The sequence below is a fragment of the Schistocerca americana genome, chromosome 2 (assembly GCF_021461395.2).
Source record: "Schistocerca americana isolate TAMUIC-IGC-003095 chromosome 2, iqSchAmer2.1, whole genome shotgun sequence".
NCBI classification, from domain to species: Eukaryota; Metazoa; Arthropoda; class Insecta; order Orthoptera; family Acrididae; genus Schistocerca; species Schistocerca americana.
In genome coordinates, this window is record NC_060120.1 from 110345302 (window position 1) to 110417390 (window position 72089).

The window sequence follows — 72089 nt, forward strand, 5'->3', positions numbered from 1 at the left end:
AGAGCAGTCCTATTTAATGGGGTGAGTAGCACCCGTCACCTGGACCAAGGAAGGCTCTCGATGCCTGACTGTCTCGTGCTGTCCTGTCGCAGGCTTGTACAGCTGCCTGCGGGTGAATACTGCGGCAACTATTTACCTGTCCCGTGGTGCGCGGACGCAAGTAGGTTCCACGTTAGCGTCGCCCTCTGTAGGTGCCGCCTTTGCCTACTGGTGGCTGGTCTGGACGGAGTCGATCTTGCGATGCTTAGGCATGCAGGAGCAGTGGTAGCTGCCCGCGCAATGGATCTGTCCGGAGGGTTGCAGATCTATTAGGCGAGAGTCTCTGACTTGACAAGATGCGCCAAAATGGATTCTGTGAACACATCTGGCGACACACAGGTCGTTCTGTGAGTCTATGAGATTCAGAGCATCGACAACATAGACGCCGAAGCTGATATCATGTTCCTTGACTTGCGGAAAGTATTGGAAACAGTTCTGCATAGTCTTTTATTGAAAAAGTTACTAGTTTATGGAGTGTGGAGACCAGATTCGTGATTGGATACACGATCTGTTTGTAGATAGAACTCAACAGATTTCTCTTATTGGAACAAAACCGAAAAATGCAAACGATATTTCGGGATTACCCCAGAGGAGCGTTAGAGGGTAGCTACAAATGGGTAATGTGGAATCTCCGTGAAGCTATTCGCCCATGTTGCTGATTTATATAGAAAGGTTGCAGCACCAGAAGACCTTCGGAAGATCCAAGGTTGGTCCAGGGACTGGCAGTTGACCCTGAACGTAAATAAAGATAACGTAAGGCGCGTGAATAGGCGAAGTGATCAACTATTGCTCGATTACCCTATTGGCGACAAACCATTGAGAACAGTAACTACAAGAAAATACCAAGGAGTAACAACCCATAGTGACGTAAAGTGGAATGACTACATAAAATAAAGAGCAGGAAATGCTGATGCCAGACTGAGATTCATCCGGAGAATCTTAAGGAAATTTAAGTAATCCACAAACATGTTCGGCCGATTCTTGAGTATTCTTCAGCGCTCTGGGACCCTCAACAAGTACGATTAGTGGAATAGACAGTAAAGATGCAAAAAGAGCAGCGTGTTACGTCACGGGATCGTTTATCTGGCGCCACAGAGTTACGGAAATGCTTAACAGACTCCAATAGCAGACACTACAAGAGCGGCGTTGTGCATCACGCAGATGTTTGCCGTTAGAAAAATTGAGAACCTACATTCCAAGGAGAGTCTTGCAAAGTTTTTATATACTTCCTCTCACATACGTCTCGTGAGCTGAACTCGACGACAAAGTCAGAGAAATTAGATGTCATATGGAGTCTTACCAACAATCATTCTTCCCACGCGCCATTCAGTAAACTGTCTGGCGTAGTATAGTTGCACATGTAGATATGGTTGATCCAAGTATGTTCCGCCTTTGCATCTACGTAAAAGTCAATCTGCTTTCTGCCACAAGCGTTTGGCTTATTTTATTTATGATGCACCTTCCGTGGCATGTAAGTTATAGATTGCCAGGCGCTGCCCGGGATGTTTACTATCTGCCATTTTTTCATTAATTTCGTACATTGTTTTATCTGAATGTAGAAAAATGAAGTAAATCGGTCAAGAACTTTTCGATATGTCTGGTAACAACGTTCCTTCTTTATATATTTTATGTATTGTTTATATTAAAAAAATATGTAGGCTATGTCCGCCCAAATGTTCTTTAAGGGATCGTGTAGAAATATGAAGTAAATTGGCCAAGGACTTTCAGTGATTCTTGGTATCAATCCTCCCCCTTTATATACTGCATACACAAATGTTTCAAGTCAGATTACAATATCTTATGGAGACAATGATCTTCCTCTTGTTTTTCAAGGTAAAGGGTGCAGAATTTCAAAAAAAATGGCTCTGAGCACTATGGGACTCAACATCTTAGGTCATAAGTCCCCTAGAACTTAGAACTACTTAAAACGAACTAACCTAAGGACATCACACACACCCATGCCCGAGGCAGGATTCGAACCTGCGACCGTAGCAGTCCCGCGGTTCTAGACTGCAGCGCCAGAACCGCTAGACCACCGCGGCCGGCGTGCAGAATTTCATCAAGATCGGAATTAAACTGTTGATTTGTATGAATTACAAACAAACAGACACTCTTCCCTACTACTGATAAATATATTAGTTGCAAGTATGTTAATATGTTACTTTTTCTCATGTAACTCTCTTGTTTTTCGAGTGATAAATAACTGTTACAGCAAAAGTTTCGGAGGATTAAATTATTGTTTGGTATTACTCACGATTTCGAATGTTGTTAGCTTATGTGTGACATCCTTTTTACTCGGTCTCCATACTCCAGATAACCAATTGTCTGTATTTTCACCATTATTTCTTATAACACTTAGCATGCACTTTTCCTGTGTGTTGAAAGTGTGTGTGTTTATAGTGTGTAGTGTTGCCAACTCCCGCTGTGTGTTTATTTTTCCTCTTTTCTATGTATTGTACATGCGTGGTTTGATATTCGTTCATTTGTTTTGTGTGCGTGAGTGTGTCTGTATGTGCGAGAGTGAGTGAGTGAGTGAGTGAGGGAGAGAGGGAGAGAGAGAGAGAGAGAGAATGGAGGGAGAGTGGGAAAGGGAGGATTAATTAATTATTTAGTCTAGTTATGATTTACGTTTCTGTTGTTTTTTAGCAACTATCGTGATCAGTGGGTTATTGCTTGTATTGATTTGGTCATTCATTACTTTCTTTTTCATTAGAAGGACTCTTTGTATTTGAAAGTTATTCTATAATGTCAGGAGGTTTTTATATTAAATGCTCACTCTAATAATTTTCATGTCCTGTTGCATATTGGACGGTTCATGTCCATGATTTATCAGGTATTCAGCAAAGGTGGAATGGCTATTTTCAAACTTCCAGCTTCTTATATGTTTTTATATCAATGTTTGAAATTCCTGCCTGTCATTCCAAGATACACAGATTCACATTCTTAACATTCTAACTAGTATACAACCTGGTCCTCGATATTTACCTGGTTTGTCCACTGGTGTTTTTAAATGTGGCTGGAGCGTCTTTCTTGTCCTGTAAAATCTGTCATCTGGAGTAATACGTCTACAGAATAACACATAGGGAGCAACAACTTTGTAAATCGCAATTAGCACCAAACGATAATCTAACCTCTCGAAACTTGTGCTACAAAGGTTGTTTGTAACCCGAAACTAGAGAAAACATAACATAAAAGCCCACTGAAGACGCTTAATAAATAAAAGAACTGAAACGCGCATGGCAAAACACAAACCGCCTTTTATTTAGCTGCAGAGACGTACTATTTCTCCACGAATTTTGAAGCAACTAAGGAACGACGGAAAACGAAATGACGATAGATATGGTTGTTGACAAAAATATCCACAGCATTCCGGAGAAATATGGATTTTGAAATGGTAGCATGTGTTGGCGCTCTAGTTACAAAACTGAGACTAGAAATGACGGATAAAATATTAGGTACACCCTGTAATAAGTCAAAGAGAATTAATTTGTGAATTCAGTAGTTCTTGTGAAAAATTAAGATTACATCTGTCGAAATTTTGAAACTAAACCGGAATTTTACACAACAGCTTTGGTCTGTTGCCTTACTGCTTAACTTCATATTACGCTTCATAATGTCGTACTCTGAGTACAGAATCGATCTTAGTTACTTTAATGCAAGTAGAATATGTATGTGAAATGAGAATCGTTCACATTTTTAAGTGTTAGTCACATAGGCTGTGTGTACTTTAATTCAGCATAATGTTAAATAATGTCACTGGTTTGCACTTCTCACTGTAATAACCATAGGTTGCTTACTTTAAAATACGCTTTACAGAAACGTTGATAAAGTGACTGATTTTATACGGAACATTATTTACATCGTATTTGATACAAAAACAGGAAGCGAAGGTTCCTGAGAACGACTTGCACTAGAACTGACTATGTAACACTTTGTGGCAGGTTTCAGTAATTCTGTAACTGACCTCCGTTAGAGCAAAACACGCAGGAATGATTGCAGATATCCTTACACCAACGGTGCTGTAGCTCTTCATACAATCACGTTCCTCGTTCGCAAGTAACACAGTTTGACCAATTTCGTATAATGACTGAATGTTAGTCCCACAACGTATACAGGAGAACTTCGGTGAAATTTGAGAGGTAGGAGATGAAGTACTAGCGGAAGTAAAGCTGTGATGTGTATTTATGAGTTGTGCTTGCATAGCTCAGTTGGTAGAGCATTTGCCCGCGACTGTTTTCATTTGCCAAGAAGTTTCAAATCAGCGCAACACCCAGCTTCAGAGTGAAAATTCATTCTGGAATGATATTGTCCTTTAACGTTTAACCACAATTTATCCGGATATCTGTGCAATAGTTAATTCGGATAATAACCATTACAGCAGGTATCCACTGATTTACAGAGTGATAAGAAACAGTCTGAAAATCTTGTAAGGGTGTTGCAGGATAGGTTGTGCTGAGAAATAATTGTTAGGAACAGAATTCGATATTTTGTGCCGTTTCCGAGTTCATCATCATTGAAATTAGCCCATCAGGCAGTTGCGCTTGTAAATTGAAGCGGCCCGCCGGAGAAGCTGAGGCCAAACGTGTCCTTCATTCGGTTTGTTAAAGCCGGACAAGAGGAGGTTATAAAAATTGGACATGAGACGGTAGTTAGGATCGAACCCGAGCCAAAGTGGGAGCAGTCTCGTGCGCTATCATCTACGCTGTGAGAACGTCTTTCATTGTCATATGAGTGGTGTGGTGTCTGTTCTTTCCGACTCGTCTGTTTTAATAGATATCTGTCACTGTTATATGAATACGTGGTGTTCGTTCTTTTGCACATGTCCGAAAGAACAGATTCCACATGTTCTTGAAACTGAGTCGCCTCGATGGGTTACAGATCCGCCATCTTCAGTGCAATGCACATTCACGTTCGACCTCCAGCGGGAATCTCAAAGTAGCAAGCATGGAGGATACTGCGGCAAAGCGGCGCTAGGTAGGAATGTGCGTCGGCCGAGGGGTGTCCCAACATCAAGATAGTCCACGCAAGTGCGGTGACTGTTCTATCCGGTGGCTCAGTGGTTAACGCAACTGCCTCGCAAGCAGGAGATCCTGGGTTCGAATCCCGGTGTTGTACACATTATCACTCGGCATCGGTGACTTCGCATAAAGCTCCGATGTGCCTGATATCATGAGTTCCTTCACTTCCCTTTCGTTTCCTTTCTCGCCCCCCCCCCCCCCCTCCACCTTCAAATTACAATACCTTACTTTCACTGTTTCTGACTTTTGTGTTAGCAGAAGAGCCAACACCGTGCTACGAGTGGAGGCATAAATGCACGAGTTTTAGCTCACGCAGGCTGGCGTGAGGAGGGAAGAACCATACTGACGTGAGGTCTGGAACATGACAAGGAATGAGAATTCAGAAAGCGGACATAATTAATTTGATACTTAACTTTAATCCATTAATGATGAACGTCGCTCTTGACGGTACATGATTCACAATATCAATAGTAACTGAATATGGCGCCTTGCTAGGTCATAGCAAATGACGTAGCTCAAGGCTATGCTAAACTGTCGTCTCTGCAAATGAGAGCGTATGTAGACAGTGACCCATCGCTAGCAAAGTCGGCTGTACAACTGGGACGAGTGCAAGGGAGTCTCTCTAGACTAGACCTGCCGTGTGGCGGCGCTCGGTCTGCAATCACGCGGGTCCGACGTATACTAACGGACCGCGGCCGATTTAAAGGCTACCACCTAGCAAGTGTGGTGTCCGGCGGTGACACCACACTGACCACCCTGCATTTTCTGGCTTCTGTATTCGCAAAGACCTCTGCCTACGGCAATGTAGTATATTTCGCCTCTCCTCGGCAGATCGATTGTCCCGCGTCGACATTGGCGGGCTTTGTTTCGTGTTCGACAGTGGGAGGTCCTTCCTGAGTTCCGGCCGGCAGGCGGCGCCGGGCAGCCCGGGCGAGCGCAGGTTCTGCACAAGGCCGCGGGCGCCACCTGCGGTTGCCCGGACAACGGCGTTGCGCAAGCGCACTCAGCCGGCCGTTGCGTCACGCGCAACCTTGTGGTCTCTGCGGGCGGGTCCACGTGCGCCGGCTGTTGCCCAATAAGGCGCCCTCAGCCTGCCCTCACCACACGCTGTGTCGTCTTCCTCCCGCCAGACAGCGGTCGATGATTGCCTTAGTTTAAGGCGACCCGGACCCAGAAAACAACGAGAATTTTGTTTTGAGTCCTCTAGTATACAATGAAACGTCATTTATCCGTACTTGGTAAAAAATCAAGATAATTCGGAAATTTAGAAAAAAAAATTAGGGTGGCAATTGTTAAACACCATTAACACAAATATTTCATTTATTTTCACATTATCACACAAATTGTAAGTTTTCTCTTACTGAAAAATATATTATAATGAAAAATGTAATATATAGGCTAAGTTAGGCTATAAAACGCTTCTCCAAGGTCGGATCTTAAAGTTATATACATTAAATTATAGGTAATATAAAGGAGCAACTGTTTGCGAAATATTTTTGTTATACCTTCAATAGTTTTTGAGATACCCGTATTTCAAGAAATGAACATTTTTGGCATTTGCGAAAATGGTGGGGTAAATCCGACCCCCCTACTTTTTTGGATGATTTTTCACAGAAATAGTTCTAAATGATCGGTTTTTTAGGAAATAATTATAAGCAATTATGTTTTTTACATAAATGAATAAAATGTGTTCAAAAAACAATGTTTAGAGTACTAAATGTACTGAAAGTTAAATGAATGTAAATTTTAATTGAAAAAAGATGATTTCATTGCACGATGGTGCAACAGCAATGTAGATCTCGAAATGTTAAAATCACGAGCGACAGCTCGTAAAGACATTCCCATTTGCATTGCAGCAACTGCTCGGCGAATATCGTTTTGATTGCGTTTTGTCGTTTGTAGTTTGCAATTTCGTACCATTTTCCTAAAAATAAAAAAAATTCTCTTTGTTTACATAAATAAATAATTCCATACACATAAACGATAGAAATATGCGGTCGGATTTACCCCACAAGTTAGCAGTCGGATTTACCCCACCAGGCAATGTTTCATTTAACACACATATAAACAATTTCCACGACATTTCCAACAAAAACGATACATACCCTGAATAGGTCACTAAATGCACTTCAAAAATCACTTACCGTTTGTTTTGCGATCGTTTTACTTAATAAGGTAAATCTACTGATGATATTTGCGCAAAAATTAAATTGAAACAATCGAAAAGACAATTGTTGTCTTTTGGTTGTCTAAATGTCAAATACGGCAGATCTGTCAAGGTGACATTTTCGTTATTTCAAATGCTCTGTATGGTAACACTAATGCGAAATCGCTCCACTTTGCCGTTTCTAACAAATAGAGGACGGTCGGGATTACCCACACGGTCTTATCAACCCCACCTTACCCTAGATACATATTACATTTTTCATATATTGATACTGAAAAATATTAATGGAAGGTGTTCTGGTCGGGTGGACCAGATTGTCCATACATTCTATTGCCATCCATGATGATATTAGGTACTAAACGCCCTCTCATTCAGTATCGCTAACAAGTCAGTTCGATTCCTGTGAAATATATTTTTTGTGTTCAGTTCGAAATTCAGTGTTGATTAATGAGGTTCAATGTTCTTCTACTTATTCTGTAAAAGGAATGGTTTTCTAGTAAACCAAGTGAGTAACAAATCTGGTGTCGATGCGTCAGTTTTTTTTCCGAAATGGCATTTGTTTTTCTTCGAAACAATGTGCTCATGAAAGCTCACGGTTGCAACAAGCCACACTATGAATCCATGCCCTGTACAACTGCACCATCACTGACAAATATGTTGTGTCTTTCCCATCGCCACGAGTACTATCGTATATTACGTGATTTCTTAGCGTTATTAGGTACAATTACTCATAAGCAGACTGATGATAAATTCGCCAACGCAGCCAGTACGCGCTGCAGTTCAGCACTCATCAAATATACAGGGACAAGCTGTTTTTGTGTTTAGAGATTTATGTTTTTGTATTTAAGTGAGATTCTTATGTATTTTAGATTATGCTTATTGCATAATCATGTGTATTCCTCAGACGATCGTCTGTGCGGTGACTTCCGTTACACTAAGAGTTTCATAATCTTTGTATGTCTTTAGTTCCACTGAACGCCCTTGTTCTGCTAATTAATCGTTTCCTTCTGAGACTTACAATGGACCTGAAGATGGCAGCCAGGTCGTGTGCTGTTGAGCAGAAGAGACACCTTATCAGGTCTAGGAGCAGAAGGATGCCTCCACATTAAATGAAACGTTAAGCTGAAGTGAGTGTTATGCAGTTTGCTAAAGGAAAGAATGCTTGCAATAAAAAGTCTTTTAACGGTTGCGTATCCTCCTTGCCGAAAGGAGTATGGGAAAAAACGCACTGAAGAGGAAGGAGATTTTAGCAGCGGAGAAGGTAGAGGCGACGGAACAGAGGATCCCTATATGAAGATACCATATCCATATAGTTAAGGCTAAGCGGCCATTGACCTTCTTCTTCTGTGCTGGATGCACACACATCACACGAACTCTTACGGGACTCGATAAGATTGTCTGCCGTGAGTAATGAGTGTAATGGGCAGGGGCACTACGAATGTAGTGTGTGGACATTAAGTTGGGAATGTGGGTCTCACGGGGAGAGTGCAAGGGATAAATCCCTACAGTCGCACAATCATCTGTGCCCTCGGTGGTTCAGATGGATAGTGTCTGCTGTGTAAGCAGGAGATCCTGGGTTCGAGTTCCGGTCGGGGCACACATTTTCAACTGTCACCGTTGCTGTGTATCAACGTCTGTCGACAGCTTGGGGTCTTGATTTAATTATCATTTCAGAGGATATCTATTCTTAGCTGGCGACATGAAGCTTGCCCGGTGAAGGAATTCTACTACTATAAGATTTGCCTGTGGTACTCCTTTTCTACCGTGAGAATTTGGGAATTGTGTGTACAAAAATGTTTAACAATGGCAGTGAACAATGATATGGTTGGCCAGAAGAGGAATATGAGCCAGTCAGCTGAATGTATGGCCATGTACAGGGACATACACTCCTGGAAATGGAAAAAAGAACACATTGACACCGGTGTGTCAGACCCACCATACTTGCTCCGGACACTGCGAGAGGGCTGTACAAGCAATGATCACACGCACGGCACAGCGGGCACACCAGGAACCGCGGTGTTGGCCGTCGAATGGCGCTAGCTGCGCAGCATTTGTGCACCGCCGCCGTCAGTGTTAGCCAGTTTGCCGTGGCATACGGAGCTCCATCGCAGTCTTTAACACTGGTAGCATGCCGCGACATCGTGGACGTGAACCGTATGTGCAGTTGACGGACTTTGAGCGAGGGCGTATAGTGGGCATGCGGGAGGCCGGGTGGACGTACCGCCGAATTGCTCAACACGTGGGGCGTGAGGTCTCCACAGTACATCGATGTTGTCGCCAGTGGTCGGCGGAAGGTGCACGTGCCCGTCGACCTGGGACCGGACCGCAGCGACGCACGGATGCACGCCAAGACCGTAGGATCCTACGCAGTGCCGTAGGGGACCGCACCGCCACTTCCCAGCAAATTAGGGACACTGTTGCTCCTAGGGTATCGGCGAGGACCATTCGCAACCGTCTCCATGAAGCTGGGCTACGGTCCCGCACACCGTTAGGCCGTCTTCCGCTCACGCCCCAACATCGTGCAGCCCGCCTCCAGTGGTGTCGCGACAGGCGTGAATGGAGGGACGAATGGAGACGTGTCGTCTTCAGCGATGAGAGTCGCTTCTGCCTTGGTGCCAATGATGGTCGTATGCGTGTTTGGCGCCGTGCAGGTGAGCGCCACAATCAGGACTGCATACGACCGAGGCACACAGGGCCAACACCCGGCATCATGGTGTGGGGAGCGATCTCCTACACTGGCCGTACACCACTGGTGATCGTCGAGGGGACACTGAATAGTGCACGGTACATCCAAACCGTCATCGAACCCATTGTTCTACCATTCCTAGACCGGCAAGGGAACTTGCTGTTCCAACAGGACAATGCACGTCCGCATGTATCCCGTGCCACCCAACGTGCTCTAGAAGGTGTAAGTCAACTACCCCGTCCAGCAAGATCTCCGGATCTGTCCTCCATTGAGCATGTTTGGGACTGGATGAAGCGTCGTCTCACGCGGTCTGCACGTCCAGCACGAACGCTGGTCCAACTGAGGCGCCAGGTGGAAATGGCATGGCAAACCGTTCCACAGGACTACATCCAGCATCTCTACGATCGTCTCCATGGGAGAATAGCAGCCTGCATTGCTGCGAAAGGTGGATATACACTATACTAGTGCCGACATTGTGCATGCTCTGTTGCCTGTGTCTATGTGCCTGTGGTTCTGTCAGTGTGATCATGTGATGTATCTGACCCCAGGAATGTGTCAATGTAGTTTCCCCTTCCTGGGACAATGAATTCACGGTGTTCTTATTTCAATTTCCAGGAGTGTAGTTCTAAAGCACGCAAAGAGATCGCCTCAGAGTAACACTTACGATCGGGCCGCAGCAGAAGAGACTTGTTGACGAGAAGGGAAAGAGAAGACTTGTGTTCGATTTGGTAATGTCTGGAACGTATGCGCCTTGCGCCGCAGGAGATACGCCAATCGGTCCCAACACTCCTGCCTGCTGTTCTCACGCTGCCACGAGACGACGTGCAGCGCTTCTTCCGCCATGACACCAGTAGCCCGATCACTGCCCGGTAGAACTCGATACAGCTATTTTGGCATCATACATCGGTACCACTCCCACCGGTGTCTCACAGTTGGCAATGGAAACAGGCGTTTTCAACAGACACTGATAGCAGTCGCGTGGGGACACAGCGAATCCAATGACACACTCCCGCTGGCCACGCCTTGGTGCCGGCCGGAGTGGCCGAGCGGTTCTAGGCGCTACAGTCAGGAACCGCGCGACCGCTACGGTCGCAGGTTCGAATCCTGCCTCGGGCATGGATGTGTGTGATGTCCTTAGGTTAGTTAGGTTTAAGTAGTTCTAAATTCTAGGGGACTGATGACCTCAGATGTTAAGTACCATAGTGCTCAGAGCCATTTGAACCATTTTGACAGCCACGCCTTCAGCAGCTCCGACTACGATCGCCCTCCGCCGCCGCGATACGGGATGGCTGGCGGCAGCTACATGGCCCGCTCTCAGTCGTAGTCTTCGAAAGTTTTCAGTCTTACTCAACCTTTGACAGTTTGCTCGTACATTAGCAGCGCTAGCCTCACTTAGCTTGACGCTCTACAATTTGCTTCTTGTAATAGCTTGACTTTACTGCTGTTTATTCTTTTGAAAAAATTACTTCATAACGCTTGGAGAAAGCGAAAAGTTAAGTAAAATTTCTGTTTACTGTATTTACATATTCGTTAATCATATCTGCCCCTTTTCAGCTTCCCTAAGACGACGGCTGCCCCACCACTCTGCAGCCCGCATCTCCTTACCGTTGTGTACAAAGTACTACGCAACAGCTCTCATTTAATCTCTGTTGGTCCATCATGGTCAGCCGACCGGGGTGGTCGAGCGGTTCTAGGCGCTACAGTCTGAAACCGCGTGACCACTACGGTCGCAGATTCGAATCCTACCTCGGGAATGGATGTGTGTGATATCGTTAGGTTAGTTAGGTTTAAGTATTTCTAAGTTGTAGGTGACTGATGACCTCAGAAGTTAAGTCCCATAGTGCTCAGAGCCATTTTAACCATTTCCATCACGGTCAGGGGACATCGGCTGCTAAGTAATTTTCAATGTCAATAAAATTTACCAAAAGCCATATAGTTTAAGATATTATTTTATTTTTTTCTGAAAGCAACCAGTTTCGGCATTTCATTATGTCATCTTCAGGCCCCATACGCTTCAATCCAAATAAACGAACTTGTCGTATAGCGCCATAAATCACTGGCTATCGTGAATTCCAGTCGTTACACAACTGCTTCATACGAAGACGTGACAGCAACTGACAAGTCAGTATTAAATTATGCGGCTGTTGGTGGATTTTACTGACATTGACAAGCTCTCATATAAGTCCGTCTGTCAGTACCTTTTGTTCATAGCAATCAAGATGTAAACAATGTGAAGTACGAGGATTTCGCTCTCATTTAAGTATATGGCCGAAAGAGTCAGACTTCAGGAATTTTGAAATGAACCCTGTCGTCCAGGACCGGGTGCCACAAAGGGCGCAGTTTCACCAAGAGATGGGGAAACTCACAGGCGTCTATTGTCTATTGAGGCCTAAGCGCTGTAGTGTGCGAGTGAGACAGACCAAGAACCTACGTCATAGGGAAACCTAGTAGAATAATTTTGTGTCCAGGGATACGTATCAGTGTTAAATATGGTGGACCTAAGATCGGCCGTAAAGAGAAATATCTATGGCAAATATTTAATTCTGTAGAAATTCAGGGGATGAGGCCACAGTAATTTTAATCTGCCATCCTCTATAAATTTTCATGGTGACCCCAATAAAACTTGAATATTGATCATATCTATAATAGTTTAGGATTTACTGTTAAATTGAAATTCACAAGTTTTCTAACAAAGACCTGAATGCTAAAATCTAAACGCTTTAGTCGACCTTAGCGATCGACATTTCATATAGAAGCGCATCATTAGAATGTCAAACGCTGTAAATATCAACTCTGTAACATTATTTGTTTTAAAGATATAGTAAATTTAAATTATCAGTATTTACAGCTAAGCATCAGATCGTCATTTCCTCCACACAAAACAGAAAAACACATTGAACGATGGTAGCATCACACCTCATTGAATCATTAGGTAATAGAATATTTGTTGTAAAGTTTAGTGCGTAATAGTTAGTTTTGTTCTTTATTTATTTATCAGAATGCACATGGGTGCAAGACTACTGGCCGTGACATTGAAGGAAATTGCATTGGTTTTATGTAAAAGAATTTAACGTTTATTATGTAATGAATATTATTGTTACTTTATTTAGAACGTGAAAGTGGTCAAGCTTTGATTATTTAAATACGTTAAAATGTAAAGTAATGTAGAATAAGCTGTAGCCAATCAGATGGACGGCTTCAGGAAAGGGAACTGCGCTAGTCAGTTGAGTGAAGACGTTCGGCGAGCGGCAAACGCGGTCGGAGACGGGCAGAGGGACAGTTCTGGTCCAGACAGCAAAGGGTGCAGTTCAGATTGAGACGCGAAAGTGCACAGTCGGTCTTTAAGCAGCTAGGAAGTGAAACGACTTAGAAAATTTCGCGTTGTGTGGTACCGCGGGACTTAGCCTCTGAGCGGTGAGCAGCCGCGCGCCTGGTGTCAACTCTTAACTTTTCGCTTAGATAACTTGTATTTCGCGGTGAGATTGCGAATGATCGAACTGTGTCAAATGGATATACGATCGAGTGTAACAGTAATTCTAAATACGACCACTTTCTCTATTAGTTTGCTTTCTGAATTAACATTATTCTAACCAAATAGCAACTGTGTGGCCTACATCATTTATGAGTCGTTAATTTGGGGGAGACATGATGTCGCAATTAATGCAAATGATAAGACGATTGGGATCCAAAATTGATTCTGCCAGAACCGATATGGTTGACGCAAATTTAAAAATTGATTCCGTTCTATCCTAAATAGCTTCGCTTGTGAAAGACCAAGTAGGTAAACTGGCTAGTGGAATCGAGGTATTGATAGACGGAAAATTAAAAACCATTCGGGATGAAATGGGCAAAATTTCTGATGAAGTTGGGATACTTCACTCTAAGGCAAATCAAGCGGAGAAAACTTTCAGTGATAAGGTGGAGAAGTTGCAGGCAGATCTGGGAGGCAACGTAAGAAATCGTATGAATAGGCAAGATGGGTTCAAATGGCTCTGAGCACTATGGGACTCAACTGCTGAGGTCATTAGTCCCCTAGAACTTAGAACTAGTTAAACCTAACTAACCTAAGGACATCACAAACATCCATGCCCGAGGCAGGATTCGAACCTGCGACCGTAGCGGTCTTGCGGTTCCAGACTGCAGCGCCTTTAACCGCACGGCCACTTCGGCCGGCAATAGGCAAGATGCTCTAAGGCTGAGACGACAGAGGCTATTAGCAACATACCGTTCGAATAGGTAAAGGGGAGAAATAAGTAGATAAAATAAAGGAACAAGTCGAATCTGGCATTAAAATTGAAAACAGTGGACTTAAAAAAGCAAGTCAGTGAAACAAAAAGCGAACTGAATTCTTTAGCTGCACATCAAACATCTACAGTGATCAGTGTTCCGTGGATGAACTCGGGATCGGTCAAATGTTTTGCAGACGACCGGAAATATCACCCAGTAAATTTTCTAGCAGCATGCAGAGATGGCTTTATAAGGGGAATGTCCGACGAGGCGAAGATAAAATTCATGAAAAGACATTTCGACGAAGAGGAACCGCATGTGAATCCGAACATCTATGGGATGTTAGTTCGCAACACCCTAACATCCTGAGATTCTTGTAACTCATAATGGGTGAAATATTATTTCCTGCTTCAAGACTATAACTTGTAAATTCTATTTGAATAACCGTGGTCCAAAGGCATTTTTTTTCTTAAAATAAATATTTATGACTAATCTCATTAGGTTCTTGCTGCTGGTGGTCCCAAGCCTTTTATTTCATATCATAAGCTGCACTCAACGACAGTTCATGATGTTGTGATTCCTTAGATTTATTACACAAAGGGAGCACTTGAAATGGTTCAAATGGCTCTGAGCACTATGGGACTTAACATCTTAGGTCATCAGTCCCCTAGACCTTAGAACTACTTAAACCTAACCAACCTAAGGACATCACACACATCCATGCCCGAGGCAGGATTCGAACCTGCGACCGTAGCAGTCCCGCGGTTCCGGACTGCAGCGCTAGAACCGCACTACCACCGTGGCCGGCAAAGGAGCACTGAAGTGCAAATTTAATTATACGCTGAAGCGCTAGAAAAGTAGTATAGACATGCGTATTCAAATACAGAGATATGTAAGTACGCAGAATACCGGATTGCGGCCGGCAGCTCCTCAATAAGACAACAAGTGTTTGGGGCAGTTGTTTGATCAGTTACTGCTGCTACAGTGGCAGGTTCTTCCAAGATTTAAGTGAGTTTGAACGAGGTTTTATAGTCGGCGCACAAGCGATGGGACACAGCATCTCCAAGGTAGCGATGAAGTGGAGTTTTCCCGTACGACCATTTCGCGAGTGTACCGTGAACATCAGGAATGCGATAAAACATCAAATCTCCGACATCGCTGCGGCCGGAAAAAGATCGTCCAAGAACGGGGCCAACGACGACTGAAGGGGGGTTGTTTGGGGAACGAGACCAGACAGCGAGGTCATCGGTCTCATTGGATTAGGGAAGGACGGGGAAGGAAGTCGGCCGTGCCCTTTCAAAGGAACCATCCCGGCATTTGCCTGGAGCGATTTAGGGAAATCACGGAAAACCTAAATCAGGATGGCCGGACGCGGGATTGAACCGTCGTCCTCCCGAATGCGAGTCCAGTGTCTAACTACTGCGCCACCTCGCTCGGTACGACTGAAGAGAATCGTTCAAGGTAACAGAAGTGCAATACTTTTGCAGGCTTCAAAGAAGGGCCATCAACAAGTGTCAGTGTGCGAACCGTTCAACGAAGCATCACCGATATGGGCTTTCAGAGCCGAAGACCCACTCGTTTACCCTTAATGACTGCACGACACAAAGCTTTACGCCTCGCCTGGGCCCGTCAACACCGACATTGGACTGTTTATGACTATAAACGTGTTACCTGGTCGGAGTAGTCTCGTTTCAAATTGTATCGAGTGGATGGATGTGTATGGTCTGGAGACAACCTCATGAATCCATGGACCCTGCATGTCAGCAGCTGATGGACGCTCTGCAATGGTGTGGGGAGGGTGCAGTTGGAATGATAATGGGACCCCTGATACGTCTAGATACGACTCTGACAGATAACTCGTACATAAGCATCGTGTCTGATCACTTGCATCCATTCATGTCCATTATGCATTCAGACGGACTTGAACAGTTCCAGCAGGACAATGCGACACCCCACACGTGCAGAGTTGCTACAGAGTGGCTCCAGAAACACTCTTCTGAGTTTACACACTTCCGTTGGCCACCTAACTCCCCAGACATAAACATTATTTAGCATATCTGGGATCCCTTGAAACGCACTGTTCAGAAGAGATCTCCACCCCTCGTATTCTTACGGGTTTATGGACAGGCCTGCAGGGTTCATGGTGTCAATTTCCTTCAGCACTACTTCAGACTCTAATCGAGTCCATGCCACATCGTGTTGCGGCACTTCCGCGTGTTCGCGGGAGCCTTACACGATATTAGGCAGGTGTACTATTTTCTCTGGCTCTTCAGTGTATATAGGTACACTATGTGATCAAGAGTATCCGGACACCTGGCTAAAAATGACGTAAAAGTTCTTGGCACCCTCCAACGGTAAAGCTGGAGTTCAGTATGGTGTTGGCCCACCCTTAGCCTTGATGACAACTTCCACTCTCGCAGGCATACCTTCAGTCAGGTGCCGGAAGGTTTCTTGGGGAATGGCAGCCCATTCTTCACGGAGTGCTGCACTGAGGAGAGGTATCGATTTCGGTCGGTGAGGCCTGGCATAAAGTCGGCGTTCCAAAACATCCCAAATGTGATATATAGGGTTCAGGTCAGGACTCTGTCCAAGCCAGTCCATTACAGGGGTGTTATTGTCGTGTAACCACTGTGCCAAAGGCCGTTCATTATGAACAGGTGCTGTATCGTATTGAAAGATGGAATCGCCATCCCCGAATTGCTCTTCAACAGTGGGAAGCAAAAAGGTACTTAAAACATCAATGAAGCCGATGCTGTGATAGTGCCACGCAAAACAGCAATGGGTGCAAGACGTCCATGAAAAACACAACCACATCATAACACCTTCGCCTCCGAATTTTACTGTTGGCACTACCCACGCTGGCAGATGACGTTCACCGGGCATTCGCCACGCCCACACCGTGGCATCGGATCGTTGCATTGTGTACCGTGATTCGTCACTCCCCACAACGTTTTTCCACTGTTCAAGCGTCCAATGCTTACGCTCCTTAACCAAGCGAGGTGTCGTTTGGCGTTATGAGCAGCCGCTCGACAATGAAATCCAAGTTTTCTCACCTCCCGCCTAACTATCATACTACTTGCAGTGGATCCTGATGCAGTTTGGAATTCGTGTGTGATGGTCTGGATCGATGTCTGCCTGTTACACATTACGACCCTCTTCAACTGTTGGCGGTCTCTGGCAGTCAAAGACGAGGTTGGCCTGTAAGCTTTTGTACTGTACGTGTTTCTTCATGGATGTTTAGAAGTGTGGAAATCTCACGTACAGACGTATGACACAAGTGACACCCAATCACCTGACCATGTTAGAAGTCCGTGAGTTCTGCGGAGTGTCCCATTCTGCTCTTTCACGATGTCTGACGACTACTGAGGTCGCTGATATGGAGTACCTGGTAGTAGGTGGCAGCACAAAGCACCTAATATTAAAAACGTAAGTTTTTGGGGGTGTCCAGATACTTATGATTACATAGTGTATGTAAACATTTCGATCACTACATAAATTGACGCCAAAAATGGGGTATGTTTTGTCATTAACTGCTCGTTGCTCATTACCTTGATTTTGTTAAATTCCCATTTTTTTTATTTTGCTTCGAGGCTTTTCTGTTATAGATTCAAGACACTTTATTTAACATTAACGTAAGTTAACGAAATGACATGACAAGTGGGTAACAGTATACTTACGAATAGAATTCATGTGTGCGCAGTTTTCTGTCTCAATGCGGCCACCTGTTCAAGTACTGTTTCAACTCCGACTTTTGTCCGCCTCGGTAGCTGCGCGGTCAGAGCGGCGGGTTGATAAGTGAAGGGACTCGGGTTCGATTGCCGGTGATTTTCTCCGCTCGGTGACTGGGTGTGGTGTAGTCATTACGTTCTTTTCGTCGTAATTGATATTGTACTGTTGAGATGGCTAAATGGGCACATTCCCAAAACCAGTAAATTAATAGAAAGTTGTGAGTTCCTGTGTTTCACCGTCTTCGTCGTTTGTGGCGTCTCGGCGTTGCCTGTCTGAATTATATTGATCTTCTTGTTCCATTCTGTGGCAGATTAGTACAAGCGCACTGTTAAGTTTGACAGAGCAGTGGAACTGACGAGATAATTTAGTTGATTTTTTAAATCAGTAGCAAATGAAGTTGCAATGAAATGAGGCAAGGGTTGAGATTACTTGTACAGTGGTGAGTTCAGAAACAAATCTATGGCTGACACAGAGCGTAGTAGGAGTAAGGAGATAAATAACAAGGAGACAAGTCAAACGAAAAATCTAATAGGAATGTAATTGTTAATGCATTTGTATGCTATGAAAGATGATGAAAATCGTAGAGAAGCATGAGTCACAGAGAACATGCATACGATATTTTTCAGAGAGGCATGGAGCTTTATTTAATAATTTCAAACAGGTGCGGGAACAGAGCAATCGAAAATTTGTGGAAGAAGATATTGTGACGGAGGATGCGACAGATGATACGTAGTGCAGTCCCGCACACGCAACGAGTATTGTGAAGGACGGACAGGAACCAGAAAAAAAGCGACAGGTATTGGTAGTGACGTCAGACATAGACAGAGGTCAAACGCGTGATTTGTCACCACAAGAAGCAGATGCGCTGCAATGCGAAGCTGCAGCCAGAGACATCAGCAGCCTTGATACAGTGTGCATCAATCCTGGCACTCGCCGGTAATTGATAGTAGCGAGATATCCGATCTTGGAGAGTGTGGCGCCACAGTGGCGCATGTTTCGACAGATTGCAGCACGTATCAGCTGACGCAGTGTCAGAGCGGTCGTTCCCCATGATCGTCACATCCTTAAGCAGACAGAAGACACGAGAAACACGAGGTCGCAAAAAGGGCGTAGGTACCAATGACGTACTCACTCCAGAAAACATCATGGTAAATTTAAACTGGCGAATGACAGAGGACATAAAATGTCCATCGACAGCTTTTTCATTCGGGTGGTGATACATTTCTGAAGCTGGGGGTCCATAAACGTCTTGAAGAAGGAAGGAAAAAGACTGAGAACTATTACATAATTACCAACAAATATACTCCACGAATTTTAAAAAGCAGAGGTGATACTACAGTAGTAGGGCCAGGCCGTTTGTAGCATATTTTGTTAGTGCGGGTTGCCTACATCAGGGGCACCTATTTTTCTGCTACATAGGTTACCTGTCAATCAAAGGAGAACAATAGGTTTGACTTGATGTAGTCAACCCACACTAACAAAATGTGCTACAAACAACTTACTACTATTGGCGGTTTCGTAAGATAATAGTTTGATTTGTTAAAAAATACACATTTTTAATAAAAAAAAAAGCTTTACATAATTGACAGTGAATAAGTATATAATAAACTTTTTCAAATAATTCGTAGCTGTGCAAATGGTGTAACAAGAACACAAATTCAAAGAAACTTCCAAATTCCGCTTCCACTGAATCTTTTACTGTTGTTGTTGCTGTGGTAAAATGCACACAACATTGTTTTCCCTAAGTGGAAGTAAATTAAAGGTGATCAACGCTGTATTAAACATCGCTAAACTGCTTAGAGAAGGAAACAGTCTGCCTTCTTTCCGTATTACCAAACAACTACTCCTTGTAAGTATAAAATGTAAGGATTCGCCTGCTTCTAGACTGCGATAGTTTCATTAATTTTAATGTAAATTGAACCAATGTATCAATTCACTGGTCTTAAATCTAGTTTGCAAAATTACTAATCTAGTAGGGATGCTCTTTTCATACAAAATTATCCGGTATTGTCCTGCATATTCGTTTGGAATTTTTGACACTTCATCACGTAGATGTTTTACTGCTTCCACTCTCTAAGTACAAACAGAAAATGTAATAATTGGGAGATATTTTCAGACAGTATTTATTTTTTATGTTGCTCTTGTATGACTGTCCTTATAAGAAGAAATTGGTCAATAATGTTGCTAATCTTAAAGATGGATTCATATTAAGCATGTTGCAATCAGAGAGAGTAACTTTAAAACTGAACCGTATGTCATGCTGTCATAGAAAAACTGTGTATTTTCCTACTTGTAGGATGGGAACAGTAAAATGAACTGAGAAACTATAATAGCAGGCACAAACATGGATTAGATTTCTAATGATGGTCAACTATCCTATACTCTAAAGGTTATGAAACTCATATTCATGTAATGCAAGTAGTTCCACTGTTAGAGTTCGTATTTTTACATGGCAAACACTTGGTGCACTGCAAAGAATAAACTTAAGATACTGCTAGGGAGAAATGAGTTACTTGTTAAACTGAAGCTGCTAAGAGTTATGTTAACTGTAACACAAATAGTACTGCTACAGCTCTACCACTTCAGAATACAAATTTGACTTGGAAAAGAAACAACGCCGAAGCAATGAGAAACCTGAGTTTCTGCTGGAGTACAAAATGTTCAAATAACTTATATGAATACAAACAGGTGATGTCATCGACAGCTGCCTTTTTTTTTTAATTTCTACACATACACACACTGTCATTTTCAAACCACAAATGAGATGCTGTATCATTAACTCTGTCCCACTCTTTTCTGAGAAGGAGAGAGGAGGATTCCATGCAGAATTTAAGATTAAACCTCCATCTCTATTTATAAGGTCACAAGCTAATTTAATTTCAACTGCTTCGTTAATAACTCCATCCCAATAGCTGGAAGTGCTTGCCAGATTCTCCTTGTAGAAGTATTCCATAAAATGACCACTACCAAGACTGTGTTCTGTAGAAGCAGATTCGCTCACTTGGTGTAAGCGTGTATAGTTCTTACACTCTGTACGCTGGTCCTCCATGGTTCTAATGGTCCCACCAATATAGGACATGCCACAGTTAGAAGGAATACGATAGACAACTGCTTTGCACAAACCAAGACCTTTCTTCATGCACCTTAAAAGCCCTCTAATCTTAAATGGAGGTCAAAAAACACATTTCACATCATATTTCTGCAAAAAATTATCAGTTCTGCTACAGATGCTTCTTGTGTAAGCCAAAAAGGCCGTAGACTTTGGTACCACCTCGATATTAACATCACTCACCCGGTGCAAGGCTGGTACACAGCACAACGCACGCATCCTCTGTCTTCCACTATAGCATTCTGATGAAAGGTGACTTCGAGATGGACGGACTCAGCTCATAAACTTATAGAGTCTGAGATGATGTGAACCCTGTGAACCAAGGAACGAAGTACGCCTTCACGCTCAGCCGGATGCTGACAATTATCGGCCTGCAGGTACACATCAGTGTGAGCTGCCTTCCTATAAACGACATGTCTCAGCGTACCGTCCAACTTCCTTCTGATCGATGCATCAAGGAAGGGAAGGTAGCCATCTTTTTCCACTTCCATCGTGGAACGGATATTTCCGGAGACTAAATTCAGATGTTCTAAAAAGCCTTTTAAATTCACATTACCATGAGACCAAACAAAAAGTATCATCCACATAATTGAACAAAAAAAACGCGTTAATTTCAAAGCCACCAATTCCAAAACACATTCCTCGAAGTCTTCCCTAAGCAAATTGGATATACATGGAAATACATTTTCTGAATGCGAATAACTTTGTGTCAAGCTGTGTCAGGTGCAGTAAAAAAGTAAGAAGAAAGCTAAAGCTAAAGAGGTCAATAGTAAATATGTAATCCTCATGTACAGTGTATAACACTCGCTTGTTATGGGTCACTAGCCCATGTTTTACGTCACTCTTCCCTAACAACTGAACATTCAATCCTGTCACGGGAAAACCCACGTATAACACTAGCCTGCCTTGACACACTCCAATGTTACCCTCTGGGAGGATTTTTAATTTTGACAGCGTATTTGTCTAACAGATAAAGATATCAGACAGTAATTTTGAATATATTGTAATTAATAGAAAAATTAAACAGGCTTTAACTTTGGGACTCCATGAAAGTAGAAAAGTTCATATATGAATGAAAAATCGAACGGTCTCCAGCACAATTAGGCTCATTATTTTGAAATACTATGTTCAAGAAAATTGAATATTAACTGTTGTAGTGACTTTCATTAGGACTCCCTTTGAATAGGACACTGGATACACACGAATACTAGGCAGTTTAAGTTGTGGATAGCAGTAGTTACCATTAATGCACAAACCAAGTAATTATAGAAAACAAAATCGTACCCCACTCATACTAATAACAGTTACAATCACGATCATTACGTGACTCAGTATTGAGATGTTACTGCAGGAAGCACTGAACTTAAGTTGGACATAGAAATGTTTCTGACTTAACTGACATATAAATACCACAAATAAAATTAAATAATACTACAATTGCACTGTTTATACTCCCATTTATAGAAATATACCAGATTTCTTTAGTAGCGATGATATTCCAGTTATCTTTCTAATATGAGAATATGGTGGGGACCCATAAACTGATACTGTATCACAAGTCAAATTCTATGATTATTTCAATAACAAGAGTCAGTTCAACTAAATTTAATTCTTATCCCCACATGGAATAGTTTATGTTTTCATCCTTCAAAGCAAATTACTCAACACTGAGCTCGATTAACCTCACAAAAATAGCAATAAAAGCTAAATTATGTTTTAGATAAGTTTAACTTGGGTGCCTTTTTCCCCACCTGTGAAGCATCTATTTTAGACAGTAACATTTACACAATTTGGCACTGAATTTAAGCACATTTAATACACAGAAATAAATCACTAATTCGTAAGAAACAAGATCCTCGGTTTTCTGAACACTTAGGAGGGGATCTTGCATATGTTCATGATTAGGATAAAATTTATGGTTCTAACAACAGGTTTATAGCACTTAGATTATTACTGAAAACATTCTCACAAATTAACTGGTCCATGCTCTAATACATATCTGTATGTATGAAGTTAGTGGAGCAGTGGCGAAATAGTGGTAGCAAGCGACGTGGCGACTAACTGTATTCATGGCTCTCGATGTTTGAATACTCTTTACAATTTCTTCTTGGCGACGGATTTTTAACGTGTTAGAGCCATTCCCTATTGCCGAGAGTACCATGCAACAGCCAAATCCACATCCGAGGCAAGATTCCTTGTAAAACTGCTTCCAATTGCCTCCCTTGGCACCATGGATGTGTACTGTGCATATATATATATATAAATTCATTATTTGAAACATTATTTAGTTTTTTCTATACATACATTACAAACTTTAAAAATTCCTGTCACAAATCAATGTCCTTAAGTAACAAAGAACAAACACTTCATAATCACAGATACGCAGTTACATCGTATAAACCTACTTCTAGTCGATACAGGTGTTACAAGTGGATCGAACTGTGAAAAATTAGCTAATATTTTAAAAAAGGTGATTATCAAGGTGGCTTTTAAAATGCAAGTAAATACGTATGACAAAGTGAGGCAGGATAACACCAGAATGTTCGAGCAGTATGTGCAGAAAGGACACAGACTGTGTCAGACCAATGAGGGTCTTACAGTATTGTAGTTGGCTCTAGGCGATCAGTTTCTGGATATTCTGGAGGATTTTGAGATCTATACACATAGGATTTGTGAACTCCACTGTACTTTGAATGAGCAAGAGATGTTCTATTGAAATAGGTGTTTTGGATGAAGTGAGGGTACATTGAAAGAGTTTAAGTAGTTCATGGTCTTCAGTTATGTTTAACCCCTTTTGCTTTACATGTACTTGTCACTTCCAACCTTTTCGTTTTGCTCTGCTGCCCTCACTCCCCACCCCCCCCTCGCCCGCCAACACTTCCTTAATCTGTAATCTATTTAACCAAATTATTGCACCTATGGTCTACAGTTGTCCATAAATTTTTAAATCTGCTTGTGTAACTTCCAATACTGACCCCTACATTATTTTATTTATCAATGATTTTAAGTAAATTTTTGTTCTATGAATGGTGATAGATTTTAATTTTGGTCATTTAGTATTCACAGCCCCCCCCCCCAAATCTCAGTAGCATGTTTTAATGATGTTTTCATATACTTATATATAAAAGCAAAAAAAATGTTTATGACGTTTCAGCTTAGCATTCCAATTTAAAAGATTTATTCCTATCCATGACACGTGTAAATTTCTTTTATATTACATATAGGTAATGCACTCATTGTTCTTCTTTAAATAGCATTTATATGAATCAATGTTTTATAGTTGCATGTTGCATTGGATTGGCATATGTTTCCTCCCCCCTTCCGTCCCCTGGCCCCCTCCTGGTAACATGCTCTGACGCAGCTATTCTTGTAAGCATATTCGTGAGGTTTTGGACATAATGGTCCACCTTAAAAGAGAGTATTGTAAGGAAGAAAGGTCACTATATGCTAATACAATTTTAAATATCACTATGTTTATTACCTTAGAGTAAAAAAATGTAAATAGGTACCACTGGGATAACATCACACCCTTCTCTCTTCGTTCCTTCTATCCGTTCATACCACCCTCCCCTCCAGTTCTTTGGGCCTCCAACACATCCCTCCCTTCCGCCTATTTTAATATTCCCCCCCCCCCCCCCCAACTAAATCAACGTCCGTCTCGTATTCGTCCTTCGCTGCTCTTAGTGTCATCACTCATCCAATACGCCTATTCATCACCAGTCCCCTCTCCCTCACCCCTCTCCACCAACACGTTTGTAACTTAGTTATTTATGGTGTTTTGTCCTTTATCTGTGACCCATCTTTGGTCCCGGTGGGTTTTAGCATAGTAATTAATTTCATATTTTAATTCAAACTAAAAGAAATATACATTTTTTCCTGTTGTATGTGGGTTACGCAGATAATATTTCCCCTTCAAATAACATGTGTTTGAATAACGTTACATAGCGGCATATTGTATTTGAATACTGCTGTGTATCTGCATATTGCACTTTTCATTCCCCTTCCTCTTCTTCTTCCTCCCCCCCCCTCCCTCCCCTTCCCAGTCCAGTAATATTCTTTAATCACTGTTATGCTTTGAAACATATTCAAAAGGTTTCAGCATAACAGTCTACCGAAAAAAAACACTGTCTTTTCTGTTGTAATGTAATTTTAATGTCATTATATCTGTTACATATAGTTAGGAAAATGTACCATTGGAGCAACACTTCCGCCCTCCCCTCCCCCTTCTTTCATTGTTCCCCTTCATCCTTTCATGCTACCCTTCCTTCCAGTTCCTCGGTTCTCCACGTATCACTAACCTATACATATTTTCCTATACACCTCCCCCTGCCCCGCCCTCTCAGTATTTCAACATCTGTCACCATCTGACCACTAACGTGCCTTTGTGCCCCCATCCCTCACCCCCCACAGCTACGCCCACTTGTTCCTATCCATTCCCAGTCCACCCTGTAGGAACTGAAAAAAAAATTATTTTGTGGTTTGTTTTTGACATGAGCCATGGGTGGTCTCAATAGACTGAAGCTCGACTGCATTGTTTAGATAACTGTAATTAAAAGATTCCTCTATAACGGCGGTTTTGCGTTGCTTTCTCTCTCTATGAAATATTTTGACATTGTTCCTAGTTGCCTGATGTTCTGTACGATCTTTGTATGTGTCCCGTGGCAGGTTATGACTCATAGCCGGCCACTGTGGCCGAGTGGATCTAGGCATTTCAGTCCGGAACCACACTGCTGCTACGGTCGCAGGTTCGAATCCTGCCTCGGGCATGGATGTGTGTGATGTCCTTAGGTTAGTTAGGTTTAAGTAGTTCTAAGTCTAGGGGACTGATGACCTCAGATGTTAAGTCCCATAGCGCTTAGAGCCATTTGACCATTTGACTCATAACGGTTTTTTTTCCACTGACGATATGGCACTTATTGTAAAAAAGAAAAAAGACAAATGTTATGAGATAGGAATATTATAAGAGCTATGTCTTGGTTTTCTCGATCTTTGACATCAACGCAATCTGGCGCGTAGTTGATATAAAATGGGCCCCGAGTCTGCTATCTTCACACACGCATGGGAAGTTTCCAAACAACATCTTTTGCAAATATCACGCAACGGCCGTTGCACATGAGATTGTACGTTCTTCTTTTATTGCTCTCTTACATGAGCTTTCCTAAGCATAATGTAAGTAATTGTACCTAGTATGTACTTCCATTCCTGACGTTACTTTAGACTCGTAATTATTATGTATTAGCATATCTAATTTGTCTTTTGCCCTATTCCAGAACATTCGCTCCTTCCGCTCCAACAAATATCTCCTCATGCACACCCTCTCCCACCACCAGGTCGACACCTTCCTTTTGAACGAAATCTTTCTCCAGCCCCACCATTCTATCCGCACCTCCCCCTATATCCTCCACCGCACTGATGCTCCTGGTCCTCGTGCGCAGGGTGGAGTCGCGATTGGCCACCTTAAGCATATCCCTGTCCGGCCACAACCTCTCCTCAATGACCCCACTGAACACCTTATCCTTAGCGTCTTTTTCCCCTCCCTCACCATTACCTGTGCCACCATCTATGTCCGCTCCACTGCTCCTCTTCCTTATGACTTCATCTCACACATTAACCACACCTTCTCCACCTATGTGATTGCCGCCGACCTCAACATCCATAGCCGCACTGCTGCTGCCCTTCGGCGGTGGCATCAGTTCCTCTCCACAATCCAAGGTGACCTTGTTCCCCTTCCCCAGCATACCCGACCCGAAAGTAACACCACCCTCGATGTTGTCATTGCCTCCGCCAACCTCCTTGGGCGTATCACTGTCGCCGTCCTTGACCCCACAGGTAGCGATCACCTCCCTGTCCTTCTCACCATAACGTCTGCAAACCGCCCCCCTCCGGCTCCGCACCCTGCACCCCCTCCCAAGGTCGTCCATGACTATCACCGTGCTAACTGGGATGCCTACCGGGACTCCATCTCCACCCAAGTCAAAAGCCACCCTCTTACCTATCGCCATCTTGACGACATCATCCACACCTCGTCCTTCCTTCAGAAGGTAATTACTGACGCCATGGAGGCCCATGTTCCTACTAAAACCATCCACCCACACCGTCCCACTCTCCCTCCACAGGCTGTCCTCCTCCTCCGTGAATCCCGCAGCCTCTATCGCTCCTTCCTGTGCACTCGTGACAGGGATACACTCCAACGCCACCGGCAAATACAGCGACACGTACGGAACCTTATTACAGCAACGAAACACCGAGACTGGCGCCAGACCTGCACACGACTCAACGCCACCCTCCCTATCAACTCCTCCAAGTACTGGTCCGCCTTCCATCATCTTACTGGTTCCCTTTCCGCTCCCCACTGCCCCCTTCTCCATAACGATCGCCCCCTTCCTGACAACCTCAGTAAGGCCAACCACTTCGCTTCCCACCTTTCCGAGGTCTTCTCCATCCCCGATGATCCCCACTTTGATTATTCTCTTTTCCCCACCGTCATGGAACGTGCCAATACCTCGGTCGCTCCACTTGCTCCTAGTCTCCAGTACTTGGGGCAGTTGCCCCCCTCCGACGTCAACACTCCCATCACAGCACAAGACATTAAACTTCTCCTCCAGTCCAAATGCAACACGGCCCCTGGTCACGACTGTGTCACCTACCGTCACCTTCGAGAAAGCCCCTATTCCTTACTAACTGTCCTCGCCCATCTCTATAATGTCATCCTCTCTACTGGCTTCTACCCTGACCTGTGGAAGACCTCCCACGTCCTCTTATTCCTCAAACCCAACAAACCTCCTTCTGCCGCCTCTTCCTATCGTCCCATCTGCCTCACCTCCATCTTCAGTAAGGTCTTTGAATCCATCCTCTCCCACCGTATCCATCAGCACCTTGCTCAACACCACCTCCTCCCCCTTACCCGTGTGGCTTCTGACCCTCCTTCTCTGCTGACGACCAACTCCTCAACCTTGTTCACCTTCTGTCCCTCCAGCTCAACTCCCATCACTCCACCATTTTTGTTTCCCCTGACCTCCAAAATGCCTATGACCGTGTATGGCATCCCGGTCTCCTCTTTAAACTCCAAACCTACGCCCTGCCTATCAATTTTGTCCATCTGGTCGCTTCCTTCCTCTCGAACCGTCCTTCCTATGTCACCCTCCACAACACCAACTCCCGTATCTTTTATCCCACGGCTGGCGTCCCCCAGGGTTCTGTCCTCTCCCCTCTCCTTTATCTCTCGTATACAGCTGATATGCCCAAGCCACCCCCACCAGTCCACCTTCTCCAATATGCTGATGACACCGCCTTCCTGGCCCTCTATCCTACCCTTCAACGGTCTCAACGTACCCTACAAACCCACCTTAACCAGTTCACCACTTCGTGTAACCAGTGGTTCCTCCGTCTCAACCCCTCCAAAACCCAGGCAATCATCATAGGCCGCACCACTCGCTCCTTTCGCCTCCATGACTTCTACCTCACCCTTTATGGTCGTCCTATCCAACTCACCCCCACCCTGAAATACCTTGGCCTCACCCTTGACCGATACCTCACCTGGACCCCTCATCTCCTGACCATCCAGCAGAAAGCCCATTCCCGCCTCCGCCTGCTGAAACTCCTGTCCGGCCGGACATGGGGATTGCATCCTTCTACCATCCTCCACACCTACAAATCCCTCGTCCGTCCTATCCTCTGTTATGCCAGCGTCGCCTGGATCTCCGCCCCCACCCGCTTTTACAAGGCCCTCCAAATCCCTGAACGCCATGCGCTCCGCCTTGCCTTCCGTATCCGCCTTCCTTCCCCCACACGGCTCCTGTATGAACTGATCCCCTTCCCCCACCTCCTCCTGTTCCTCAAACATCTCCGCATCCTTTACATTGTTCGCAGGCTTGATCCCCCCCCACCCTCTGGTTTCCTCCTTCCTCTCCAGCCCCCGCCCATTGCCGCGCCTTTATCGCTTTATCCCTCCCTCTCTCCACCTCCACACCCTCCATCTCCTTCATCAGGGCAATTTCCAACGCCTCCCCCTCCCGGATGACGAATTTCGCCATGACATCTACCCTTCCTTCCAACTATAACCTGGCCTTGTTCCCCCCCCCCTCCCCAAGGCCCCCTTTTCCTCTTTCCTCCTTCTCCCAGAGCGGATTTTCCTCCATCCCCCCCCCCTCCCCTGAGACCCTGCACCCCATACTTGCCTCTCTCCTTCCCACATCCCTCCCTACCAGGCCCTCTTCCCCACGCCCCCCGCTCCCCTCCCCCATCTCTTCTCCTCCCTCCCTTCTTCAGGTCTCCCTCATCTCCTAGCGCCTGGCAGATCCTCTGTATTGATCATCATCAGTGTGCCACATCAGTGTTGTGTTTAGTGCTGTTTCTCGTGTGCGTCAAGAGGTGTGATTTTAATTGTGTACTGCCTTGAGGTTCGCCGTCAGTGTTATGTTATGTGCTATGCCATCCGTCAACACCTTTATGCTCCAGTCATACTGTGCCTTGTGTTCTCTTAATCGTCGCAGTGTGTGGCTTTTTGTGTGTGCTACTTTTAAACAGTTTTTTTATCTCCATTTTACAGTCACCCCGTTTTTTGTCTATTGCCTTCCATGATGTTCCCCCTTTTTTATATCTATGTTCACCTTATTCTCTCCTTTGCTGTTTTTAAATGTCTTCTATTGTTTTGTCCTATGTCTTTCGGCTGAAGAGCAGCGCATATGCTGCTGCCAGCCCACCCCGATGGGGAATTGAAATACAATAAAGAAAAAAAAAATTGTCTTTTGCCCCCTTCCATCCTGTGTTTTCTCCCTGCCTACCCTCTCCCTATCTCCTTTCTCCCCCCCCCCCCCGAGTCCTTTTGTACTCCCCTCCTCTGCCTTCCCCACTCCCTGGCACGTCTGCTCAGCACCCCCCACCCCTCTTCTGGATCCTCCTCTTCCATTGGCTGCTTTCCCCCCTCGCACTTCACTTTTCCTCTCCTTCCCCCCCTTTTTTCCCGTCATCTGACCAGTTTCCCCCACCTGCTCTCGGGTGTGGTATGTCATATTTGTGCCAACTTTTTAGTGCAGTGTTTAAGTGAGTGTTCAGTGTTGTGCGTCTTTCCACAGTGTTGCGAACGGAAATCATGCTGTCGCTGGGTGTGCCTTTTATATCTCTTGCGAACAGAACCCAGACTGTCGCCGTGTTTTTTAATTGTCTGTCTATTATTTTTCTGCTGCCTGTGTATTTTATTAGCATCGTCAACCCTGTGTTTTATGTTTTAAGCTCCAGCATTTTCTGCCATTTTACCTGTAAGTCACCGATTTTATCGCCAACTGTTATTATTTTTTCTTATCTTCATCTTTTTAAAACAAATTCTGTAGGCTGAAGAGCGGCGTAATAAGCTGCTGCCAGCCCGCCCCCTTTAGGGGGAATCGAAACTCAATAAAGGAAAAAAAAGTCTTTTGCGTAAGTTTTGCCACAGTCATATAATGACGATGATGATGATGATGATGATGACGAGTCGAAACGCGTCATAAATAATGTTTCTAGCGATCAAGACGTTTCCTTGGAATTACTACATGCCAGGTACAGATGTTCCATGTGTTGGTGACATGCCGAGGTGGGCAAGAGATGATAATTCATAGGTCTCGATTCCCCACGGTCTTATTCTTTTAATGCGGGAATACAGAATCAAGTTGAGAGCATTAGTGATGAAAGTAAGATACCACACTGATGTGATAGAAGTCTTGGGATAGCGATATACACGTGCGCAGATGGCGGTAGCATCGCATACACACGTTATGAAAGGGCAGTGTATTGGCGGATCTGTCATTTGTACTCAGCTGATTCAAGTGAAAAGGTTTCCGACATGATTGTGGCCGCACGACGGAAATTAACAGACTTTGAACGCGGAATAGTATTTGGAGCTAGACACATGGGACACTCCATTTCGGAAATGGTTAGGGAATTCGGAATTCCGAGATCCACAGTGTGCGGAGAGTACAAAATTTCAGGCATTACCTATCATCACGGACAACACAGTGGCCGATGGCCTTCACTCATTGACCGAGAATACTGGCATTTGAGTAGAGTTGTTTGTGCTAACAGACAAGGAACAGTGCGCGTAATAATCGCAGAAATCAGTGTGGGACGTACGACGAACGTATCCGTTAAGACAGTGCGGCGAGATTTGGTGTTAATGGGCTACGGCAGCAGACGATCGAGGCGAGTGGCTTTGCTAACAGCAAGACATCGCCTGCAGCGCCTCTCCTGGGCTCGTGACCGCATCGACTGATGTAGACAGTAAAAGACTAGGGAGATCAGTTGAACGAAATAGATAGCGTCTTGCATAGAGGTTACAAGATGAATATCAACAAAAGTAAAACAAAGAAAATGGAACGTAGTAACGTTAACTCAGGTGGTGCTTAGGGAATTCGGTTAGGAAATTAGACAGTAGAAGTAGAAAGTGAGTTTTGCTATTTGGACAGTAAGGTAACTATCCACGGTCCAAGCAGAGAGGGTATAAAATGCAGAATGCTAATAGCAAAACAGGCGTTTCCGAATATCGAACATAGACTTAAGTGATAGGATACATTTTGTGAATGATTTTGCCTAGAGCTCAGCCTTGCACAGAAGTGAAACGTGGACGATAAACAGTACAGGGCTACAAGAGAACAGAAGCGTTCGAATCGTGTTGCTGCAGAAGTATGCAGAAGATCAGACCAGTAGATCTTAAAACCAGTGAAGAGGTAATGAATCCATTAGGGGAGAAAATGATTTTATGATACGAGTGAAAGAAGTGATCGTTTGATACCACAAATCATGACAAATCAAAGAACAATTAATCTATAAGTTGAGGGAAGTGCAGGGGTAATCAAGGTAGAGGGAGAATAAGGCTTGACCACAGTCGGCAGGCTAAAATGGATGTTGTCTGCAGTAGTTACTCCCAGATAAAGCGGCTGGCATTGGTTAGACTAGAGTGGAGAGGTCCATAAAACCAGTCTTCGGACTAAAGGATACCACAAAAATGCACTTAAACGATCTTCAGTCATGGTTGCTTGCAGGAATAAAAAATATAAAACAGCTTTGGGTCTCTTTAAGAAATGGTTGAAAAAGTGCTAATGTCTAGTAGTTTCTGTAGCATTAAGGAATAACTAAATTATTCACTTTGATACAGATTGGAAAAAATATGTAATGTGTTTACTGTACCTGTGATATAAAGAAATTTCTGCTACTACTTACCAATGACGGTTGTTTCAGTACAGATGAGTACCCAACAAGGTCATGATGTAAACCTGGCGAATAGTTATATTGTTTATGCGACAGAAATTAAGTCAACAAAGTGGTGTAAAATGCAGTGATGTCAGTGTGTGTATATATATATACGGGGTGCCATGGGTATAAGTGCATATATTTCTATTGGAGACCAAGGACGGTTTACTGAGCATTATATCAGTATACACGTCATTTGCAAGCTAATAGTTATAGTTGCTACAAGTTGTAAGTTTTTAGGGTGGTTAGCACCACCAAATACACGAGCTTATTTTCCCTGGACAGCAGACCACGTGTTGATGTATGGATGTGTGGATGCAAGACTGTACTGACAGGTGTGGTTCCTTTAGTGGTGCAGTTATGACTGTGCAGAAAACATCAAGTCGTGACATTGATGTGTGTACACGTTAAGATACCACACATAAAATTATCTGCACATATACCCCTTACCCCTGTACGCCTCTGTAAGGGATTAGATATGTGGGAAAATTTAATCGTAAGATTTTCGTTATTTTTTTACTTACTCAGGGGACAGAACATTGTTTCAGTGTGATACTTTCAACATTCGGTATATTGTACACATCATTAGAACTAATGTCACTATATCATTATACATAATAATCAAAGAAAGACAAAAATGTTATTACTGTAATATTATTAGCTACATCTTCCATGCGAAAAGTGAATACATCAACATTTGAAAAAATACATCCTTATAAGACGTAATTACAAATATGGTAATCAAGGCGTCATTCGAGAGTTCTTATGTGAAATTGGGAGTGACAATCGGATTCAAACACTACGATTCGTACCACATTCCTACAAAATTTTAGTTTTTCTGTGATCAGTTGTGACGCCGGATTCCAGTTTGTCATCTTGGCTGACGCAGGAAACTAGTCGAAAAAGAACGAAATAGGAATAAATAAAATAAAAACGAAGTGCAGCTGTGGAACGTCAATTACAGAACCCGACAGCAGTTGCTGCTGTCACTTAACGCAGGCCCACCTCAATCTGTTTTCGAGCGGCTGCGAAGGGAATTGCAGGCAACGGGCGTTTGGAACCGGATGCCTCGAAATACGCCATTGCCCACAGTTACACATAAAGCTGTAAGTTTTCAGTGGGACAAGGATCACAGAAACTGGACATTAGCTGGCTGAAGGCGTCGAGTGCACCAGTGACCTAATGAGGCGTTTAAAGCTCAGCGCGTTGAGGGTGTAGTTCAGAGCCAAGGTCGTTCTACGACTTTTTTTAGTGTATTTTTTGTACCATTTCTTGTGACGACTCGGGCAGGTTACCGTGACTTTGAACAAAAGTATTTAATTCATATTCTCAATGAGCAAGTGTTGCTTTGCATCTACTCTTTTTGATGAGTATGCTGTGACCACTCCCACATTCCAATATGAGAACAGCCACTTCCACTGGAGTACGCTCTTACCTTCGTGATGTAGCTGATAGTGTATTTTAACCCATCCGCTGCTAAGACATGCTCTTTGCATTCCGTGTTGAGCAAGGTTTTCTTCTGGCTGTACAGTTCGTCTAATGCTGATACACTTGCTGGAAAACGGCGTTCTGGTCATGTGAAACACTTAACATCCGATTTTAAGAAAGCTATTCGTTGAAAAAAAAATAATTTTTGCACATCGTTCGGTTTGATATTTACGCTCAATAAAGGACAGATTTTCTTTTGGTTATTCGTCATAGTTATTGCACTGTATCAAATGTAAAACATTTGCACACTATTTTAAAGAGTTTGCAGAGGTAATTGTGTAAACTTTGGTCATGGTTGAATGTAGCTCATACATTTCAGTGTACAAAATGTAGATAAGATGTCGAAATTTTATTTAAAATTGAGAACAGAATGATATCTCATTCCTTTTTCGAGTTATTGATTTTTATATCCGACGGACAGTACTGCACAGTGTGCACAGGTCTGCCCATGACGACTCTCCGGCTGCTATGACATACTTAATCCTACTTTAAGAAAACTACATGCTGAAAAAATTTGATTTTAGGAAATCCTACTGCACGATATCTTCGCTCGATAAAGAACTGAATTTATTTTTGTTATACTTCATAGTTACAGCGCTGCATCAAATGAAGTAAAACATTGCACGAAATTTTAAAGAGTTTGCAGAGGTATAAAACAGGTGTATGATTGATTTTACCTCATACATTTCAGTATATGAAATGTAGATCAGATAACGAAATTTTATTTAAAATTTAGAGCAGAACGACATGTTATTTCGTTCTCGAGTTCTCCACAGACAGTCGAGCATGACATACCCATTTCCGTCCTTGCCAGTCGGGACTTACGTGGTCATAACAGTCGTCATATTTTAGGAATGGTTCAGAATGTCGAAACGAGGTTTTTCCAAATGACAACACTCAAAGAAGCACATATTTTGCATCATAAATACTCGCAACTTTTTTATTCACCGAGATATGGAAGTAACTCTTCTGCAGTATTGAGAGGTCGGCGGTTCAGGACGCATATAGACGGATCGCACAAACATACCGCCGTTCGAGTCCCGTACAGATTCCCGTATGCAGGACATAATGATAGACATCGCTGGGGTTGTGAAGCAGCTGAATGGGTTGAAAATAAATAAATCACCCGGTCCTGATGGGATTCCAATTCGGTTTTACAGAGAGTTCTCTACTGCATTGGCTCGTTACTTAGCTTGCATTTATCGCGAATCTCTTGTCCAATGTAAAGTCCCGAGCGACTGGAAAAAAGCGCAGGTGACGGCCGTATATAAGAAGGGTAGAAGGACGGATCCTCAAAATTACAGACCAATATCCTTAACATCGGTTTGTTGCAGGATTCTCGAACATATTCTCAGTTCGAATATAATGAACTTCCTTGAGACAGAGAAGTTGATGTCCATGCATCAGCACGGCTTTAGAAAGCATCGCTCCTGTGAAACGCAACTCGCCCTTTTTTCACATGATATCTTGCGAACCATGGACTAAGGGTATCAGACGGATGCCATATTCCTAGACTTCCGGAAAGCATTTGACTCGGTGCCCCACTGCAGACTCCTAACTAAAGTACGAGCATATGGGATTTGTTCCCAAATATGTGAGTGGCTCGAAGACTTCTTAAGTAATAGAACCCAGTACGTTATCTTCGATGGTGATGTTCGTCGGAGGTGAGGGTATCATCTGGAGTGCCCCAGGGAAGTGTGGTAGGTCCGCTGTTGTTTTCTGTCTACATAAATGATATTTTGGATAGGATGGATAGCAATGTGCGGCTGTTTGCTGATGATGCCGTGGTGTACGGGAGAGTGTCGTCGTTGAGTGACTGTAGGAGGATACAAGATGACTTGGACAGGATTTTTGATTGGTGTAAAGAATGGCAGCTAATTCTAAATATAGATAAATGTAAATTAATGCAGATGAATAGGAACAAGAATCCCGTAATGTTTGAATACTCAATTAGTAGTGTAGTGCTTGACACAGTCACGTCGATTAAATATTTGGGAGTAACATTGCAGAGCGATATGAAGTGGGACAAGCATGTAATGGCAGTTGTGGGGAAGGCGGATAGTCGTCTTCGGTTCATTGGTACAATTTTGGGAAGATGTGGTTCATCTGTATAGGAGACCGCTTATAAAACACTAATACGTCCTATTCTTGAGTACTGCTCGAGCGTTTGGGATCTCTATCAGGTCGGATTGAGGGAGGACATAGAAGCAATTCAGAGGCGGGCTGCTAGATTTGTTACTGGTAGGTTTGATCATCACGCGAGTGTTACGGAAATGCTTCAGGAACTAGGGTGGGAGTCTCTAGAGGAAAGGAGGCGTTCTTTTCGTGAATCGCTACTGAGGAAATTTAGAGAACCAGCATTTGAGGCTGACTGCAGTACAATTTTACTGCCGCCAACTTATATTTCGCAGAAAGACCACAAAGCTAAGATAAGAGAGATTAGGGCTGGTATAGAAGCATATAGGCAGTCATTCTTCCCTCGTTCTCTTTGGGAGTGGAACAGTGAGAGAAGATGCTAGTTGTGTTACGAGGTACCCTCCGCCATGCACCGTATGGTGGACTGCGGAGTATGTATGTAGATGTAGATGTAATAGCACTGTAGGAAAACCCAAGCGGGGCGAGCACGTATACACGTCTACTGCACCTGCGGAGTGGTGGAGTAGGACATACCTACACATCAACAGCAACAAAAAGGTTAATCTTATTTTCTGTATAAGATGAGACTGGATTTCTACTTTTTCCTCAGGTTGAAGAAACATCTTTCATATCCTTGTATCTTCTACTTCAGTGAAGGTACAACTCAGTATGTGTCTTTATGATGTCTAAAATACAATGCAGGTCACATAAGTACTGAGTTTGATCCATTATATGGTGTATGCGCCACTCGCCCCTCAGCCCCCTCACATCTGTGTTATGCGAGTGACCTACCCTGAAAGGGGTCACATTAGCAGATAGCTGAAATTCAATCACGCATGCTGGCTGGACCAGGAGGCGGCAGTGCTAGCGCCATTGGAAGCCGCCAGTCCCACGGATCTGTTTGGTTCTGTGGGCACGTGATCGCAAAAAAAAAAAAGGTTCAAATTGTTCTGAGCACTATGACTCCTGAGGTCATCAGTCCCCTACAACTTAGAACTACTTAAACCTAACTAACCTAAGGACATCACACACATCCATGCCCGAGGCAGGATTCGAACCTGCGAGCGTAGCGGTCGCGCGGTTCCAGACTGTAGCGCCTAGAACCTCTCGGCCACAGCAGCCGGCGTGATCGCAAGTAGTTCCTCTAGTATCTCTACGAGGATTTGATATTTAGGGCGACGCAACTCGACCCTAATCCAGTGTTACAACAAGCTCTGGACCAGGTGCTGACTATACCTGCAGTTCTTCTGTTAGAGTCTCAATCATTGTGACCTTCAGCCTAAGTTAGAATTTGTGTAAATTCAGTTCTAATCACGAACTTTCAAAAACTATTGCATTGACTAACTTTTCTCCAAAGAGGAGGTTTTGGATGATGCATTTATTACTAAAACTGTTCTGCATTGCTTACCTGGCTTGTGTTCTCAACCGACGCGAGCCATATCTGTTGGCGACAGGGATTTTTAGGTTCGAGCATCTCCATCAGCTCCAGTACCGCCACGAAGTTTTGCCCCATATCGGTGTGCGACAAGGATTTTTCGCTTCCTTGCTCCTCCATCGGCTCTAGTCCCAATTTTCGTCCTGTAGCAAGTGGCAACGAGATATTTTTCTTTAAATTTCAAGCGTATTCTTTGCCCCAGGTACACAGTGTCCTGAGGTCATCAGTCCCCTACAACTTAGAACTACTTAAACCTAACTAACCTAAGGACATCACACACATCCATGCCCGAGGCATGGTGTGTGTGTGTGTGTGTGTGTGTGTGTGTGACTCCTACGCCACTAAGACTTTGATAGTGACTTTTTGCACCAACATGTATAGGTCCAAGTTGTCGGTCCTCAACATCGAAGAGACACCTCAACGTACTCGTACATCAGATGCAGAGACTCCTTATGAAAATACTACCTGGCTTTTCCACGACACTGGAGTTACCCAGCCACTATCCCAGACACTTCTCCAGGATCAGCTAACTCTGGGCACATATGCCACAACTTTCTGTTTCTGGCATTGCACCGGAACCCTCAGCCAGCGTCATCACAACTCCGAACTTCTCCAGTTACCATTCCCGATGCTCCTCCAGTGCTGCCAGACTACTCCTCAGTTGTTTCTCCTTTTCAGGCACCTGAAACTGCATCCACATCCGTCCTCACGCCTAGTCCTTCTTACATCTCTTACCAGCACTCATTTGTAGTTGGTGAGTTCTCTCCCATGCCATGCCTCATCCATGCTCGACAGGTCTGATCCAGTCTTCTGTGTCTAATGTTAGCACACATATATTGTCTTCCTTTTCCAGGAACCATCACTGACTCGTTTTCCTACTTTTCTGTGGCTTTAACAGCCAACTATGCCATCTGGACATAATTATTTTCCATCCAATGTTTTTCCACAGCCATGAATGCTTTCTGGGCACAATACTCTTCAATTTTAAGGACTCACACACTCACCTTTGCCCACCTGGCACACTCTTATGCCCTCCAAGCATAAAGATTTTATCTGTATGAGTGGCATCTGTTATTTCAGACAAGTCAAAAAGATTAGATATCACACATATAGATTTATGTACCTTGATGGTAGATAATGCTACCCTCAGTGCAGATTCACTCTTCGTTGGAGCTCTTGCAATAATCAGGTGACGCTGGTAGCAATGAGGATAACGGATAGCGGACACTGCATATGTAGTGTGCAACATACGGTAATCTGGGTTGTATGGGGAGCATGCTCAGATAGCCGAAGTTATTAATGTCTGGGGAAGTCTGGGTTCGGGTCCTAGTCCAGCAGAAATTTTCATTTGTCGCCAATGGATTTATTTCAATACCCGATCGCAACTGATATCGGAATTTCTCTTTTGTCATAAAGATTTTACATGCCTCGTGCCACCACATCCACCCAGTACCATCATTTCCCATTTTCCACGCTTTAGCACTCATTTATGCTCTTCTGCACTTACTTGTGCCCTCCAGGCCCTGAAAATTTCCCTTTCAGGTGCTCTTGTCCTCACATCTGCCCGCTGGGTGCAATTTGTCCATGTCATTTTCAGAGTTCTTCCACACCACTTTCCTACATTTTGTACGTCTGTTCCGTTTTTTTGTCTCCAAACAGACTCGTTCTGGGTACTTCACTCCTCGACTGCTGCCAATTTTTGCCAGCCACACCAGGTCCACCCACACCAGCCTCTGGGCGCGGCCAGGATTCCAGCCTAGCTACGCTCCCACTGGACATCTCGGACGTCTCCATTCCATGACACTGCCAACATTCGACGCCAGCTGTGGTCATCCTGTTCTGGGGATGCCTGTAGGAGACGTGACTCTGCACACCAGATCCACATGCCTCCAAATAAATTAACCTAGCGTACTCACGACTAACACCGGTGCCTCCTTACCAAAAGATTTTCATGATCTTTTGTTCCAGATTCGAGCTTCCTCCCTCAACAGGCTTGCATCCCGCAGCTTCGAGGGATGCCAGCCTTTCTCCACTCCCAGCTCCCACACTGATGGATGTAGCCCATAGTCTCCTGTTTCACCAGTTCTACAGCCGGGTGTGCCCTTCATGAATCTTTGAGATGAGCATCCTCCTCTCATCTTTCACAGTGGGGAGGGTTGTGATGTATGGACCAATCGCCCAGCAGACCTGTAATACCTCTCACCTGTGGCATGCGGCTCACCTAACCCATAAGGGGCTACATCAACAGACGACATAACTTCAATAATGCGTGATAACTAAGACAGCAGGCAGCTAGAGGTCGCCGGCCCCACGGACTTATTTATTCCTGTGGGTCACGTGATTTCAAACAATTCCTTTAGTATCTCTACGCGACCTGAGTTTTTATGACGGCGCAAGCTGCACCAACATTTCTTCAGTCAGAATCTCGATCTGGCCCTTTGGAGATGTCATGCTGTGCCACACCAGCCACTGCCTACTGATGGAGTTGCCAGTGGCTGCCTTCATGACTTGGTCTCTGCGTTAGAAATGAGCAGGAACTTCGTATCAGCCGGCGACGTTTTCTTCGTAAGTCATTCTTCCATCAAGTGATTCTTAGACTGTATTTTGTTCTTCTTCCAAGTGAATATTAAACTATAACTGTTTCATTGTTACAGCCTTCAGCCTAAGTCCGGACTTGTGTAAATTCAGTGCTAATCACGGCTTTTCCTAAATTATTGTAGTGAGTAATTTTCCTCCAAAGAGAAACTTTTGGTTGATGCGCTTACTAATGAAACTGTTCCCATTTGTTTACCTGGCTTGTGCTCTCACTGTGCCACAAATGGGGCATGACATATCACATTACTTATGATTTCTCTGAGAAATTAAAACTTCATAAAATATTCAGTACCGAATGCACTCATAAAGCTTTAAGTAAAGTTAAGTAATTAATTGGATTGGATAGGATTGTTTGGGGGAGAAGACCAGACAGCGAGGTCATCGGTCTCATCGGATTAAGGAAGGATGGGGAAGGAAGTTGGCCGTGCCCTTTCAAAGGAACCATCCCGGCATTTGCCTGGAGCAATTTAGGGAAATCACGGAAAACCTAAATCAGAATGGCCGGACGCGGTATTGAACCGTCGTCCTCCCGAATGCGAGCCCAGTGTGCTAGTCACTGCGCCACCTCGCTCGGTAAGCGATTAATTGTTTGTTTATTTGGAGGTATGTAGATATGCTCTTGGTACATATTGAAATCCCTTGGCCACAGCGCACTAGCTAGCTGCTAGAGGAATTACAACAAAATGGCTCAGCTCAATGGCAAACGAAGCAGCCAGTGTCGTTCTCAGCTTACTGTGTAGTGATTGCAAAATGACGTGTCTTCCACGAAACTCGATAAGATCACAAAACTCGATAGCAGTTGGCGGATAAAGAACTTCTTGAAGTTACATTTTGTATTTCATTATATTTCGCTGTTTTCGTGTTATAACTAGAGTTTTATGACAGTATGATATTTCAGGGCAATGGCACATGAAAGATCAACCACGAACGTATCACTCTTGGGACCATTTGTTATAATGAAATGCCAGTTAATGACACATCAGCGGTAAAAGCCTTCAGGAGGTTCTAAAATGAGAGATAGTGTTGTTGGCACATATACGTGTTGTAACCTCCCCGAAAGAAATTTGAAAAGTCAATTTTATTGAGAATGTGCCAAATGCTGTCTTCCCACAAAAATGAATAATTAAAAATGAGCCAAGTGTAACCTCCCCGCAATAACACAAATAATTAAACCTGATAAATTTTATAAGGGCAGCGGCGCTGACCTTCTGCCCTGTGCAATAATTAAACCTGAACACAAAAACCAAAATTCTTACATCAGTAAACTCCATCAATATCTGCTCTTATTTTTCGGCACAGCTCCGTGCAGTGCTGGCCCATGTTTAATTTTAATTCTTGGAGGGAATGCATAGGAAGTATTACTTGACTTTAAATGAATCTTTTTGTTTAAAACAGTTTCTTTATAAGAAAATTATTATTGGGGCAATTCTTGAACAAATTAATTACAATTAACATATGTCATTAGCTGAGCGCAATGCTGCATCATTACCTTTTAAAACAATATACCTCGTCCTGAATCGTGACCAGAGATGGAAGGAGAGCACGCCGCCGACGCATGCCGACGTCCTCTCAGTCCACTCGCTACAACTACTGCCGACTGAGTGCCCCTCGCAACTGCCTACTCGCAACTCAACACTCGCGCTGTCAAGCGCAGACTAGCAACGATAAATAACTCTCTGGTCAGAGATTCTGTCATGCCTCGCCATCGCTGGTAATGAATACATACGTGTTTCATAACCCTCCACTGGGAGGTAAAAATTTGGCAGCGATGGTGAGTCATTTGGACTTGCCATGAGCAACAAATTTTTTCTTAACTGACCAACTTTACAATCACAAAATATAAGTTTATAGGTGTAGAACATGAAGTAAATATAGTGCACATGCACCGAGTACACAACATATCAGACAATGACAAAAAATATATATACAGTGAGTACAGAACATATCAGCAAATCACAAAAAATGTATATACAAATCATATTGATAAATGACAAAAGTGCACACGCACTGAAGTAGTGAACATATCAGGAAATCACAAATGTATAGGCAACGAGTACAAATCATATTGAGAAATGACAAAAGTGCACACTCACTGAAGTTCAGTACAAAACATATTAACAAATGGCAGAAGTGCACACACACTGTAGTTCAGAACATATTAAGTAAAGACAAAATGTATATACAATGAGTACAGAACATATTCACAAATGGCAAAAGTGCACATGCACTGTAGTTGAGAGCAAATCACAAAGATGCATATGCAATGAGTAGAAATCACGTTTACAAATGACAAAAGTGCACATGCACTGTAGTTCAGAACATATTTGCAAATGAAAAAAATGTATAGGCCATAAATACAAATCATGATAACAAAAATGATGATTTTTTTTTTTTACTATGTCACAAGAATTAGGATAGGAAAGGGAAGGATTGCATCATGGTTGTAGCACTTTAGGTTGCACGCAGCTGCACTGAAAGTCCATATCTTTCTACAGAAGCACAACACCAAGTGGGACAATCTGAAGCTCTTTTTCCAGAAGTATTAATCAGCGTAGCCAAGACACTGAAATGTCGTAGTAATATTCCACGTTATCTTTTTGGTGGTACATTAGGTACACCAAACAGTGGGACCATAATAGCATCTCCATTGCTCAAGGTGGTGGACAGCATGTCGTGTCAACACCACGTTCTTGTAAAGTAGATCAACGTAGAATTAGTGCAAAAACCAAATATAGTGCTCCATGATCACGTTCTTGTAAAGTAGACCAACGTAGAATTAGTGCAAAAACCAAATATAGTGCTCCATGATCAAGTGGATATACAGGACAAACGGATATTGCAGTAATTCAAGGTAGTTAGGTCAGAAGGTGCAGGACGTTAAGTCACATACTAGTCTTCATTGAGAACTACATTAGTAGTCTGCGGCATTCACTGCCCAGTTATTGAACATTTCTGTACCATGTATGTAGTATTACAGAATAATGTTCATAGATTGGCGTTTTACAGAGAACATTGGCACTCATTGCCTAATTATATTACATAATAATATTCATGTGGCATATTACAGAGAACAGTGGCACTCATTGCCTAATTATAAATCATCAGAAGTCATTACATAATTATATTCATGTGGTGTTTTACAGAGAACATTGGCACTCATTTCCTAATTGCAAATAATCAGAAGTCATTACTGAAAACAGGAGGTGGTCAATAACATAGTATTACAGAATAATGTTCATAATTAATCATTAGTCATCTCAATACAGTAATCACTAGCATTCATTTCCCAGTTACAAAGCATAAAACAGGAGGTAGTCAATAACATAGTATTACAGAATAATGTTCATAATTAATCATTGGTCATCTCAATACAGTAATCAGTAGCATTCATTTCCCATTTATAAAGCATTATTATTATACTCAAAGTCTGTGGTTGGAAAACATCATTTAGTATTACTCATAACTCTTTTAAATTGGTAGCATTATTTGGGACTGGTAATACTTTCCTTTTTTTGTGTTAGTAATGCATTGCGTTGGGTAATTACACGGGAAATAAAAAAAAATTTGCTTTTGGGTTGTTGCTGTAAATTAAAATGTGTAACGTTCTTCGTCATGAGTCAGCTGTAGCAAGATTATGAAACAAGTAGAGTATATGTAATCACCTTCATAAATGACATAGACTTAATGAACAACTGCTTATAGCACATTAATTTCATAAATAATTTCTCCTGCAAAATATACAAAAATGGATTATTAAACTGAAAGAAGAAACGCATTTTATGCTGAAAAGTAGTGAACTTTGAATTAACAGGTAATGAAATGTGTATAAAATTGTGTTCCATAGCTGTCCCTTCCAAAACCTTCAGCCATCATACTGTCCAATATAATACCTACTGTCAAAACGAACTGCAACAAATACTTAAATAATTACATAGCATAAATACATAACTTCAACAATAGCCTCATCTGTAAAGAAAAAACTTCATTATCCATCACTTCATTATCTATATTATCATAACTCCATTATTATCATCACCTGTAAAGAAAAACTTCATTATCCATAGTACCATATTCCTCATCATTATTCGTCAGCATTCATTATCATCTGCAAAAAATCACTTCATTACTCATTATACAACTATTCCTTATTTCTATCATATTTCATCACTAAAACTAAGATGTGTAGTTCTGTCTGACAGCCTGCATCAATCGCCTCGTATTCTGAAAGAAAAAATTAGTTAAGACTGCTATTCTACGATGTGTATAGTATATTCTTGTTAATGCTTGTTAATTCTGATCCATTTACTCTTCATCACGAAGTATTCCATTCTCTTTCGTTCATTCCGAAGGTGAAATTCCCATTTTGTTTAATTTATTTCTTTCACGCATCATTTCTTTCTGAAAGGTAACATAATTAAGCATACAGCATAACATGACAGAAAACGTAATATGTAAAAAAAAAAATAGATAGTATTCAGAGGCAAAAATGTACCCAGTGTATCACAATGTAGCAGTAAAGTAGTTACGATGTTGAGATATCATAAGGCAAAATGTCAAAGTCAACTGGTGTTTGCTATATCTTAACTGATTTCATAGTGCATACAAACAAAATATGAAAACAATAGTACAAACATAAAAAAATGATGACAAGAAATGTGACCTTCTTTGTGTTCAGCTTGTATGTTGTGTAGTTAATAGAGGCGAGAATTGAAGACTTTAATAGATAAAAAATTTGATAAAATTAATATATCACTAGATAGAACTGCATAATTATTCGTAACATACGTAATTTTATCTGGAAAATGTGCACTGTCAACGTGTAACGACAAGAAAAGCGACCTGCTAACCTTACCTGGCCGGGCACTTGCCAAGAAAAAATACGACAGTCATCAGTAAGTAATCACATAAATATAATTGCATAAATGGTCATAAAATGTGTAAATTCATCTGGAAAAATATGCACAGTCTGATGTGTAACGACAAGAAAAGCGACCTGCTAACCTTACCTTGCCGGGCACTTGCCAAGAAAAGATACGATAATCATCAGTAAGTAGTCATGTGAATATAATTGCATAAGTGATCATAAAATTAGCAAATGGCATTATAGCATGTTAAATCATAAAGTATCTTCATTCAATAAAAGGTTTGACGTGATTCCAATGGTGGTTTCCTTTCGATTTTCTGGTTCTCAAAGTTTCGACGTGTAGAACATTAGGGTGAGGAATGCTGCGAATCCGATATGGACCTGCGTATAGAAGCTCAAATTTACTGCATCTACTTTTTCCTTTGTTGGATAAATAGTGTGTACATACTAATATCTTCTGTCCAATGTGAAAGTCACGGCGTGTACAAACCTGTTTTTGCTGTCTTCTCCGGCACTCTGCGGCACGTTTGATGTTGTTCAGCGCAATGTCAATTATTTCATGGTGTCGTAGTCGACGAGATGTAGGAAATGTTACTAATTCTTTAATTTTGTTAGGTGGTTCAGCATTTTTCAGTATAACAAACGGATATAGCATAGTGGATTCATTTGGTATGGAATTAATTACATCCTGGAATGAGTATATGTGTGTGTCCCAATCAATATGTCTTTTGTGGCAGTATATTCTACACAGTTTACCAATTTCTTTCATTAATCGTTCACAAGGGTTCGAAGAAGCATGGTACCTGGATATATAGGTCGGAGAAATGTTTCTAGCTCGTAACATATGTGTCCATATAGCAGATCGAAATTGTGATCCATTGTCGGAAATTACTTACATCACATGCCCTACATGAAATAGAAAATGTTTTACAAATGCTTTCGAAACAGTTTTAGCAGTAGCTTTGCGTAACGGAGTGAAGGTAACAAATTTTGAAGTGAGTTCAACAGCGACAAAGATGTAGCAAAAACCTCTATTAGTTCTGGGAATCGGACTAAAAATGTCTACAGCGGCCATGTGTCTTAATTTAACAGGTACAATGGGATATAATGGAGGAATATGTGAAGTTGTGTCTGACTTAGCTTTCTGGCAGATTTTACATGACGCTAAAACTCGTCGTATACGTTTCTCCATGTTGGCAAAATAACAGTTCTGTCTCAGTATAAGAAAACATTTTCTAGCTCCGTAATGTGCATAACTTAAATGAGTATACCAGATTAATTTGTTAACAAGTTCATCAGCAATGGATAATAACCAATTGTTGTTGTCAGGATGAGAGCGGCGAAACAGAATGTCATTGCGTATAGTGTAATGGTTTCTAATGGTAGCATTATTCCTACCTTGCCAAAGGTGTTTAATCTCTTTCCACACGTTGTCCTTACTCCGCTCCTGTGCTATGTCTTGTAATGACGACGAAATAAAATTTTCAAATGCAACTTGTTGAATGTACATGACGCTGAAATTTGCTCCGCAGAAGTTGGTTGCTATGTCTTGCTGATTGTTGCTGAGAGAACGGGATAGTGCGTCTGCTACAACATTTCGTGTGCCGGGAATGTGAACTATTGTAAAATTAAATTCCTGTAGATAAAGTTTCCACTGCTTAATCTGTCGTGTGTAAATTTAGCCGAAAGTAAGAATTGTATCGCTCTGTGGTCTGTGTAGACGGTGGTATGTCTTCCATAAAGAAAATGTCGACATCTCGTAAAAGCCCAAACAACACATAATATTTCAAGTTCAGTAACAGAATAATTTCGTTCAGCAGGTGACAGAATGCGACTTGCAAATGCGATGTTTTTAATTACTGTAGAACCATCTTCTTCAATTTCCTGAAAAATATGTACGCCCAAAGCGGTGTTAGAACTGTCGGTGGCAATAGAAAAATTTCTGGTAAGGTCTGGGTGCGATAAAAGTGGAGCATTCAACAAGGCGTGTTTCAAATAACATTCTCGTGAACAAGATTCTGCGTGTCAAAATTATTGCTTGCGTTACTGGAATATGCAACCTGTACTGTATCTGGTCAAATTCTATCTGACGTGTTATTATTTTCAGGAGGATGCCGTGGCATTTCAACTATTTGTACTGTTCTGTTATTTCTTCCTGACGTCTTACGCTATGGATGACACCTATTGTCTGGTTCATTCATGATAATATGTTGTTGCTGATGTTCTTGCTGCTGAAAAGATCGACTGTTATTAAATGTACGCTGAAAATTGTGCTCATTATTTTTACGTCTGTCGCGATAGTCATTTCTATACGGTGCATTGCGATAGGAATTGAAATACTGTGTTTTCTGTACGTAGTTATTTCCTTGCTGGCGTGCGTTACTATTTGTTGTAGCTGGGACTATACGTGCACGCGGCGAAACATTAAAGTTTGGTTGACCTTGTAGACTGCATTGTTGGTTAGGTATGCTAACCGGCTGGCTTTGATGCTATTGCGGTGAAAAACCTCTATTGTTACCAAAATGTGTTTGCTATTGCTGATAATTTTACACATACTGATGATTAAAATTTAATCTGTTATTAATGTTACGGCGATAGTTGTCATTTCGGGAGTGTCTAAAGGAACTGTCACTTTCGGTAAAATTTGTCATATCGGGTTTTCTTGACACATTCTTAATCCTAGATAGAGCAATAGTTAAAGAGCCGTTTTGATAGATATAAAGTATAGTAGAAGAGAAGGCAGCAGTGCAGAAAACTAAAGATGAAACAGCACTTCTACAGCTCGGGGGCCTATGCACGCTACGGCACATATTCATTAAAGCGTAATGAATCCCCTGAGGTCAATTACGCGCTGCAAATAAATTTCAGCTTTTGTGTTACAGGCAATGGCGGTAAAAATTCAGAAATAAATTGCTGTATCCATGCTAATTGTTGTTTCTTCATTACAGGCAATGCTATTGAAAGTACAAAAATAAATTGTCGTATACAGTTCAAATCGTGTATCTGTGCTCTGTCATTATTAAATTCCTTACATTTTCTTACGGGTAAAAATTGCTCGTAACCAACGTTATCGCCTCTAAATTTGTGAACACGTTCAGGTTTGTGTGAGAATCTGTTTGTCTGTGTCATTTCGGATTTCAAGTTGCGTAGCTTTTCAGATTTTAAGTCGCGTAGCTTTTCGGATTTGAACTCGCGTAGTCTCTGTAAATTGCTTAAGTTACACTGACTGTGTGAGTGTGAGAAATGTTCGGAATGTGCCGTACCTTGTAACGTGTTAAACGTTGAAATATTTTTTATGTCTGTTACCTCTTGCTGTAAACTTGATAATTTTCTACGTAATGTGTTATTAGACGAATCGATCTCATTGATTGTCTGCTGTAAATTTTGGAATTCAGGTGTTTGGTTAAACAAAATCGGTGCAGTATCGTCTGATTTACAGTCACTATTACTTTCAATAACATGAATACGACTGGCCAATTCATCACATTTTTCAGTCAGTATTTTTACCTGATCATCGCTTTTAGTGTCAGAAGCATTAACCTGTTTTTGTAATTTACGTGTGGTTTCGTTCAATTTTTTAACGTCGGCTTTGATGACATCGGAATCCTGTGTTAGTTCTAATTGTTCGAGTCTGTCGGTCACTGTCTGAAAGTCTGCTGTGTGTGTGTCTGTTTTCGATTTAAGATCGCAAATTTCATCACATAATTCTGTGTTCAACTGTTTTATGGTATTAATTTCGTCTGACACTGTAGCAATATTATTGTCTACGTATGTTTTTGCTTTCGCGAACAATTTACGTTTATCTTCTTGTCTCTGTGCGGTGATTGTTTCCATGACTTGTCGTTTTACTTTATTCTGTTCCTGTATAAATTTACGGAAACGCGTATCACTGTTGTGTAGGTGAAGATTAAAACGTTCGTCAATTGACTGTTCTGTTGATCAAATTTCGCGTCAATCTTTGCATCCATTGTGCGCGAAAGTTCTGCTGTCATTACTTTAAACTCGTCGCGTGATTGTGTTGCTTTTTCAGAGAATTGTTTACCAACTGCACTAATTTCGTCTCTAAGTGATTCTGTTGTAGTTGTTTGCATATCTCTTAATTCTTGCGCAACAGATCTATTTTCTTCGCTACTTTTCCTAGCACAAGCCTCAATTTCCTCGCGTAATTGTTCCTTAGTATCATGACACTGCGCGGCAATGGCTGTAATCTGTTCACTAAGCTGACTGGAATTGTTGTCTAATTTTTCATTAAGGTTGTCATGTTTTTCATTAAGTTGTTTGAAATTTTCATTAAGGTTGTCTTGTTTTTTATTAATTTCATGAAGTTGTTTGAGATTGTAGTCTAGTCTTTCATCCGACTGTTTGGAATTGCTGTCTATTTTTTCATTAAGTTGTTTGAAATTTTCACTAAATTGTTGTTAGAGATTCTCACTTTGTTGTTGTAGCAATTTTGCCATAATTTGTTCCAAGTCAATATTACCGGCTCTATTCTCTGTGCTGTTTGATGACGTACCTGCAATTGTCACGTTTTGTGTGACCATTTGGTCATTCTGTAACTTCTGAAAGGGTTTGCCAATCGGATGTCCACTATCGGTCACTACACTGGAATTAAATAAATCTGTCGTACTTTGATTATACTGTTCATTTTTATTAGAAAAATTTGTCTGTTCGTCACGTGAATTTTGCAAACCGGGTGTGTTGAGCTGGGCAGCGCTCATTGCAACAGAACGCCCCGCGTCATCAATTGTCGTTAAATTAACAGAGGACACAATTGAATTTGTCTGTTCATCACTAGGATCAAAATCAACATTAGTGGTCGGTACACACTGATTGTCCGTAATTGAAAGATTGTCATCATTACACTGCGTGTCGCAAGTACTATCGGTCAAGTTGTTTCATTCGGTTATTTCACTCATTATACCTCGCGATGTACTATTAACAGTTTTTCGCGGCATTTTTACACAAATCACAATTATTCAATAATGAAACAAAGACAATACAAAAATGCAACAAATACAAATACAACAAAGAGCAACGAATTGACGATGATCTGTTAGAGAAAGTCACAAAATTAGTAAAAGCGTTGCGCCAAATGCTAATTATATTTAGTAAATAAGAGCAGATATCTGACTACTTATCAGAAGATTCTCTAAGAAATACGATCCTGGTCCGGATGTCGCCAAGTGTAACCTCCCCGCAAGAAATTTGAAAAGTCAATTTTAATGAGAATGTGCCAAATGTTGTCTTCCCACAAAAATGAATGATTAAAAATGAGCCAAGTGTAACCTCCCCGCAATAACACAAATAATTAAACCTGATAAATTTTATAAGGGCAGTAGCGCTGACCTTCGGCCCTGTGCAATAATTAAACCTGAACACAAAAACCAAAATTCTTACATCAGTAAACTCCATCAATATCTGCTCTTATTTTTCGGCACAGCTCCGTGCAATGCTGGCCCATGTTTAATTTTAATTCTTGGAGGGAATGCATAGGAAGTATTACTTGACTTGAAATGAATCTTTTTGTTTAAAACAGTTTCTTTATAAGAAAATTATTATTGGGGCAATTCTTGAACAAATTAATTACAATTAACATATGTCATTAGCTGAGCGCAATGCTGCTTCATTACCTTTTAAAACAATATACCTCGTCCTGAATCGTGACCAGAGATGGAAGGAGAGCACGCCGCCGACGCATGCCGACGCCCTCTCAGTCCACTCGCTACAAGTACTGCCGACTGAGTGCCCCTCGCAACTGCCTACTCGCAACTCAACACCCGCGCGGTCAAGCGCAGACTAGCAACGATAAATAACTCTCTGGTCAGAGATTCTGTCATGCCTCGCCATCGCTGGTAATGAATACATACGTGTTTCAGTGTTCACCGTCATGTAGCCGGCACGACAGTTCAATGTGTTCAGTTAGGGGACTGACCATCTTCAGGAATAAAAAACTGAGCAAAGACCTCATCGTTGGAGTCTGAGAGATGTTATGTGACGTCGACACATAACAGCGAAGAAGCAGATAGAAAGAAAAGAAAGGAAGGGGGGGAGGGGAGAAGTGGTTAGAGACTTGGTATTATGGAGGCAAAATAAATAGATTTTGGCGTTTGTAAAATATCTAGGACTTCCTTATTAATTTAATAGAATTGTATTTTGCAATATTGTATGCTATTTACATACAAGAGCGCTCTCTCTTCGAGGGTCATCGGGGCTCAGTTCGAAGCAGGACTCGCCGAAGACAGTTGTACTCCAGTCGATGATACACCACGCTGAAGACGTGTCTGGAGACGCCCTGGAGAGCGGTAGGATACCATCCTGGCTGTCACGCGCTATACTGCCCGACAAGCAGTAGTGAAGGTCTGGAGCGACATTTCTTTTCATACCAAGACCCCTTTGGCTGGCATCTGCGTCACCCTTACAGCACTGTGGTACGCCGAGGATATCCTACGCCCCGTTTTGTTGCCCTTCATGGCAAGCCATTCTGAGATTCAGCAAGATATTAACCGCTCACACACGACGACGGTTTCTACTGTTTATCTTCATACTTCCCAAACCTACCTTGGCCAGTAAGGTCGCCCGATTTCTCCCCAGCTGAGAAGGTTTGGAGCAGTGCCCTCCAATCAGCACCGAATTTTGACGATCTACGACGCCAATTGGACAGAATTTGGCGCTATATCCTCCTGGAGGTCATCCAACAACTTGTAAATCAATTCCAAGCCGAATAACTGCTTTCATAAGGATAGGGGGTGGACCAACCTGTTATTTACTTTCTCAGTTTGTGAAGCTCTTTCTCTTGAATAAATCATCCGATTTTTCTGTAATTGTAATTATTTGTTTGTTTGTACATGTACATCACATGTATCGATTTCCGTCCCATTTGGATAATTCCTTCGTGGTGCGTCGATGTTAGTATTAGAGTGTGTTGCGCTGTGTTTTGGGAATATGTCGTGACTTAAAAGATTTTTCGAGGGCCCAGTGATACACCTTACTTCCACGAGGCCTTCACATTTGTTTGGCAGTCTAGTTGCCGGCGTGACAGCGCATGCTCAAAGTGTTGTGAGCAGACCATATTTTTGTGTTCATGGGGCGGTTTCTTCATTGGTAAATTATCAGCGCTGCAGTCAGTTTTCTGGCTTAACATTGCTTATGGCTTCGTTGTTTCGTATTTTACTAAATTTTTTTAGCTGTTTTCCTATTGTTAGTTTGCCAAACGTGTATTAGCCTAGCTATTGTATGGGTATATTTTGCACTCGTGAGCTTTTATGCTCACTGAGTTTGCCTATTTCCTAAGTCAGACGCCTTAGTAGCTTTCTTTTTCCTGCTTTCATTACTTTTTTTCATGTTGCTTCTAGGTGATGTAAAGAAGCATTGACATTAGCCACCTGGCTGTTTCCTCCCAGTTGTTTGGGACTTTTAATCGTGTCTGAGGCCTCAAATACGAGTAGGAAGAATTTTATCAGTGATGTAATGAAGCATCGACTGTGGGTACCTTGATGTCATCTCCCGATTCTATTGGACTTTTAACTATATTCACGATTAGCAAGAGTTTTTATTCGGTAAGTTCAGTGATGGTGTAATATTTTATGAGTTGAAACTTATACCACTCGCCACTCCCTCAAGCACAGATGTGACCATGTCTTCCATTTTCCAATTGATGTTTCTCTTCCTTCTGTTATTTGTAATTTATTCATTTATTATTATCTTTAATATCAATCTGTTTTTATACCAGTTTGTAATTTCCCCAGATTTTCTGAAGATGCCTAGAACACGCGAAACGAGCCACATGTGAAGATTAAATAAACCTATCTTGTGCAACCAAGACCGATTTATTGTATCTAAAGATCTATTAAGGCTGCTGTGCTAGTGCTGCCGCAGTGGTTATGGAGTGGAGTGATTTTAACACCACATTTGCACTTTTCATTGTGTGCTGAACGTGTGTGTATTTGCAGTGTGTAGTGTTGGCAACTATGGCTATGTGTCTGTCTTCAGTCTTTCGTTTTTATTGTGTACGTATGGTTTGATATTTGTTCACTTGCTTTGTGTGTGTTCTTTTTCTCTTGCTATGTGTGAGTGTGCTAGATTTGGGTGAATGTTTGTTTGTTTGTGTGTGTGTGTGTGTGTGTGTGTGTGTGTGTGTGTGTGTGAGGGACAGAGAGGCAAGAAGAGAGAGAGAGAGAGAGAGAGAAGGGGGGATGGAGAGGGGAGACTTAATTAATTATTTAATCTGAAAATATAGCTCCGGACGTGCCTGCGTGAGGTCTGTCTTTCTCGGTACGCTGGCTGATGCTCAGCGCAGAAACGGTGTGCTACACGTTGGGTGGATCTCAGCCAGTGTTTGTTCCCGATGTAGCATAGAGGGTAGGGTACGATGATGTAGTGTGGCATTTGGCGGTAATCGGCCGTGAGTGTCATGCTTCGCAATGGAAAGAACGTTACTGTCGAGCGAGCCTTACGGTCTTGGCTACAGTTTTCTGAGGCTTATTTTGCTGATGATTTACTTGAATTTTACCTACGCAGTTCGATAATGTCGCATCTGATGAACCTTAACTTGTTAAAACTGAGCCAATGGTTTCGATTAGTTGAAAACCAGTCTACTGTAACGTACCGGGCCGCGCTAAAATAATAGGCCATCAGCATGTTTTATATGTGGCTTTTCATGTGCTGAGGGTGACCTGTAACTGGTTACTTCTCTAGAAACTCATTAGTTTTAATGCCACATGCAAGTCTTAGCTTTGTATCACATGAACTTTTTGTACACAGGAATCGGTAACGCTTTTATAGGTTGGTAACAATTAAAGTTCTACCTAAAAAAACACGTACTGTATGCTGTTCAGAATGATGTCGAATTTGAATGGAATGTTATCGATGAAGGAGGAAACATTATGGATGCAAAAAAATTTAAAGAAATTATCCGCATAGACGGCACTGTAAGCGTCAAACATAAATGGTTTCGACTACAAGTTAAAGATACATTGCAATACAATGACTACGGCGTGAGTTACACATCAAACCAACCGTAGTATGCACTGGGCATGACAGTAAAAGTTCGGCATTCAGCAGTTGTGGCACCTAGTTCGGTTAGCGCATCCACCACGGCAAGGACGAAGAAAATCGATTTTTGTCCTGCGGCCAAAAACTGCATAAAAATCAATAATGACATCGGTTTTTAATTGTCCTCAGGCCAAAAACTGCATAAAAAGCAACAATGACATCGATTTGTAATTGTCCTAAGGCCAAAAAACACATAAAAAGCAATAATGACATCGAGTTTTCACTGTCGTCAGACTGGCGCTAGACATGTGATACATGCTGTCCACCGTTGCCTGCCACGACTCGAAGCGAGAAACAGCATGTTCCACAACAGACCGGAGTTTCCAGGGGTCACGTTCAGAATGCATTGCGAACCGTGTGCCTGACTTCAGCTACGTTTGGAAACGGAGCTCTGTGCATGGCATTTTTCAGACAATGCCACAACCAAAAGTGATACGGATTAATATCAGGTAATCTAGACGGCCAGATTGAAGGAAATTGACAGCTGATAATTCTAGCATTTCCAAAATGCCTCTGCAACAGCTGCTTCACTACCTGTAAGATGCGCGGAGGAGCGCCAGATTATATAAAAATTATGCTACCTACACATTCACGCTGTTGAAGTGTTGGAATCACGTTGGTGCGCAAAAGGCTCTCATAGCGTTCAGGAGTGACAGGACGTGCAGTACCCATCTCCTCGATAAGAAACATAGCCGGCCGCGCGGGGTAGCCGATCGGTCTGAGGCGCCTTGCCATGGTCCCCGTGGCTCCACCCGTCGGAGGTTCGAGTCCACCCTCGGGCATGGGTGTGTGTGTTGTCCTTAGGTTAAGGTAGATTAAGTAGTGTGTAAGCTTAGGGACCGGTGACCTCAGCAGCTCGGTCCCACAGGACTTACCACCAATTTCCAAAAAGATGACCCTATGATAAACGATGCCATCAGCCTGCAACACACAGTTACCTTTGCAGAATGAAGCGATACCGGTTGGTATGCGAGAGGATTTTCCGTTGCCCATATTCTGCAATTCTGCGTATGTACAGTCGTGGACAAAACGCGCGAGACCTCACGCCTTTTCGTTATGCTGATCCGCACAGCTTTAAAGTCTGCTACACAGCATAAGAGGCAAGGTGACCCAGTGCTACCAACATACTATGCACAGGCGTGAAATTGAAAAACTATCCGAAATTTGTCAGACTGTTTTCAATCATGTGTGTAAGACTTGCTGATTAGTGTGTTAACCATAACACCTAAACATAAGAGATAAATGAAAGAAGAAACGCTAATTAGTATGAACTGTACTAATAAAAACGAATTTCAACTTGTCGAGATAACATAACTGTTTTAGTAAGACGAAGTACCCCAGATCGTTACGAATTAGCAAAATATTATGCGCATTCGGCCGCGAAATGGTCTTTGTCACCGTTCGGACCAGTCATACTGGATTAACGTTGCTGACCTACCATGAAAGTATGCAAATTTAGCAATGCGTGAAGATTCATAACGAAATTCAGTTAAAAATCATTCACTGCCACACTTACGTCAATTCAATTATGGACAGAAGCGGAAAAAGTAGACAATGACAAGTATGAAATTCTACAAGAGTTACATATCGATATCCACAGAATAAAGGTAGCAATGAAACGTATTGGGGCGCGAGAATTTCTTAAAATTCCTTCACTGATAGTCTATCTGCCACCATCGAGATTAGAACCGAAAACAAACCAGACCTCCCTTGCAGTAGCAAACACCTTTCACTACGCTAGCAGACAACCCAGGCAAACAACCCCCTATTATTACGCCAGCCATGAATAAGCCGGCAATTTCGCAATGAAAATGGCAAAATGATATGCCGTTTCTGTTGCATACAGCTTTCTGGACTCAAAACATGAATTGTCTATTTTTATGTCACCGCTTATGTGACAATCATTCGGGATGTTTATCGAAATAACAAAGTACTGTTATTAGCGAGTAAGTTTAGTAGGATAATTTTGCACCACCCCAGGAAATAAACGGCGACGTAGCTGCCAAACGTATTCTACAATGTTTCTGATTCTCCATTAGACGCGCCACAGCCAGAAAACGTTCCTTAGCCGAAGTGTCCCTTAAGGTAGCTAGCAATGGGAATGCTAGCACATCTAAAACGCGGTGGCATTAATAGTGGGATAGAATTACCACATGTATAGGCAAATGGATTTTATTTGCATTCTTGTAGACGTGATTTGGATCGAAAGCGTAGCTACGATTGATATGCTGATGTATCGACTGCAACTGCAACATTTCGAATAAAGAGTAGGGGAAATTATTATGCGGACCTCATCTTCAGTAACTGTGGTAGTTATTTTCGTTGTTCGGATTTCATCACATAAATCGGTAAAAATGGAACCCTACTAGTCTCACATTCTTGACCGTCTATCTATCTACCCAACCCTTAAAACCTGTTTACCTCGAGTACAAGTGGACATAATAAGCGGAAATGTATCGCACTTCCTGCGGTATACGGTCTCTTGGTGGTGTAAAAATGTGAGCTATGTCAAAGCAATCTAAAGATATGGCCGTTTATGTAAAGAAAATTTACGCGAAAGGTCAAAAAATGGCTCTAAGAACTATGCTACCAAACTGCTTAGGTCATCAGTCCCCTAGACCTAGAACTACTTCAACCTACCTAACCTAACACACATCCATACCAGGGGAAGGATTCGAACTGACGGCACGAGGAACAGCGCGGTCCGCGATATGACGCCGTTGAGCGCACTGCTAACCCTCGCCGGCAAGCTGTTAATATCATCTGGTGTTACTAAAAAGTTATTCATTTCTGGTGAATGATTTATTGCGCAGTTCATTTAAGAAAGAATAACTAAAATATATTTGATGTTACGGAAGAGGAAGGACGACTAATTCATTTCCCCTTGTCTTTATTCATGATGTTAGATTCATAATCTGAGCATACGTACTATCCATAACCACACTTTAGCGCCAAGTCATACTCACAGATATGCGAATACAACACATTGGTTTATACTTGAGGACTTTCGTTTCCCACGAAGTGGTGGCTGACGATGCTGTGGCGTCTTCGAAGCTCGAGTTTCTCCTGTGCTAGCTATCTCAGCACATTAGCTGAGCGAACTTGCGTAGTATGTTGGTAGCACTTCGTCGCCTTGCCTGTTACGCTGTGTAGCAGACTTTAAAGCTGTGCGGATCAGCATAACGAAAAGGCGAGGGGTCTCGCTCGTTTTGTCCACGACTGTACATGTCCTTGGAGATGGAAATAGGCTTCGTCTGTCCACGAAATATTCCTTGGCATTCATTATCCTCTTTCATGTGAGGAAGAAAGTCCTAGAGCAAATGTCTGTCTTACTGCCGGGTCGACATGAAGCAACTGCATCGGTAATTATGCACGAATAGCAGTGCAATATGTTTCATAGAATTTTATGCTCCGTGCTCACAGGCATGTGCAGAGTTTGGGCAATCCCCATGCACTGCATGTTTGCACATCACCGCTCGATCCGTCCTCCAATGCTGTGGCCACATCTTCAACTAAGTTGGATTAATCGTTTTCCTCCCACGCCACATTGGACTTCAAAAGAACCCGTGTTTTAGAATTTCGTAATCATTTTATCCAGACTCTTGGCAGACATAGGACCAACGCCTTTTTTCATACACTGAGTGTCCGGAATTTCTGCAGACTGGCGCGCAGTCACCGTTCTTGTAAAAGAGCTTTACCAGCAACGCGCGGTCCCGCACTGACACGGTCACGCCGAGCGTGTCAGAAACAAAGTGAGGGACAGTCGTGTACTCTGCGTCTTTTAATTGTACATTCTGCCGCTTACAGTGCAGTATGGTAGTGGAATTTTCCTAATTTTTTTCCCCATAATCTTCGATAAAACTCGATTCAGATTTGCCCATTCTGAGCAGTAGTTCGTTTTTTCCAGCGTTTTGAAACTCTAACTTTAATTATAGTCACTCTGTTTATTATGATTTTCATGCTCAGTTGTGTGCTTAGTATTCCATGGCCTCTAGTTATTTTCGGCACGTATTTCATTTTCATGCCTATCTGAGTTGAAACTTCTTTATTAAATTTTTACTTAAACTAAAACAACTGAGAGGTGAAACTTCTTAATTTAATTCTGAAATGCTGAGTGAAATTGAAGTACTGTCTCTTTGCTTGACTTTATCATTTCAACACTGACCTACAGAATTTTCCCTGACAAATGCAGCTCAAAGTTATTCTGTTCATTTATGACCCACAATATACAACGATACGTGATCTGACTGCTCAAATAATTAACACAAAAGAATGGCTCCGAATTAGGAGAAATCCTAACAATAACCCACACATTTCATAAGTCACTTACCCCACAGAAAATCTTCATTCCAGGAACTACAGCAATACAGCAACCACCAATACAGCCAGCTAAATAAAAGATACTAACTACTAATAGGCATATTGTTAGCAAAGGAAAGATTTTGTTGCAGAGCAAACAATGTATTTATCAGATTTTACCTTAATCATGTGGCAACCAGTTCAAAAATTATATAATCTTGAGTGACATCCTGTTCTAAAAAATTACATAATCGTCAAAAATTTTAAATCTCTATGACGGAAGCGTCCAGACCGTCCGCTCGCGCTAACACTTCAGACCTCTAACCTCCATTACTGCTAACTACAAACTTCCAACCTCCATCACTTCTGGCTATTCACTTCCAACTGCCATCACTGTTGGCTACTCACTTCAAACTGCGAGTCCGACCAGCCACAGAGTCTCTTACAGAGGTGCATAGTGCTGTCAGAGTTATTAATGCAGTCTATTGCGCTGCCAACATATAAACAGGCTCCTTACAGAGTGTATGCTCTCCATTAAAGTTTTCGTGCTACTTGTAAATATTACAAATTGTTAACTAAGGTGATTGTGCCTCTAATTTTTAATTGAAGACTGTTTTCTTAATTGTGTTAAATTTTCTTGAAAACTTCCTTCGTAGTCGCATTAAGTTTAGTTGGAATTTCTTAAATGTGGTAAATTTCCCGTGAACATTGTCTTTCGCAACTGTGTTAACCTTGCGTGAAGATTGATTTTCTTAAAGTGTGTTAAATTTTACTTGAAGGCTGTCTTTTTAAATTGTGACAATTTTCCTTTGTTAATATCTATGGGAATGAAATAAAATTTGTCACCGAATTTCTTGCCTGGCTCTCCCACTTCCTGCATTGCTAACAATGTCAATACAGACATTTACAGCCGAGGTCTACAAACCACTCATTTCATTAAAATCCTTCTGAGTGTACTGCCACGTCATCTTATAAAAAACTCAAAAACATTGAAAACAGTAAAATAACAGACGTTTCGGCTGTATTGCAGAGTGTCAGTCGACGTCGTGAAGTAGGCCACAGGAACATGCCTCAAACTTCCGTTACTTTTGTATTTTTACAATTTTTAAGTATTTTAAAAGATGTCGTGGCAGTACAACCAGGATTTCGATGAGACTGACACCGCCTGCGAAAGACTACATATTTATACCCATTATCAGAAGAAATGTATAACATTGAAGAGGGAACGTGAAGAGAATGGCTAGCACCGCCACCAAATTTCACGGTTGCAGCTTAATTTCTTTGAGGTGGTAGTTAAAATTTTATGAGTACACCGTAAGTATACGTACCGAATTGAGCCTTGACATGAAGGAGAAGACATGGGCTTTGAGCCGTGGCTGGCTCTCGCTGATGCCGTTTTTTCTTTTTGGAATTTTCTCACCATCGAGTGGCGCCTTATTGCTCCCTCAGTTACTACCTGAACGAGTTGCTCACTCGCCTCCATCAGCGGCGGCAGCAGCGTTTGTCGATACTAGTACTGCTGTACCATTTTTGGTGTGACCACTTGAGAGGTGGCATGAGCCCCCTCTCATATTTCTATCTTACGATTTTCCTCTCTAATTGCATGCGGTGAAAAGTTGCTATTCCTTCACACGTGGACTTCCCACGCAGTGTCTCTCGTCACCCAGGTGGTCTGGTGACAGGCGGGCTCTGCTGATCTCGAGAGGGTTAAGCCGACTGGTGTGAGGGAGTCGAGTGAATGCTTTCCAGACGCCGACATTGTCAAGAGACACGCCTGGAGGGGCCTGAAGTAGCGGCTGGGCTAGAGGTTCCGTTACTTCGCAGAAACTTAGCGAAAACACTTTCTGGCGGGCTACCAGCGAGGCGTGGGAATGACTTGTGTACCCAGGCAATTGTGGCGGGAAAATTCCCGCGCTTTCTGCAAAATAGTAACTGTGATTGGCTTGCTCAGGGCATAGCTCCGTGACGTATCAAAATCAGCGCAGAAATTGGCGCCAAGAATCTCCATTGGTGGTATGGTAGTGCTCCGGCAGTAGAGTGGAATTTTCCGCCGGTTTTCGAGTTGCTGATTGGAACGTTTAACCACGGTCACTGTCATGGGGGCGGGAATGTTCTGTGTTCGGCCTGTACGGGTGCTCTGGGGAGTCGGCTCTCGCCTTTCGGTCGAAGTAGGTTACAGGACTGAGCTCTCGCTGCCGGGTCTGCCTTCCTTCCGTGGGCTGTCTAATATACTTTTATTTAATTGTAACTGTTTGACGAATTTGCTGAAGTTTCGACTTCAACGTAACTTTCAGAGTACAGTTGGCAATTGAGCGTTCTGTGTACAAGAGGCCTATGTTGACTGTCTTGGGCAGTTTTGGCTAATGTTGACTGTATCGGAGTTACTGGGTGACTTCGCTTGTTAAAATCAATCACTGTACCGTCAGTGATTGTGTGGCGAGCCTTCTTCATCTCCCTCAGAGGCGCATTTGTATTGCTAGGAAGTCTTTAGTCTGGAACAACCAGGCTAGGATAATTTGTTTCGGGCTATTCTCGCGACATTACCATCACCACGACGGGACGTCGAAGCAACCAACCATCGCTTCCAGTACGCCAGATCGTGTCCTTGCAGCTAAGAAGACAGCTAGGTAATGTATGTCCGCAGCATAGGCAAAGCAGGCATTTTTGCTAGACGATAATCAGAGCTCAGCAGAGCGCGCCTGTTCGTCTTTTCCAACTTTGTTCTATCTTGGGTGTTCATCGCCTGAGTTCTCACTAATGTAGCAGCAATTAATGTTGGGTTAGCTGTGTGTCTCTCTTAAGATTTGAGTGGGAAGGAATTGGCTCCACATACCACTTCGTCATAAACCTCACAATCTAGTTTAGGGACAACTTCACCTTCAAAGCGTTTGTTTGAGTATCCAATTTGAGCCAATTTGATGTATTGTAAATGTTTCATGTGTTTTGTTTATTATTTTGTGTTTAGTCTTAATAAATCATATTGTTATTTTGGACAGAACTTTCATTCTGTTAATCGGTAGAGCAACCCTATCATTTCTCACTACGTTAATGAAACCTTCCTTTATTTAACTTATTTATCAAATTAAATTATTGCAGGTGCCAAACTCTTTTCTACTCCACTTGCAGGGTTGATTTCAGTCAGTTCGCGTATATTTTTTAATCCATGTGCAACAGCAAAAGTCGGAGTAAGAATAGGGGGGGCTTAGAGCATCATTTACATATGTAGATTCTAGAAGAATTTAGTGTTAAATACACTGCTAGCCCCGGCACCTCGCACACTATGTTTTGCGTGTGGTGGTGTGGGTGTGAGTAGTCGGTCGGTTGCGACAGAGCAGCGAGGAAGTCCCCGTGGCATGTGGTCAGGCCGGAGCCGCTGGTGGTGTGCACACGTGGTTGGAGTTGTGAGGCACTAGTTGCGAGAGCTGCAAAGTACGTCGCCCACCGGACCTGGATACTGGAGTTGACCTGTTACAAAACCTCAATTGCTGTGACATCTCTTCCTTCATTGCCGGTTGTTACTTCCTGGGCCGTTCCCACAAGCAGCAATGTATGGTGTTCTCGAGTCGGCAAATTTTGCAGCTGTCTTCCTGTATGGTGCTTAACTATTGAAATGATTGTAACTTATTAGTGAAGTACACCAGCGGTATCTTCTGCCTTGTGGCCATTAACGTTCTGGTTACCTGCCCTCGTCGTTAGTGTAGTTTTACGGCAGTGTGTTTTCCTCACTGTGTTGATGCTGTTGTACACGGTGTGTAGTTCGACAGCTGGATGTAGTTCTCCTTTCTTTTTCTTTGATTGGTTATTGGGCCTTGACTGTGTTTAGATGCCAATTCTCAAGACGTAGTGCTGCTGCGATCTTTGTCCTCGCTGATATTTTCGGTTGTCGTGCCGCTTGTTGGGTGAAAGGGAATTGATTAGGTTGTTGGTTGATTCTTCAGCCGTCCATAGGTAGTGCTGCCACCCGATTATTTAGTGTTATGCTTGGATGCCTGTCTCGCATGAGCTGTTGTTAGAGTTCCTCCCCAGGCCGACCCTTGTAACACTTCTGAGCACCACTGGTCTGTGCGAGGCCTTCAGCTGTGTATTAATTTAGTTTGTTTTAATGTTCAGTATGTGGCCTTGAACTGAACCTTATGTGAAATATTTTAAGATACGGCTTTCAGCCGTCTGAAGTAAAAAAAAAAAAAAATTGAAATTTCAAAATTCTTAATTTGTTGTCCAGGCCTTAAGCCTTGAGCTGTTCTATGTTTAGTATATGGCCTTCGGCCGAACCTTACGTGAAATATTTTAAAATTAGGCCTTCAGCCTACTTACATTAAAATTTGAAAGGTCTTTGTCTAAAACCTTTTAAAATGTCACTGGAGTTCTTGTTATCCAGGCCTTAAGCCCTCAGTTCTTCTATTTTCTAACTAAGGCCTTCAGCCGAGTGTATTCCTTAACGCAATTTTAATAACTTGTGTTCTGGCCTTCAGCTGTATTGTTTCTGAATTCTTTTTTTTAGGGCATGTGTGGTTAAGTGTTTTTAGCAAATAAAGTTTGTATGTTTGTGCAACTAGCAGCAACTGATTTGGGACCCTTTCCACAACCTGATCCGCTCTGTCCTGCGAAACCATATTTCAGGCTTGTTGGAGTTGTTTTTTCATAGGGTTGAATATTCTGAAAATGACGCTCTGTGATACTGACGAAATATTAACGTATGCAGTGACTTACAAAAAAATGGTTCAAATGGCTCTGAGCACTATGGGACTCAACTTCTGAGGTCATTAGTCCCCTAGAACTTAGAACTAATTAAATCTAACTAACCTAAGGACATCACAAACATCCATGCCCGAGGCAGGATTCGAACCTGCGACCGTAGCGGTCTTGCGGTTCAAGACTGCAGCGCCTTTAGCCGCACGGCCACTTCGGCCGGCGCAGTGACTTACACCAGTATCAATCTTTCACTCTAGAGAGGAGTGTACCGAGTGAGTGGCATAATGTTAACACAATGGACTCGGATTCGAGAGGACAGTGGCTCGTATCTCCCGTCTTATCATCCACATCAAAGTTTCCGTGACTTCTCTAAATCGCTTGCAGCAAATGTTGGGAATGAAAAGGAGACGGTCGATTTCCATCCCCGTACGTCCACAACCTGATCCAGAGCTCTACCTCTAATTACCTTGTCATAGATGGGACCTTGTACCTTAATCTACATTTTATTTACTTGTTTTTAGAGGAATATAAGCGGTTTTTAAACTTCGTGGCAGATTGAAACTGTGTGCCGGGCAAGGACTGGATCCCAGTACTTTCAGTGAATAACTACTGACTACCTGCGGCTAGAACGTCGGTTTCGCGTGTAGAAGTTGCTGCGTTCTTTGAAGGGGTCCCCGTAATTAACAGCTGGCTAATCTTTACGGGGAGTGGCCTCTGGAGAGAGCGGGCCAGCCGGGAGGGGTTGTGGACGTGGACAAGGGCCGCGGGGTCGCCAGGCGGTTGTTAGCGCCAGCAGCAGCAGCAGGGACGAGGGTCTGACGTCACTCCCACCGGACACTCCTGTCCTGTGGCCGCCCGCTCTTTGTTCTCTCTCCGCCGCCGGACGAATGCCGGACATTGCCACGCTTGCCCCTTCGCCAGGTAGCTTGAGTAGCGATCCCTCAGGTAAGGGACGCCCTTCCTCGTACTTCTTCTGTCCGCTTTCAAACCGCCGTCTCCACATCTTACTTGATACAACCAGTAAGTAAGGGACCTTCTTCTTCGACATCTTGGCGAAAAGCAGAGCTTCTTTTCCGAGATCGAAATATTTATAACCTTTAGGAAATGAAAGCAACACCGACGGTTTTTAAACTTCGTGGCAGATTGAAACTGTGTGCCGGGCAAGGACTGGATCCCAGTACTTTCAGTGAATAACTACTGACTACCTGCGGCTAGAACGTCGGTTTCGCGTGTAGAAGTTGCCGCGTTCTTTGAAGGGGTTTTTCACTTCAATGTCACTTGTGACCTGAAACGCACACTACATTATTTTTCCTTAAGTTGTGCTTCTTGTTTCTGCTGTAGTGCAGATAATTACAATTACGGCTTTTCCCTCCAAAACCTACGGTGCTTTCTCTGTGATCCTGTAAATACCAGCGCTAAACAATGTAGAATAACAACGTACAGTATGTACAGTATGCAGTATGTAATTAGTTCTGCCAAGTATAAATATAGGTCCCTGTGTCTGTAAGGTAGCTTCCTTTCACGCTTACCGATCGCGATAGAAACAGTCCATCGGCAGGGGAGCAACAAGAAAGGAACGTTGTAAACAGAATGCGAATGTACGCTAATCATTTCTTTTTGATCACTGCATTTGTGCCTACTTTCATTACTACAACTGCATGCCCAAAAGACAATAAGGAAAGAAGAATTGGGATGTGAATATCTGAAGAGGAGAACCCCATACACCATATTAATTGACTCTCTAAAATCCGATATCCCTTGCGGCGAAACATTAGTTAATAAAGTGTAGCGGGACAATGTTCAAAACATGACTGAAAATACGTCACTAAATAGAGGTAAGAACATCTATGATTGACATGTCATCTAAAGTCGAAGTACGATTTTAAAATGTTACAAATGAGGAAATGAAGTAATACAGAATGCTATGCTTGTAACGTACGTTGTTATTCTACATTGTTTAGCGCTGGTATTTACAGGATCACAGAGAAAGCACCGTAGGTTTTGGAGGGAAAAGCCGTAATTGTAATTATCTGCACTACAGCAGAAACAAGAAGCACAACTTAAGGAAAAATAATGTAGTGTGCGTTTCAGGTCACAAGTGACATTGAAACAGATAATTCCTGTGACTTAGTATGGGCAGAGGTTTTATTCGACAACCGGAATAAATTAATAACTGAAACAGTTGCTGAACAGTTCAAAGAAAACTTGAATCTCATCACAAATAGGTGCGCTACTCATACAATTATAGTTGGCAGTGACTTCAGTCTACCTTCCGTAAGTTGACAAAAATAGATTTTCAGGCCCTATTGTAGATAGAAAACAACTTCCGTAATTGTTTTAAATGCTTTTTTTAATTATTTTGAACAATTAGTTCACAAGGCCATTCAAATTGTACATGGTTACGAAAACACACTTGACCTCTTAGCCACAAATAATCCTGAGCATACCGACGGATACAGGGCATTAGTGAACACACAGTCGAGCGAGGCTCAATTCCGTAACAAAGAAATTCACCAAAACTAAACGCGAAATATATCTATTTATAAAAGCTGCTAAAAATTCGCTTGACGTCTTTCTAAGAGACAGTCTCCAATACGTCCAGACTATGTAAGTGAAGACCATATGTAGCTTCAGTTCAAAGAAATAGTATCAACAGCACTCGAGAGATTCATACCACATAAATTAGTAAGAGACGGAACTGATCACCCATGGTACACAAAATACGACAGAAAGCTGCTGCAGGATCACCGAAAAAGGCACGTATAATTTAGACGAACGCAAAATCTCCAAGATTGGCAAAGTTTAACTGAGGCTTGAAATTTGGTGCGGATTTCAATGCGAGATGCATTTAATAGTTTCCACAACGAAAGTCTCTCTGGAAATGTGGCGGAAAATCCAAAGAGATTCTGGTCCTATGTTAAGTAAACCAGCGGAAAGGCTCAGTAAGTACCTTTACTGCGCGACAGCGATGAGGAGGAGGAGGGGGAGACAAGGGACCCAACCCTTCGTAGCAGGTAAAATCGTGGCAAATGTCCGCACACCGGCCGGACGACAAGACCATAGGCATACCGCCCATTCCGCTGTTTGTCGTTATTATCGTCAGATACCCCCACGAGAGCACTCGCAGATACAAGGAATGGGGTCATGGGGTCACGACCTGGAAAGGAAAAAAAAAGAAAATAAGAAAAAGTACAACCGTTTATGGTTTCATGGTGTGGGTTCCTGTAGTCATGTCCTAGTTCATGAACCACGGGCAACGTATGAGTGGCCAAGTAAGTGGTCCCAACAGTCGGGATACCAGTTGCTTTGGAATAAGGCTGGGCATCTCGGACATATTCTGAGTTGTGGTCACCTTTGTGCTCATACGGCAAAGACTACCAAATCCACCGGTTAGTCCCTCAACCGTTAGGGGTAAAACTCAATGGGACTCGGGGCAAGTAAGGCTAGCAACCTGCTTCCCTGGTACTTTAAATATGATGCTGGCAACAATCAGAGCAAAATGCCTCGGACCTTTGGAGGTGACGGAGTCCCACCTCTAACTGACAAACCAGGGGCTCCTAAGATACGACTCGGCAAACAAATGGTAATGAGATGGGGAGCTATTAATATCAATGGGGGCTACTCTGGGAAGAAGGTAGAGCTGGCAGAGGCTGCAAGTAAGATGGGGCTGGATGTTTTAGCTGTTAGTGACATTCGGGTAAGGGGTGAGAAAGAAGAGGAAGTGGGAGAATACAAGGTCTACCTGTCAGGAGTCAAAGCAGGAATAGCACAATGGGATGTAGGGCTTTACATAAGGAAATAAATGGAACCAGCGTAGTTGCAATAAGGTATGTAAACGAACCACTGATGTGGATAGATTTGACAGTGTCTAGCAAGAAAATTAGGATTGTGTCAGTATATTCGCATTGTGAAGGGACAGATCAAGATAAGATGGATAGTTTTTATGATGCACCCGGTGATGTAGTTGTTAGAGTAAAGGACAAGGACAGTGTTCTGCTCATGGGTGATTTTAATGCCAGGATTGGAAATCAAACAGAAGGGTATGAAAATGTTATGGGTAAATTTGGAGAGGATATGGAGGCCAACAGGAACGGGAAACAACCCTTGGATTTCTGTGCCAGTATGGGCTTAGTAATCACAAATTCCTTTTTTAAACATAAGAACATTCACCGGTATACTTGGGAAGGCAGGGGAACCAGATCTGTCATTGACTATATAACAACAGATCAGGAATTCAGGAAGGCTGTGAGGGACACACGTGTATTCAGGGGATTCTTTGATGACGCTGATCATTATTTAATCTGCAGCGAAATTGGTATTGTGAGGCCGAAAGTGCAGGAGGTCAGGTCCATATGTAGGAGGATAAGAGTGGAGAAACTTCAGGGTAAGGAAATCAGGCACAAGTACATAACAATGATCTCAGAAAGGTACCAGTTAGTTGAATGTAGTCAATTACAGTCATTGGAAAAGGAATGGACAAGGTACAGGGACACAGTACTAGAAGTGGCTAAAGAATGTCTTGGAACAGTAGTGTGTAAAGGTAGGATGAAGCAAACAGCTTGGTGGAATGACACAGTCCAGGCAGCCTGTAAAAGGAAAAAGAAGGCACATCAAAAATGGCTACATACTAGAGCTCTGGTAGACAGAGAAAGTTATGTTGAAGAAAGAAACAAAGCCAGACAGATAATTGCAGCATCCAAGAAGAAATCTTGGGAAGACTTTGGAAACAGGTTGGAGACATTGGGTCAAGCTGCTGGAAAACCATTCTGGAGTGTAATTAGCAGTCTTCGAAAGGGAGGTAAGAAGGAAATGACAAGTGTTTTGGACAGGTCAGGAAAACTGCTGGTGAATCCTGTGGATGCCTTGGGCAGATGGAGGGAATATTTTGAAGAGTTGCTCAATGTAGGTGAAAATACGATCAGTAATGTTTCAGATTTCGAGGTAGAATGGGATAGGAATGATGATGGAAGTAGGATTAACATTTGAGGAAGTGGATAAAATGGTCAATAGACTGCAGTGCAATAAAGCAGCTGGGGTGGATGAAATTAAGTCGGAACTCATCAAATACAGTGGAATATCAGGTCTTAAATGGCTACACAGGATAACTGAAATGGCCTGGCAGTCGGGACAGGTTCCATCAGACTGGACAAAAGCAGTAATCACACCAATCTTTAAAAATGGAAACAGAAAACATTGTAACTACTACAGAGGTATCTCTTTAATCAGCGTTGTGGGTAAAATCTCCTCAGGTATTGTTGAAAGGAAAGTGCGAGTATTAGTTGAGGACCAATTGGATGAAAATCAGTGTGGGTTTAGGCCTCTTAGAGGTTGTCAGGAACAGATCTTTAGCTTACGGCAAATAATGGAGAAGTGTAATGAGTGGAACAGGGAATTGTATCTATGCTTTATAGATCTAGAAAAGGCATATGACCGGGTTCCTAGGAGGAAGTTATTGTCTGTTCTACAAGATTATGCAATAGGAGGCAAACTTTTGCAAGCAATTAAAGGTCTTTACATGGATAGTCAGGCAGCAGTTAGAGTTGACGGTAAATTGAGTTCATGGTTCAGAGTAGTCTCAGGGGTAAGACAAGGCTGCACGCTGTCTCCACTCTTGTTCATATTATATATGTATCATATGTTGAAAACAATAGACTGGCTGGGTGAGATTAAGATGTGTGAACACAAAATAAGCAGTCTTGCATATTCGGATGACTTAGTTGTGATGGCAGATTCGATTGAAAGTTTGCAAAGTAATATTTCAGAGCTAGATCAGAAATGTAAGGACTATGGTATGAAGATTAGCATCTCCAAAACTAAAGTAATGTCAGTGGGAAAGAGATATAAACGGATTGAGTGCCAAATAGGAGGAACAAAGTTAGAACAGGTGGACAGTTTCAAGTACTTAGGATCCATATTCTCACAGGATGGCAACATAGTGAAAGAACTGGAAGCGAGGTGTAGCAAAGCTAATGCAGTGAGTGCTCAGCTACGATCTACTCTCTTCTGCAAGAAGGAAGTCAGTACCAAGACTATCTGTGCACCGTTCAATCTTTCGACCAACTTTGTTGTATGGGAGCGAAAGCTGGGTGGATTCAGGTTACCTTATAAACAAGGTTGAGGTTACGGATATGAAAGTAGCTAGGATGATTGCGGGTACTAGTAGATGGGAACAATGGCAGGAGGGTGTCCACAATGAGGAAATCAAAGAAAAACTGGGAATGAACTCTATAGTTGAAGCAACCAGTGCGAACAGGCTTAGATGGTGGGGTCATGTTACACGCATGGGAGAAGCAAGGTTACCCAAGAGACTCATGGGTTCAGCAGTAGAGGGTAGGAGGAGTCGGGGCAGACCAAGGAGAAGGTACCTGGGTCGGTTAAGAATGATTTTGAAGTAACAGGCTTAACATCAGAAGAGGCACCAATGTTAGCACGGAATAGGGGATCATGGAGGAATTTTATAAAGGGGACTATGCTCCAGACTGAACGCTGAAAGGCATAATCAGTCTTAAATGATGATGATGATGATGATGATGATGATGACAACCGTTTATACTTTCACGTGTGAAGGCCCAGGGGAAAAAACAAAAACCAGCTAAGTCAGTTTTTATGAAACTAAAGAAAACGCGGTTTTAATGTTTGAACTGCTATTACGTCAGTACATTGACTGACTGTTCCGGCGGTTCTTGGTACAATATTTTACACATTGTAACCTCCCAACAGTAAAAATATGTATATTGCATTCACATTTCAGCGTGACCTCGCCGCAGATAAATTCCGTAACCAACCAATAATAAAATGACTAACCTCTCAAGAAAATTGTGGCTCACTTATAACCTTTCAGTAATTAACTGACTGTGAATCTAAACTGGTAAATTTGGACGTCAGCAGTGCTGCGTCATGGCCCTGAAAGATCATACTGAATAAATTGAAAATTCTTAGCTCAATGAAGTCGTCCCCCCCCAACAGTATGTATATTGCATTCACATTTCAGCGTAACCTCGCCACAGATAAATTTCAATAATTAACTGACTATGAATCTAAAGTGGTAAATTTGGACGTGAGCAGTGCTCCGTCATGGCCCTGGAAAATCATACTGAATAAATTGAAAATTCTTACCTCAACGAAGTCGCCCCTCCCAACAGTAAAAATATGTATATTGCATTCACATTTCAGGGTAATCTCGCCACAGATAAATTCCAATAATTAACTGACTGTGATTCTAAACTGGTAAATTTGGACGTCAGCAGTGCTGCGCCATGGCCCTGAAAGATCATACTGGGTAAATTGAAAATTCTTACTTCAATAAGGTCGTCGGATAACGCATATTTTGTAAGTAGGCTGTTTAGGTTTTTTTATTGGTAACGCCACCTCTGTATGAAAAATCACTGGCTGTGCTGTGTGCAGTCTGTGGGTAGTTTGCATTGTTGTCTGCCATTGTAGTGTTGGGCAGCGGCAGCTGGATGTGAACAGCGCGTAGCGTTGCGCAGTTGGAGGTGAGCCGCCAGCAGTGGTGGATGTGAGGAGAGAGATGGCGGAGTTTTGAAATTTGTCATGAACTGCTATATTTATATATGATGATATCAAGGTAAATACATTGTTTGTTCTCTATTAATATCTTTCATTTGCTAACTATCCCTATCAGTAGTTAGTGCCTTCCATAGTTTGAATCTTTTATTTAGCTGGCAGTAGTGGCGCTCGCTGTATTGCAGGAGCTTGAGCAGCGAAGATTTTTGTGAGGTAAGTGATTTGTGAAAGGTATAGTTTAATGTTAGTCAGGGCCATTCTTCTGTAGGGAATTTTGAAAGTCAGATTGCGTAGTTACTTTTTATAACAAAGATTATTATTAAGAGTTTTTTAAAAACATTTACATGGGAATTGATATAATAATAGTACATATGCGCGAGGCTGCTTTTACCTTATACTACATCGCTCAGGCACCGCCATCGCTCCCCACGACCGGCCCAGCCAACTCCATACACCCGACTGCAAGCAACTACCTACTCCTACTGCTACACAGTTCCTACTGCAGCCAACACTGCTCTTTGGTCTGAGATTCTGTTATAGCTTAAATATCGCAGGCAGCGCGTGACCAATCCATCGAAATTACATCTGCTCGAGTGCGCTAGCAATAAATTCCTTAGTCATGGACCTCTTACAACATTATGAGTGAAAACACCCGCAACTCTGGTGTAATATTCTACAACATTTATTATTCATTTTATAAACCGGTTTTCGGTTGTTACGCCATCATCAGGTACAAAGATAAATTTGTGATGCACGATATGCATTTCCAGAGATGAAAAACGTTAATGCTAGATTTAGGAATAAAATGAGAGGAATTATTTGAGTGAAAATGCGAGGCAAGACAGGACTCCAGCTTTGGAAAAGAGTGGAACGTATAAAATCTGTGGTGATTGCGGCAAATACTTTTTAGGTCAGCCTGGCAGGGCAGTAGGCACCCGCTTGAAGGTACAACACAGAAGTTGGAAACTTCGGAAAGGAGACGTTTCCTTGCCAGGTCATTGCTTAAAGGAGGTCATAGTTACAAAGTGCAAGATGAAGTATTACATTACACCCATAAAAGAAGGAAAATGAAAGCTCTTGTAATAATGGAAATTAATAAACATATGTCCACCTGCACTCGTCACTTCCAACTGCAGATACCGCTCATAATCCGCCCAGGCCTTTGTGTAAATTAGCCCTCTTACTAACATGCCCCATTTTTCCTTTGGGGAAAATATTCCCTGACGTTTGTTTCGGTGCGAATGTTCCAATATCGTCCGAACTCCTACGTGAGCGCGGACTGTATGATAATTTGGTAATTTGCGTCGGTCACAGACCGTGTGCGGATGGCCGAAGCGGTTAAGCCAACCTCTCGTGAGAAGCAGTAATCCGGGTTCGAGTCCCACTCCGGCACGTGTTTTCTGTTGTGGATTGGCAAGACAGCCAGCCCACTATGAGGAAGCCGAAAGGCACGCGTTTAAACTCACGCCGGCTGGCGTGAAGTCCGGAACAGGACAAGGAATTGAGACTAGCAAAAAACGTACGTAGATTCGGGAATACTTAACTTTAATCCATAATTGGTGAACATCGCTCTTGACGGTACATGTTTTACAGCATCAATAGTAACTGGTAATGGCGCCTTGCTAGGTCGTAGCAAATGACGTAGCTGAAGGCTATGCTAACTATCGTCTCGGCAAATGAGAACGTAATTTGTCAGTGAATCATCGCTAGCAAAGTCGGCTGTACAACTGGGCGAGTGCTAGGAAGTCTCTCTAGACCTGCCGTGTGGCGGCGCTCGGTCTGCAATCACTGATAGTGACGACACGCGGGT